This window comes from Schistocerca cancellata, chromosome 4 (genome assembly GCF_023864275.1).
Source record: "Schistocerca cancellata isolate TAMUIC-IGC-003103 chromosome 4, iqSchCanc2.1, whole genome shotgun sequence".
Classification (NCBI taxonomy): Eukaryota; Metazoa; Arthropoda; class Insecta; order Orthoptera; family Acrididae; genus Schistocerca; species Schistocerca cancellata.
Genome location: NC_064629.1, coordinates 305,905,754 through 305,977,842, shown reverse-complemented (window position 1 = coordinate 305,977,842; position 72,089 = coordinate 305,905,754). Strand labels below are relative to the sequence as shown.

Genomic DNA, 72,089 nt, shown 5'->3' with positions numbered 1-72,089 from the left:
GTACACAGTTATCAGGTTGATGATGTATGTTGAGTCTTTGCAGAATGACCCTGAGCTAAGATCCAAAGACTGAATCCAAGCGACGTCGCCATGGCTACTGAAGATGCCTTGGCAGTGGGCGAAGTCAGCATCGACCAATTGCGGTTATGTCAGATGCAGCAATGTTACCAACTGGTTACCACATTGGGCGAACACCACAATAATAATGACGCAGCAAAAAGGCAGAACTACTGCAGCATCAGTAGGCCGGTTAATTCGCATCGAAGCCATGGGCTTTTTATTGCCTATATGGCTGAAAGCAGTGTTTCAGCAGAACAATTATGCCTCGAGCCAGTATAATCACTCGTCATTTTAGTCAAAGGTATCGCAGTCTGGCAACCACTATCTACGTGGAGAGCTCCACGCTAGTCATTATCCTGACAACAGCCACTATCTCAGTTCAACCCTGCCACTGTAAAGGTCATCCAACCTGGACATCTACAAAGTGTTCTCTAAATGTTCGTGAGACAGACTCACGCCACTTGCTTTCAGGTCATTGAGTGCGAACACAGTAACCTTGTATTAGATGCGGGGCTGAAAAATCTCATTGGTTCTTTAAAACTTTATTGTGAATCCAGGTAAATCAATAGCTGGACATGAAAACTTAAACTGATAACAGATTTATTAACCCAGTGGTGTGCACGCCTGGAATCTCCATGTCAGTACACACAGCTAGTCTCACAGACTCTCGCAGTTTCCATCGCGTTTAATTTGCATTGTTATATGCATTGTGGAGAGAAATGTTAGTAAATTAAATAATGTGATTACCAGTCATTTTAGTATATACATTTTTAAAACATGTTATTTTTGGTCAAAAGCGGTTACACAAAATGGAAGTACATAAAAATGAGTTGCTGTCAAAATAATACACATATTCAGTGGTACACAGTAACAGAATGTTCAAGGTAAATGTGTTTCTTGCAGTTTTTATAAACATAGCTGATTTTTCTGTTTTTGCTGTTGTAGTCACCATCCTCATGAGCTCACAGTTGATTCCACTTCAGACCTTTTCACACCACAAAGCTCTCCAGTTCTCTCAGTGACCTTTTTTGGCAAAGTTTTTGATACTACGCCTCGCTGAAGATGGTCTTGCAGAAGCACAAAAGAAAGCTGCCTCAATAATTCTCTTCTTCTCAGTTGTTCTTTCTTATTCGTGTTGCAAATAATAGAGGAATTTCATTATCTCCTCTCCTGCCGTGTAATATTATGCTATGTTACAATACTTACAAGATACTAAAATAAGCTAAGAAGCAAGAAAACATCCGTTATAGCGCTAAACAAATACAGTACTGCACACATGTGCACACAGCGGACGTAACTATAAACTGACACCAATGCAAGTGCCTGGTGCTTGATACCCTCGAACTGTTTGTTGTAAGCTAACGGGAAGTACTACTGTTAAAATACGAGGTACACCATACCAAATGACTCCTATTATGGTCACTTAAAGGTACTGATAAGATAGTTTCTTGGAAGCAACTGTCATAACTTGTACTAATTGTGAAAATATTCTCTGTGGTCTCACAGACCACCTGCATGGACTTATAGATTAAGAGATGAATTGAAAATCTGATATCTGTTAACATCTACAACAGTAAATCGCAAGCTGCAAAAAGTTTCTTCAGCTTCCCCTGATCTATGATTAATGTATTTTTAAATATTGGTTGGTTCGAGGCACTTTACTTTCAGGTCACTTAGGTGAGATAATCTGACAATCCTGTAGCAAATCTGAGGTTCAGAAACCTCCTCAATTCCTTAAAGTTTCATATTCAATTCATAAAAATTAATAACACAATATAAAGAACAATTTTGAACATGGCTGACGTCCAGCAACCGTATTTAAGTTTCAATGAAGGATGAAAACTGCTAATCTGTTGCGCAGATATTTGTAGTGTCTGTTCTTTCGGACATGTCCAAAACGACAGACACCAGATATACAATGGTACCCAAAAATAAAGAAACAAAGCGCTGTTTCCCCGTACTGTGTCTAATTCACGATAGAATCATACAAAGTACCAACAGAAGTCCGTACGATCGTGTTCTGCACGGAAGATGGCATTCCAGTCAACAGACAGACACGCCAACGATGGCGTGAGGTCACCTATCGAACAGGATAGCATTTACCTGGTAGTTCCGCATCCACAATCGGTGGGCACACAGTCACAGACGACACAGTATGGAACAGAGAAAGCGCCTACCAGACTCTCTGTGGTCAGGGTCATAGGAAGAATGGATGGAGGATAGTTAAAAACTGATGTTGCCCAATGGCTTAATGTGAACCGTTCTGTTGTTTCTCAGATGTGGCGACAGTTTATAGAGACCAAAACTGTATCTCGAAGACCAGGGCAGGGCAGACCGCGTGATATCAGGAAAGAGAGGACCCTTATTTGGATATAAAGGGACGACGATACCGCCTCTGTACTGCACAGCAACTGACATCTGACCTTGCGGCATCCACTGAACGTGTTGTATCGAGGTGAACGGTGTAGAGAAGGCTTCGGCAGAGTGACCTGTACTGTCGGAGACCTGCTGTATGGGTACCTCTGAGCGTCTTCACAGATGGGGATGTCTAGAGGACAGTCAACGTGCCAGCTGGAAGGTCGAACTGTGGGCCAACATTCTTTTCACAGATGAGTCCCGATTTGGCCTGTGGAATGATTCTCGACGGATTCCCATCGGACCTGGAGCACGATTTCGGGACCCAAACATTGTGGGAAGGGACCGATATCGAGGAGGATCCCTAGTGGTGTTGGCAGGGATTATGCTGACCACTCGCAAACTTCTTCATGAAATTGTATTGGTGAGCTGACAAGGTTTAACTACTGTCAGGTATCGAGACAAGATCTTGGGATTCATGTTAGGTTGTTGCGAAGTGCTGCGAGCCCAGACTTTGTACTGATGGACGATAATGCTCGACCTCACAGAGCACGCGTGGTTGATGTTTTCTTGGAAACGGAAGATACTGCACGCATGGCGTGGCGTGACCTGCTCGCTCTCTCGATTTGAATTACATAGAGCACTAGGGAGACGTGGTGCATCACGTCATCGTCCACCAACCACTCTCAAAGACTTGCGACCAGCTCTGCGGAAAGAACAAGTGTTATTGCCTCAACATGAGATTTATGAGATCATTCACATCATGCCCCGTCGTTTTCAGGCCTGTATCGATGCCAGAGGTGGCCACATCCCATACTGTGCACATTAATCGGTTGTCGTAATCTGTGTGAAAATCCGTTGAGTTAGAATAAACGAAGAACTTGTTGCCTACCCTTATGCATGTTGCAGTTGTTTACATTCTGTATTCTTTACACTGTTTCTACTTTACTGTCATCTCTTTTTCCTGTTTTACGGCAAACTAATCGAAACCTTGCAAAATTTCCGTTTGTTGCTTCAATTTTGGACACCAGTGTACAATTAAGGCGAGGACGACCAGTTGATCACTTTAGTGCGAATGCCCACCACGCTTAAATTCTTACGGGAATCGGCGAAATACCACGAGTAATGAGAATAATGGGCAAAGGGCACTACATTAGTAGTGTGTGGGTAAGTTGAGACTTTGGGTCTGAGACGTGCTATGGTAGACCGTACAATTACGATGACCACTCTGTGTGGATGGCGGAGTGGTCAGTGCATCTGCCTAGTAAGCAAGAGAACAGCCTTCAAATTCCAGTCCGGCACAGATTCTCGACTTTCTCCATTGATTTAAATCAATGCCCATTGCCAGCTATTGTTGTTAATTCATTTGTGTCTTGGTTGCACAAATTTTATTCATTCACCTGGTCTAGATACCGGCTAGGATATCTTCGTCACAATAATTTGTTGTTACCTATAAAAATTTTAATCAACGTAGGAGATTAACAAACATTTCAAAATCCGTAAGATGCACAAGACGTGAAAAAAACAGAGTAAGTATTACTTACATAAGTTCACATAGCGTGGACAAATAATAAAACCAAATGTGTTGAAGTTCTCAAGTCAAATATGTAAAAGCTATCTTGTAAAATCAACATTAAAACCGCAAGCATACCAAGCCGCTAGGGCCGACATCAGACTGAAAGTTTTTTCAACTGATTACACCACTACATGGAAACAGCCAATGCGCGACATCTATAGGCCGCGAACGAAGTAGAGAGACACAAATTAAGAAAATAGCTGTATTAAGAATGAAAATAGTTATTACAAGAGACGTATAAAAGCAGGTAATAAGCAGAATATACAGGAAAAGCTGCGAAATCCGCCAGCTGTGATAACTGTGCTCTTAATTTACTGTAGGTAAACAGTAACTCATGGTATTTCCCTTGCACTTCCCTAAAAGCGTCACTTTCCTGTGTTTCTTTATACGATCCTGAAAAACATCTTCCGACATTCTAATTTCATTCCTGATTTCCTAGATATCTACTGTTGATTTCAGTATCTCTGATGGCTTGTAAGTAAGACATCTGATTATCTAGAGAACAACACACCTGATTCCAATGGTTGAAGACAGCTAAGCGTCCTGCCCCACTCCCGATGAAGAATGGCCAACACAAGACTATTCCCAACATCCAGGATGTCCACACAAAGTCGCCACCTGATGAATCAAACCGTCCATCACCCCCTCCCTCCTTCTGAAACGAGTAACTAAAGACAACTATAAACAAGAAACAAACCGAGCGAGGTGGCGCAGTGGTTAGCACACTGGACTCGCGTTCGGGAGGACGACGATTCAAACTCAGTTCCAGATATCCTGATTAACATTTTCCGTGATTTCCCTAAATCGCTTCAGGCAAATGCTGGGACGGTTCCATTAAAAGGGCATGGCCGACTTCCTTTCTCATTCTTCCCTAACCGGATGGGACTGATGACCTCGCTGTTTCGTCCGCTCCCCCGAATCAACCAAACAAGAAACAACAACAATAAAAACTTAACAATAACACTACATTAATGAAACAAAAGTACAGGTGGCAATGAGATAAAAACACTAAATTGACCTGAACACAACTCAGTGCAAAACATACCCATAACACAAAGATAAAGATATGTCATATGTTTTTGGCTCTGCATCCGCTAGATGGTCCTTCTTTCTGCATACTGCACCTCTGCGTACCAGGTCGGCCGCAGCTAGTTGTGGTACCGCATCCATCATAGTTTCTTCCGACTGACGTGCAAGATAGACATTTCGGTAGGAAACTGTACCCTTTACGTTAACTGGTGAGACCATCTCCACGACCTGATACGGTTAGTATATTTGGCCAAGAACTTTTTCGTCCTTCCCTTCATTGTACAGGGATTAGTTACCAATACTCACTGCCCTATACGATACTGTGGTTGTCTGCCCATTCGCCTATTCGACTGTTCCTGGCGTTCCAGAGCATTATGTGTTCGCCTTATGTACGTTTCTCCATACCTCCCATACTCTTCTCGCAAACTTCTTCACTGATTCGCAATTTGGTCCTGACTTAGGACTTACAGCGTCAAAGGGAGACTGCGTCATTGTTTCGTACACTACCTCAGTTCTTGACATGCTTGTTCCTGTGGGAACCTTTGAGTTGTTCATACAACCCAGATATGGAAGAAAGATATTCCAGTCATCATATCTGGCATTCACGTAAGGGCATGGCATTTTCGAAATGCACTCTGTCCTACCCTTGATTTGACAGTTGGATGGGCTCGTTCATAACTTCTAAATATGAAATACATGCCACAGCTGTTTCCTAAGTTCCGAAACAAAGTTCGTAGTCTGATATGTGACTAAGATATCAGGTACTCCAAACTTCAATATCCAACTGTTAACTAATGCCAAGGCCACAATGCTGGGCTGTTCATCTGGAATTGCTATCATTATTAGAAACCGTGAGAAATGGTCGATGATAGCAAGTACATACGTATTTCCTGCAGATGTCCTGTTACATGGTCCACAAATTTCGAGCCCAAGTATTCGAAGTAGCTTTGACGCCTCTGGTAACTTCTGCACAGCGATATTCTGACACAAGAATCCGTTTTCTGCACACATGGTACACAGTCTCTGGCATACTGCTCCACATCGTGCTTCCCACTCCTCCATCAAAATCGTTCCACAAAATGATTATCTTTTGCTCATACGCCTCCATTAATTGATAAGACATGGTCATGAACCTATTGTTGGATGGGCTCGTTCATAACTTCTAAATATGAAATACATGCCACAGCTGTTTCCTCAGTTCCGAAGCGAAGTTCGTAGTCTGATCTGTGACTAAGATATCAGGCACTCCAAACTTCAATATCCAACTGTTAACTAATGCCAAGGCCACAGTGCTGGGCTGTTCGTCTGGAATTGCTATCATTACTAGAAACCGTGAGAAATGGTCGATGATAGCAAGTACATGCGTATTCCCTGCAGATGTCCTGTTACATGGTCCATAAATTTCGAGCTCAAGTATTTGAAGTAGCTTTGACGCCTCTGGTAACCTCTGCCAGAACCATGACAGGTGATCCACATTTAGTGATTCTGAACAAAGAATTCTCATGTATGAGAAAGCGCAGCTGTGACTCAAAAGCCTGACAGTCTTTATTCTCTGCCTGTACTCACTGTCATGCCAACACACTCTTGTGTACTCAACATGGCTACTCTGCGACTTAGTGTGTCCGCATTTGTGTGTTTTCTACCTGGCTTATAGACAATCTCATAATAAGACTCACTAAACTAGAGAGCCCTACTTCTTAGACGACTAGATGGGTCTTTTAGACCAAGCAACTATTTAGTGATGCATGATCAGTCACAACTTTAAATATTTTATCATACAAGTAACACCAGAAATATGTAATATCATGTATGACCACTAGGCAACGGCCTTTCCGCATTGGCTACACCGGTTCCTGTGAGATCACTAAAGTTAAGCGCTGTCGGGCGTGGTCGGCACTTGGATGGGTGACCATCCAGGCCGCCATGCGCTGTTGCCATTTTTCGGGGTGCACTCAGCCTCGTGATGCCAATTGAGGAGCTACTCGACCGAATAGTAGCGGCTTCGGTCAAGAATACCATCATGACGACTGGGAGAGCAGTGTGCTGACCCCACGCCCCTCCTATCTGCATCCTCCACTGAGGATGACACGGCGGTCGGATGGTCCCGATGGGCCACTTGTGACCTGTAGACGGAGTGGTTTTTTTTTATGTATGACCACCCTTTCCATTGTTCAGTAGTTGTGTTCTGCCTTACTTAACAGCCTCAAAGCATTGGCTACAGGATGCTATTTTCCATCAACTTCGGCCGACTGCCTTGTTAGAAGTGTCACAAAACAGGATGATCTATTTCTCAAAATCCTGAAAAACCAATATGGGATCCAAAATCAATGCCTCCTTCAATTTCTCGAATGCTAGTTGGCACCCATGTGTCCATTGATACTTTACCCTCTTTTTGTTAATCTGTTCAAAGGTTTTGCTATTTTTGCGAGATTGTTTACCAATTTACTGTAGTAGTTGCGCAAGCCAACGAACGACTGTATCTGTTTTGTTGTCCATAGTGCTGGAAAATTGTGAATTCCTTCTGTAAAATGAGGATGGGCCTGCACACCACTCTCACTAAGTACGTGTCCCAGATAGTTAGCTCGAGTTGAGTAAAATGGCAGTTGTGCATGCTCAGCGTCAGACGTGCTTACCGTAATCTACTAAAAACGTCATCAAATTGTCTCACATGTTCTGGGACATCCTTCGCTGAAAAGTAGCAGGTGCATTTTTTAACTGGATGGTATCTACTTATACTGATAATCTCCCCACAGTGACTTTGGGCTATCCTCAAGCACTACTTCTAACTAATGATAAATTGATTGTAGTAAAGTAACGACACTGACCCAAATTATCCCAGGTTTCCATAATATTATGGACTGGATAAGCATCTGCAATTATCTGTGCATCCAGAAACCTATAATCACTGAAAAAACTACATTTTTTTTTATTCTGTCCAGTGATTTCTTAGGGGCGCTTACGATATTCGCGTTCCAGGGACTATCACTAGGTTCTATGAACCCCATCTCGTAGTTGCTGTTCAATGAACTCCTCTATTAATGACTATTTATGTCTCGCTATGTGATGCACTTTCCTATAAACAGGTGTACTAATCTCCTGTTGGTATACGGTACTGATTTACCGGAGCTGCTGGAAACCCCTCATCTGTACGAAACAAGTCGCTAAATTCCAACAAAATTTTTTTCCACAACTGTACGTTCACTGCTCTTCAAATGACCCAGCTGGTTGCGTAAGGCTGCCGTGTCAACAGTTTTCTTATGGCTTCTATCCAGTATCGATCTATCGTAGTCTTCTTCTTCTGATACTTCTAGAGTGGCTGTAACTATACCTTTTGATAGACTAACTTCACTTCTGCCAATGTTATAGATGCTAACTGGAACCTTATATTCCCCATTAACATTACTCGCACGGGCTATGCTTTTGCACAAAACAAAATGTGAACCATTCAACTTTTCATTTTTTGTGAGTGGCTCAGCCATGTACAGAATCCAGCAAGACAAGTCGGTATGCACTGAAACATACACTACCTTTCCCATACCTGCCGGCATTTTATTCTACTCATCAATATTTCGAACTCTTCTGCAGTTCAAATGCCATCACCTTCATGACAGAGCGCTATGTAACATGGCTTAGTATGCAACTTTGTCACCCAAGTGAAACAAATTTTCCCTGAACTCATCTGTGCATTGCCAAAGACCAATCCTTGCACGATGTTCGTCGAGAAAATGTAGTCCGAGAATCACTGAATATCCTGCATCCACATTTGCAAAAACTTCCATATCGTCCGTAAATTTAGTTTCCCCAGTGGTAAACTTAAGTACCGTTCTACCCAACGACTCAGTACTACTGTCACCAACACCGCGTAACTTAACATCGTGGCGGCCCCAGTCTCCTGCTGCTCACCAGGTGCAGACCGCGTCTACAAGAAACCTCTATTCCACACCACTCACTAAGCCCACTAAGCAGCACTCCATCTGTGATCTAACTTGTGCAATGTTACGATCTATCGAAACTGCTGTTCAAAGGTCGAAGCATTCCTGTTTGAGTTTAGCGGCTGCTTGTCCCGACGTCACTTCCTGTTCTTCCTCTTCCGACAGTAAGACGCTCGGTGGCCCATTTCATCACAAGAGTAACACCCTGGTTGCTTACACTGTTCCTGCATGTGGGCCTCACATCAATACCTATAGCATTTGACCTCAAAAGCGAATACACAGCGATCTAACCGTTGCTTTATGGCGAAATCTATTTTCTGCAACTGCGCAACCATTCTAAGAGTTGAAACTTCCTGGCAGATTAAAACTGTGTGCCGGACCGAGACTCGAACTCGGGTCCCGAGTTCGAGTCTCGGTCCGGCACACAGTTTTAATCTTCCAGGAAGTTTCATATCAGCGCACACTCCGCTTTAGAGTGAAAATTTTATTCTAAGAGCTGCTGTTAAATCCCTCGGATTCTCAATGCGAAATGTTTGTGACATTCTCCCACTCAAGAAAACGTCTGTCGCCCTGTTTCTTGCGTCCTGCAATAACACCAATGTCAATACCTATGTCTCTACCCAGAATTCTAGGTAGACGCTTAAGTTTGGGCATTGACTTTGCGAATCCTGTATGGAAATACTTCCATTGGCTCATTACGCTTCGGAGTTCAAGTACTGAGCTCCCCGTGAAAACTCATATGCTATTTGGATTTTGGTAACGCTGGCATAGTCCAGAGACCAACTACTGAAACGACTGTGCTTTACTGAGAGTGCCGGCCGGACTGGCCGTGCGGTTCTAGGCGCTACAGTCTGGAGCCGAGCGACCGCTACGGCCGCAGGTTCGAATCCTGCCTCGGGCATTGATGTGTGTGATGTCCTTAGGTTAGTTAGGTTTAATTGGTTCTAAGTTCTAGGCGACTGATGACCTCAGAAGTTAAGTAGCATAGTGCTCAGAGCCATTTGAACCATGTTTACTGAGAGTCTTGTGATATATGGCATATGTCTTGGCTTTCCCTGTTAAACGCAAGTTAGCCACACGAAGGGTTACTTCTTTTGACTAACTGCTCATTGGAGCAATAGTTGTAACATAGTGAATGAAAACCGACACATCTTCCATTGTTTTACCTGAAAGGGAATTAATAAGTGCAGTTACTGCTCGATCAAAAGAAGAAGAAGCTACCTCCAACACTGTCTTATTTTCCCCAGGCTCAAGCTGTTACTGAACCTGACAGGTTTTCAAAACATCAAATCTACGAAGGCTACCACATCCTCCTGCTTCTGATGAAAATTTTGCTCTGTTAATAGCATTATTAGGGTAAAGCGGGTTCTGGGACAATTTGTTAGCGCCAGTTACATACATTAAGGGGCAATCATACATTCAGGGGCAAGTGTACATTTAGGGGCAAACATTGTTACACTAATTGATTAATGAGTCCCTGGGGGTTGATTTATGACCACCTGGGGATAATCCATCCTTCTGACAAACCCCCAACACTTCGCCCTCACCCTCCTCCTCTCCTACCTTTCTGGCAATTCCCCAACCCTCCTACCTCCCCTGAGAGTACCAGCACACTTTTAACATCAATTTAATTGACTAATTAATTAAATTTTTCTCTGTAACTGTGAACAAGCATAACGTTCGAATTTGGGGATCGCAGAATCCACACAGTGTCAGGGAAAAGGTACAAGATAGCCTGAAAGTGTACGTGGCAAGGTAATTGGACCATTCTTCTTTGCTGAATCAACTGCCACAGGAAAGACGTACCTAGACATGCTGGAGATCTTTGTCTTTCCCCAGGTTGAAAACTTGCAACCAAATCTTTGGTTGCAGCAAGATGGTGCTCCACCTCACTGGTCGCTGGATGCTTGGAAGGATCTAAATGCAACATTTCCAGGACGCTGGATTGGACGAGGTGCACCCGTGAATTGGCATCCACGTTCTACTGCGATCACACCATTGGATTTGTTTCTATGGAGCTATGTCAAGGACAGAGTATTCGCCACATCAGTGCGGACATTCAGGACCTCCATACTCGGACTGTGGAATTCATTGACACCATTCTTTCAGACATGTTGCAGTGGAATAGGATGGAAATTGAAAACAGACTCAACAATTTTCGTGTCGCTGCAGGGGCTCATGAGAAAGTGTTTTATTCGTTATTGTATTTTTTTTTTCAAAACTTATCTTCACATATGACCTATTTTCATGAAAAAATAAAGTTATTTCATTTAGTTTTGTATATGGAACAAATTTTGTAAGTAGGCTGTTTATGTTTTCTTTATGTAAGTAGGCTGTTTAGGTTCTTATATTGGTAACGCCGCCGCCACGGTGCGCTCTCTGTATGAAAATCACTGGCTGTGCTGTGTGCAGTCTGTGGCTAGTTTGCATTGTTGTCTGCCATTGTGGTGTTTGGCAGCGGCAGCTGGATGTGAACAGCGCGTAGCGTTGCGCAGTTGGAGGTGAGCCGCCAGCAGTGGTGGATGTGGGGAGAGAGATGGCGGAGTTTTGAAATTTGTTATACTGGATATTATGAACAGCTATATATATTATGACTATTAAGGTAAATACATTGTTTGTTCTCTATTAAAATCTTTCATTTGCTAACTATCCCTATCAGTAGTTAGTGACTTCCGTAGTTTGAATCTTTTATTTAGCTGGCAGTAGTGGCGCTCGCTGTATTGCAGTAGTTCGAGTAACGAAGATTTTTGGTGAGGTAAGTGATTTGTGAAAGGTACAGGTTAATGTTAGTCAGGGCCATTCCTTTGTAGGGATTTCTGAAAGTCAGATTGCGTTGCGCTAAAATAAAAATATTGTGTGTCAGTTTAAGCACAGTCTTGTATAATTGTTCAAAGGGGATGTTTCATATGTCGACCCTTAGCCGAGGATACCTCACTGGAATCTTCTGGTATTTTCTTCTAGTTTGTGTAATTAGTTTAGATTTTGTTTATTGCTAGTGCGTAATTGTAGAGAGAATCTCCTTTGTAGTTGCAGCCTTTCATTGTTGTACAGTAAAACAGTTGTGGCATGCATGTAGATTTGCACCAAGTATTTAGCAGCTGCGCTTGCAATTAACTAGATATTATTTTCAGTGCTATGTTAATGTGTTCCCCTATTTTGGCTCTTCAAATTGTGTTTTTCTGTGTTGTCTTGTGAAATATTGTGACAATAATGGCGTGTGAAAAACGTAATACTAGGCTCCAAAGTAAACTGAGAAATGACAGTGAAGACGAAAGCAGTGTGTTAGCGCCACCATGTAATGAATTAACTAATGTTCAACATAGTAATTTGGTAATTGTGCATAGGGAAATGGAGCGGGCGGCGAATAATGGTGTAGACAGTGAAACAGGTAGTGAACAGGGAAGCATTATCGATCGATCGGTCGGCAACAGCTCGCCTCAGGAATCCGAAATGACAGAGCACAATATTGCAAATACTGTAGACTTAGGTTTTGGGTCCTCACCGTTTTCTCAAATAACTCAAGACACATTTTCTGCTTGTCAAAATGTGAATGTTGCCGGTGCAACCGCACTGCCGAAAAGCGTAGAGGAACAGATTCCAGACACTAATGCATTGTTATTACAGCTAATGCAACAAATGGAACAAAATCAGAGACAAACACAGCAAAAGCTTCAAAAGTTAGACACAGTGGAGCAAAATCTTCAAAAGTTAGACACCATGCTTGAACAAACACGTGAAGATTTAACTACTGAGTTACATAACATCGAATCGAAATGTCAAAAAGTGTGTAATGACGTAAAAACACGAATTTGTGAGCATTTCCAACCTATTTTTTCGCGTCATGAAAATGCATTACAGAATCACGAAGCAGCCATAAAAGAACTGCAGACTATTGTTCATGAAAATCATGAGACCTTGCAAGCTAAAATGGACTCAGTTGCATCTACCGATTCGGTTACGCAACTTGCAAAAACTCAGGAAAACTTAAAGGACACAGTAGAAAGACACATGGAGGAAATTAGTTCATTATCAGAGAAAGTAGTTGAACTTTCGGATCAGCTAAATAATTTATCTACGAAAGTAGATGATAATCTGAATGACACAAAACCAGTACGCTTTAATGACACAGAAGAGTGCGAACAAATTAGGAAACTGAATCAAAATCTGAATCAAATTAATACGCAACACCAAAGAGAAATCCGCGAAGTACAAGATCAGCTGACACAGGTAATACAAGAATTACGTATTTCAGAGAACACTCGCTCTCCAATACGGGAAGAGAGGCATAGAAATACGGAACAGCCACAAAATAATAACACAGGGCACTTCGGAAATTATGAAAGAAATTGGCAAGGTGCACCGAATTTTGAAATGGAACCGCCGAAACGACGTAACAATGACCGATATGCGACTCGCCGACATGATGATTTTGACTATAAACTGTTCATTACTACACGTAAATTCAAAACATTTAAGAATTCTGGCAACGACATTCATCCACAAGCATGGCTCCATCAATTCTCTCATTGTTTTCCTCCCAACTGGTCATTGGAGCACAGGTTAGAATTTATGTATGGCTACTTGGAGAATGAACCAGCTGTAAGAATGCGATCGGTCATTCACGATTGTCACAGTGAAGGAGAATTTTATCATGCCTTCCTCTCAGCGTATTGGTCTCAAGCTACACAAGACCGAGTAAAACATAGCATCATAATGATGAAACGTTTCGAACAATCTGAATTTTCCAGTCTTATGAAATATTTTGAAGACATGTTGCATAAGAATCAGTATCTTTCAAACCCATACAGCCCCTCAGAACTCATCCGCATTTGCTTAATCAAACTGCCTGAACATTTACGACATATTATTTTAGCAGGACGTTGCAAAGACGACATTGAAGCTTTTCAGGGACTCCTACAAGAATTAGAAATTGACACTGACAATCGCGGAACGCGAAAACAGGAACACAACAATTACAGGTCACATCCGTCGCAATTCCGCGATGAAAGAAATAATAACTGGACACGACGAGGCTATTCTCACAACACAAATCGTGACCAAAACAGACACCACCCATATGACAACCACTGGCAGAGTAATAGTTACAGAGAAAGTTCGCATTTCCGTAGTAATGAATATGACAGAGACAATCAGAGACACAGACAATATGGGAAGCAAAATAATTATTATCATGGGAGACAGAATAACTTCAGACGCAACGGTCCACCATACAGTGATAATTCAGGGAGAAATTCTCCACCACTTAACCGACAAGAAAGGAAGTACAGGAACTACCGACATGACGACAGACGATATAATCATAACGACAGACCTGAATTTCATCAGAACTGGCGGGATTCAAACAGAGCAGGGCACTCTCGACAACGTGAATTTGTGGAAGTTAGGTCTCCTAATCCCAATAACGACGCGCGACAACAAAGAGATAGCAGACAATGACTCACACCGCAGGCAGCCACTTGCGCCGGCTGGCTCAGAGAAAAATAATATAGACGCTAACTTTGAGAAAAATTCCAGTATTCTTTACCGACGTATACCACATGATAATTGCGTTAAAGTTGACACTCTGCGTACTAGGAAGAGTAAAGGTTTACACCACATTTCACATGTAAAACCGTTTATTGAGAGATAAACTGTTTTTTAATTTAGTCTTTGCTATAAAATTTTTCACTTCACGTTACTAGTACTCTTTGTCACACTTACAAACTGTTAACATGCAACTATGTTTTAAAGCTAACTAACTATCCAGTCAAGAACCAAGAGAACTTACACTCCTGGAAATTGAAATAAGAACACCGTGAATTCATTGTCCCAGGAAGGGGAAACTTTATTGACACATTCCTGGGGTCAGATACATCACATGATCACACTGACAGAACCACAGGCACATAGACACAGGCAACAGAGCATGCACAATGTCGGCACTAGTACAGCGTATATCCACCTTTCGCAGCAATGCAGGCTGCTATTCTCCCATGGAGACGATCGTAGAGATGCTGGATGTAGTCCTGTGGAACGGCTTGCCATGCCATTTCCACCTGGCGCCTCAGTTGGACCAGCGTTCGTGCTGGACGTGCAGACCGCGTGAGACGACGCTTCATCCAGTCCCAAACATGCTCAATGGGGGACAGATCCGGAGATCTTGCTGGCCAGGGTAGTTGACTTACACCTTCTAGAGCACGTTGGGTGGCACGGGATACATGCGGACGTGCATTGTCCTGTTGGAACAGCAAGTTCCCTTGCCGGTCTAGGAATGGTAGAACGATGGGTTCGATGACGGTTTGGATGTACCGTGCACTATTCAGTGTCCCCTCGACGATCACCAGTGGTGTACGGCCAGTGTAGGAGATCGCTCCCCACACCATGATGCCGGGTGTTGGCCCTGTGTGCCTCGGTCGTATGCAGTCCTGATTGTGGCGCTCACCTGCACGGCGCCAAACACGCATACGACCATCATTGGCACCAAGGCAAAAGCGACTCTCATCGCTGTAGACGACACGTCTCCATTCGTCCCTCCATTCACGCCTGTCGCGACACCACTGGAGGCGGGCTGCACGATGTTGGGGCGTGAGTGGAAGACGGCCTAACGGTGTGCGGGACCGTAGCCCAGCTTCATGGAGACGGTTGCGAATGGTCCTCGCCGATACCCCAGGAGCAACAGTGTCCCTAATTTGCTGGGAAGTGGCGGTGCGGTCCCCTACGGCACTGCGTAGGATCCTACGGTCTTGGCGTGCATCCGTGCGTCGCTGCGGTCCGGTCCCAGGTCGACGGGCACGTGCACCTTCCGCCGACCACTGGCGACAACATCGATGTACTGTGGAGACCTCACGCCCCACGTGTTGAGCAATTCGGCGGTACGTCCACCGGCCTCCTGCATGCCCACTATACGCCCTCGCTCAAAGTCCGTCAACTGCACATACGGTTCACGTCCATGCTGTCGCGGCATGCTACCAGTGTTAAAGACTGCGATGGAGCTCCGTATGCCACGGCAAACAGGCTGACACTGACGGCGGCGGTGCACAAATGCTGCGCAGCTAGCGCCATTCGACGGCCAACACCGCGGTTCCTGGTGTGTCCGCTGTGCCGTGCGTGTGATCATTGCTTGTACAGCCCTCTCGCAGTGTCCAGAGCAAGTATGGTGGGTCTGACACACCGGTGTCTATGTGTTCTTTTTTCCATTTCCAGGAGTGTATTTAAACAGAAATTACGAATGCATTGTTATTGTGAACAGACGACACAGTGTTACTGTGTGGGTGCATTCTTGCTTGTTAGTTGCACGATTGCGTAAATTAGTAGTAACTTTTGTGCTATAGCTACAAAGAGACAGCCTTTTCTGTAGGACAACAATACGTTACACCACAGTACTTTCCTCATCACGGCAATAAGCGTAATAACTAAGATATCTATACGCAAAGCATTTCACTTTTGATTATCATGAGGTAAGTACATTGGCTTCTGCACAACTTAGCTTTCGGAGGAAAATAACTACGACACTACCACAGAGATTATCTTACAACAAGACGCACATTTAGCGCTGCAGGACACGTATTTGAGTGATTAATTTTGTACTTAAATCATTTATTTTTAAAGATATTTGAAGTACAATGATACAAAGGTTTTCCGTAATACATTTCATTCCATTCTTGTAATCTGTAACACCTGAGGGTATAATTACATTAATCCTCAGGGGGGTACACGCTTACTTTGTGTACCATGTGCTTGGCAAGCACAAGGAGCCCTAGCTAATATGATATTTGCTTATACAACGTTACACATCGGTACCATATTCCTCTAAAACAGAATTACACAGCTATCTGATCATTTAACTGAGAGATAAACATTTTTTTTACTACATCAGTGACACATGTTTACGCAATTACACAGTTGGGTAACTTCACACTTATGAAATTATATTCTGTCTGTACTTTGTGAACTGTTCATATTTTTTTGGAACCATTGTGATACTATGAGAGCTTTGAATGATGTATTTGGTAAGGGAGCATGATTTTAAAGTATGTTGGAGGTAGAAGACACTATTGAAATGAGCAGAGAATTTTCTTTAGGTTTTGAAATTATTGCAGAAAGCTACGACGTTTTTGATATTTGACTGAGGTGTTATGATGTTATTATTACGATGACTATGTGTATTATGCTGTTGCGGTATGTTTATGATCAATAAGCTGATGCTATATGAGGAATCTGATTATGCTATGTATTTATTATGATGAAATATTGAAGTTTCGTCGCAAGATTGACGTGTCGACGAATATATATATGTGTAATAAGGTAAGGAGTAATGAATAGTGGTTAGGGACTCTGACTTGTGAAAAAGGATGTTGGAAACCAAGAATCGTACTTTAAGAGTTATGAAATGTGTGTAAATGCGTGAATGTATCACAACGCCGGCGAAAATTCTTTGGACACTGTTATATTCATAAGATTTTGTTTCTACACATTAGCAACGCAAATTCTCGACCCGTGAAATTTTGTATATGAGACTGTCACTGTAGCGGAAACTGCTGTCGTAAATATTTCAGTAAGAAAGGTAAGTGACCTTGACATAATGCGTTTTGGGCGCCCAGCTGAGAGGTAGTCGTCTGACAAAAGAAAGCCATTAGGTGGAGAAAAAAGGGAGGCCATTATCCTCGCTACTGACATTCCTTTGTAGAAAGCACCGCAAATACGACACACTCATTACTTGGAAAGATACTTACATCTGCACACCTGATTATGACAAGCGTCTTTCTCGAGAATTGAGAGAATTTTTACTGCCTTATGAAATGCCATATGGCTAATGAATGATGTTTCATGCTGTCCTTTGTACATATTTGCTCATTTTCTTTAATATCTAGTTACTAGCTGCACTGCAGCATTGGTTAAAATAGAATTTTATAGATGTACTAATATAAATATTTTCTGTCTACAGATCCAGTAAATACTAATTTTGTAATACATTTCCCAAAAAATGGGGGAGCACAAAGACATTTCCCTTCACAGGAACTGCATAAATAATTTTCTTTTCGACTACTTGGTAATTTTTTTGGTAGAGTAAGTTTTTGTGATGCATCACTCTAGTGTTAAGATGTGACATAGGTATTAAACATGGCCATTTTTACTGTAATATTTTTTATGCTTGAGCTATGTCATGTTTAGGTATAATTTGCTGCTGCCACTGTTTGACAGGCATAGTGATACTGAATTTGACTTTGTATTACGCTGTTAAGCCAGTTTTACTCCGCATTTATTTTTCTTATTTGCTGCACACTGGCTCATATTAGTTGTAATGTTGCATTTTCTCTGTTAATTTAGATTTACTGCTGCTGCCAATTTGCATTTTTTTGTCATTGCTGTTAGCATTAATTGTTTTGTGCTGCTGCATTGCCTCGTCCCTTAGATTATTATCTGAGCTCAGTAGATTTAAGTTAGCTTAAGAGGGGGTAGACTATAAGAGAATGAGTTGCGATTAATTGGAAGAAATGCATTGAGAAGTTATACAAAAAAAGTACAGAAAGCAGGTATAGGTAGGATTTTCTTGGAAATAAATAATGAGGTAAGAAATATGTGAACATATAAATACAGAAAGCATGCTTGGATAGGATTTTTTGGTGGAAACAAATGTTGAAATAAGACGAAAAATCTATGGAATGAAGTTTTGGGTTGGACTGCAGTATCAAATATTACACTGAAAACAAACCCTGTCCTTTCCTTTTGTGTTAGCCCACTATGTGTTTGTGTACCCTTGTGTATTTGTTTTCTTCCTGTCTCTGTGTAGTTTCGTAGAATTTTTTCTTCTTTTAATATTAAGCTACATTCACTATGATGGGGAATACTGTTCTCCTCAAATATAATTGGCATTAATAATATGTTATTTACCTTGTAAATATGCTTAGACATTATTTATTCTGTTTTGTTTTAATGCTCATGTGTGAAGTTGATGTTTCAATACTTATTCTGATCTTTTATGTATGTGCTTATGTCATAATTCCTGTAACACTGATGTATATGTTATTTCTATTCTTTTGTAAAGCTTGTACTACAAATGTTATCTGTATTGTTATGTTCTTTAATGATGTATTTTGTACCTTTGTAATTGTATTCTTATGTTATAAAATTGTAATTGACACCAGTTCATCAAATTATTAACTTGTAAGTTACATTTCACTGCACACGTTTCTGTTGGTCATAGTATATGGACAATATGTGAGAAGCAGAGACTGTTAGTGTTTGCACGTGTGTTGATAATTCAGCAAGGGACTGGATAACAGCATTGCTGGTTCTAAGGACAATTCCAAAAACTTTGTGAGTGCACAAGTGGTGATTATGGACTTGCTATATTAACTGCAGGACTCTTCAATGGTGATTGTGCACCTGCACAGTCACAACAGATGGCTGCTGGCCATCTCTACAAGGACTACAGTAGGTCTGCATCTCTGATGACCCACCAATACCACAATCTCTACCAGGACTACAGTGGGCCTGTCCACAATTTCTACAAGGACTGCAGTGGGTCTGCACCTCTGGTGGCCCACCAATACCATACTCTCTACCAGGACTACAGTGGGTCTACTTTGTGATGACCTACCTACCAATATTCTTCAAAACTTCGACTGACTCTGCTGTGGGTTTGCTCTGTTGTGGCCCATTACCTGTCTGCATGTCAAGAGTCAGCACTGTCTTTCCATTGGAAGGACAACACTACTTCTTCAAGACTGCACGGAAATCCACTACTTCTTTGTGCATTGTCTTTTACTGCTCAGACTTTGAAAAAAAAAAACACTGAAATTTTACTGTGATGAACAATCTGGACTGTCTTTATGGACTGTGAGAAAATTTTAGCTTTTGACCAACATTGTATAAATAAGTGTGTGCATTTGATATCTTTGTTATTGTAATTATGAAAAATGTTATCAAATCATTATTGGCCACTGCCCAAAACAATTTATAAAATTTTTTGTGGGGAGCATGGGGCTATGTAAGTAGGCTGTTTATGTTTTCTTTATGTAAGTAGGCTGTTTAGGTTCTTATATTGGTAACGCCGCCGCCACGGTGCACTCTCTGTATGAAAATCACTGGCTGCGCTGTGTGAAGTCTGTGGCTAGTTTGCATTGTTGTCTTCCATTGTAGTGTTTGGCAGCGGCAGCTGGATGTGAACAGCGTGTAGCGTTGCGCAGTTGGAGGTGAGCCGCCAGCAGTGGTGGATGTGGGGAGAGAGATGGCGGAGTTTTGAAATTTGTTATATTGGATATTATGAACTGCTATATATATTATGTCTATTAAGGTAAATACATTGTTTGTTCTCTGTTAAAATCTTTCATTTGCTAACTATCCCTATCAGTAGTTAGTGACTTCCGTAGTTTGAATCTTTTATTTAGCTGGCAGTAGTGGCGCTCGCTGTATTGCAGTAGTTCGAGTAACGAAGATTTTTGGTGAGGTAAGTGATTTGTGAAAGGTACAGGTTAATGTTAGTCAGGGCCATTCCTTTGTAGGGATTTCTGAAAGTCAGATTGCGTTGCGCTAAAACAAAAATATTGTGTGTCAGTTTAAGCACAGTCATGTATAAATGTTCAAAGGGGATGTTTCAATTTAAAATGGGGAATTTCGGTGTAGACACCCTGTATAATCCCTAAGTTGGTTCCTTCAGCTACACGAGGATGAAGAATGAGTAGGAGCAGGAAGAGAAGGAGGAGTAAAAACAATGAATACCACTCCCACCTTTCCACTGCAAGAGAGATTCCACTGGACTGCACTGAGAAGCAATAAACACTGCACACTTAAACCATGTACCATTCCATAGTAGTAGTTGTCAGGATTATATGTCTGAGATCACTCAAACCCAATCATTGTGCCAAGTCTGTAGCCGGACTCAGCGCAAAGGAGAGAACCACCCAGTCATAGAGGATGTCCATAATGACTGGAGTGGTAAGAATTCAGATGTCCAGCGCCAACACTTGTCAGTGATCTGTACTGAATCTTGTCAAATATACAGGTAAACATCGGACAATACTCGTAACACACGACTGCAAAGGCTGTCCAACACATACTGAATATTAGTTCATTATTCACCTGCCCAGAGGTACAGTGATGTCAGCTGGATCCCTGTTCCCTGCCAGACTGGCTTGTGAGGCTCGCACCTTAAGCTAGAAAAGACCATTCCTTCCAGCTACCAGTTACCTCTACCATGCACCCAGACTCAAGGCAGAGCTGCCCTAGGAAACCAGCTTAATATTTATTAGTGTAATTATACACTCCTGGAAATTGAAATAAGAACACCGTGAATTCATTGTCCCAGGAAGAGGAAACTTTATTGACACATTCCTGGGGTCTGATACATCACATGATCACACTGACAGAACCACAGGCACATAGACACAGGCAACAGAGCATGCACAATGTCGGCACTAGTACAGTGTATATCCACCTTTCGCAGCAATGCAGGCTGCTATTCTCCCATGGAGACGATCGTAGAGATGCTGGATGTAGTCCTGTGGAACGGCTTGCCATGCCATTTCCACCTGGCGCCTCAGTTGGACCAGTGTTCGTGCTGGACGTGCAGACCGCATGAGACGACGCTTCATCCAGTCCCAAACATGCTCAATGGGGGACAGATCCGGAGATCTTGCTGGCCAGGGTAGTTGACTTACACCTTCTAGAGCACGTTGGGTGGCACGGGATACATGCGGACGTGCATTGTCCTGTTGGAACAGCAAGTTCCCTTGCCGGTCTAGGAATGGTAGAACGATGGGTTCGATGACGGTTTGGATGTACCGTGCACTATTCAATGTCCCCTCGACGATCACCAGTGGTGTACGGCCAGTGTAGGAGATCGCTCCCCACACCATGATGCCGGGTGTTGGCCCTGTGTGCCTCGGTCGTATGCAGTCCTGATTGTGGCGCTCACCTGCACGGCGCCAAACAAGCATACGACCATCATTGGCACCAAGGCAGAAGCGACTCTCATCACTGAAGACGACACGTCTCCATTCGTCCCTCCATTCACGCCTGTCGCGACACCACTGGAGGCGGGCTGCACGATGTTGGGGCGTGAGCGGAGACTGCCTAACGGTGTGCGGGACCGTAGCCCAGCTTCATGGAGACGGTTGCGAATGGTCCTCGCCGATACCCCAGGAGCAACAGTGTCCCTAATTTGCTGGGAAGTAGCGGTGCGGTCCCCTACGGCACTGCGTAGTATCCTACGGTCTTGGCGTGCATCCGTGCGTCGCTGCGGTCCGGTCCCAGGTCGACGGGCATGTGCACCTTCCGCCGACCACTGGCGACAACATCGATGTACTGATAGTGACCATAGGCTGGTAAGAGCGGAAATAAAAATAAATACTCAACAAAAAGGAAGATCGCTAATATCACAGAAAAAAGAAATTATAGGTATGGATAAATTGAACGAAGGGAAAAAGGATTTTCAGTATGTCCTTCGAGTGAGATTAGAAGAGTCAACAGAAGAAAACCTAGCTGAAACGATAATGGAAACTGCAAAACAAATAGGTGGACTGACAATAATTACTAAACAACCAGGAAAGTTAAGGCGGGAAACCAAAGCTTTACTGGTAAAAAGACGAGAAATGAAAATTAAAACTTCTTGTGACAAGGTAGAATATTCAAAACAAAACTGTGTAAGTGTATAAGGAAGAATATGAAAGCTGACATACAAAAATACAATGAAAACACCATAAAATTAGCGTTAGAGAATAAAAGGAGCTGCACAAACAAAATCTTGTGATTGGTAAAAACGAAATCATAGCAATTGACATTGATAATGGGCGCATAACAGAAAAGGAAGAAATTCTAAAGCATGTAAAGAATTTCTATAGTAAATTATAGGAAATAACACATGAACCACTAGGAAAACCTTACGCAGATGATGATGAAGTCCCCAAAATCCTCACCGAAGAAATACGAAAAGCTATAAACGAGACGCAGAATGGCAAAGCAGGGGGTCATGATGGTCTGACAATTGACATACTGAAGCTTACAGGGGAGGAAACCGAAAAACATCTGGTTAAAGTCCTTACTTCGTGTATACAGAATGGCAGCATCCCAACCTGCTGGAACAAAGCAAACATAATCTTACTACATAAGAAGGGAAGTATTCATGATCTGAGGAACTTCCGCCCCATTACCTTACTTTCTGTTATATATAAAGTGTTCACTAAAGTCCTGATAAGTCTCATTAAAATGGTATTGGAGACTGCACAGCCCACAGAACAGTGGTTTCATTACAATTAACCATATAAACACACTGCGTGGGGTAATCAGTCGAGCCAATGAGAATGAAATGCCACTATACATAGCCTTCACTGACTTCGAAAAAGCCTGTGATCCTGTCAGCCACATTGCAGTCATACAAGCACTGGCCGAGCAAGGAGTGGAAACAAAATATATAAACATATTATGCAACATTTATGACACGTCTGTAGCATCTATCAACATAGGAAAAAAACAAATGCGAATTTCCCATTGGAAAAGGAGTACAGCAGGGCGATCCTATATCCCCGAAGGATCAGGAACAATTTGCTTTTCTTCATTTTTAACTTTTGTTTCGTCTGTGTTTACTTCTTTTACAACAGCTGCAGTGCCAGAAATATCATCCGTACCACGTGAACTCGAAGTCGAACCAGCAACATTTTTTACGATAAAGTTATCTACTCTTCGAAGTGTTTTTAGAACATTGGCTTCTCGTTCTCGCCGTTCCTTCGATCATTTCAGAAATTCCGCCCTATTTAATTTTGTACGTTTTATGTTTTCGCTGCTATTCATGTTAAGTCACTTACAAAATTGTCAACCAACAGTCAAAACCAAAGAAAAAAATTTGTAAAAGGAAAGAAAGGAAGACTATATCCAGTTCCAATCGTACTACATCACACATGAGCACAGAGCTTTTTACTTTAAACAAGGCACACGAACGCAAAGATTTTTCCTTTAAACACGGAGCGGTGAACTGACCAACTCGGATTACTCGACATATCTGCGCTCTTACAATGCAGAATAATTTAATTTCATTGTCACCTGTTTCTCTGTTGGCAGTGAACAGCAGAAGCACACATGCCAGCTGGAATTCGTCTCATAAAGGAAGCAGGACAGTCCCTTTTTTGGCTTCTGTTTCCCGCGTCGCCGAAATTTTAGCTGGGACGCAAATATGTTCTGAATATTCTTGACACTGTCTTTGTAATTTAAAAAGCAAATAATTTTTCCAATTTCTTGTTGTGAAGTGTGCTGGATCGACTCTTATCCCACTTGTTCTTATAACGTTTTAGCGGTTTCTGTGGGCAGAGAAGACAGACTACAAAGTTTAAGTAGGCTTGTTGGCAGTTGTGAAGTGTTGTCATTTGTGTGAACACTGCTGTTATGTCTACACGCAAATGCCCCTTTTGTTCCAACATAAAACAAAAATAACCTTTCCTCGAAGAAAAAAAGCTTAGTTAAGAAGTTTAAGTTAAGAAGTTTAATATAAAATTTGCAATAGCACCTACTATTCGATTGCACAGAGTGGGAACTTTGATATCGTGCAGGCTGCAGCACAATAAATGAGACAAACGAAAGTTGGTTTCTTCTTCTTTTTTCACAAAAAAGTACCTATCTAAATAAATAAATAAACTTTTTAAACTGTTGTGAAGTGTTTTTCACCTATTGTTAGATATTCTGCTTATGTTCTTTTCGTATAAACATGTGTTTAAAAATGTAAAACATTCCCAGTATCAACATGTTTTGTTAAATGGGTGTCATTAAATCAAAGCTCAGATACTGAAGACCACAGAGCTTTCACATTAATCACAGTAATGGAGTGTTGACTTGACACTTCCCCAAAATGTCTGCAAGAAATTTAAGTAAATTCAGATTTTAAATACTGAGGCCCACATATGTAGTAGTGTTTAAGAAACTGCTCATTAGTTTGCTACAGCTTTTCGGGGGTCTCGGTATTTTCACTGGGAAAATATGGTAGGGTTAAGTAGAAGCTGACACCATTCGCGGAATAATAATGTTTCAAACAGTGTATTGTAGGTTGCCATACTAACAGCTTACTTCAAAATATTTTGAACAGTCATGAAGATGATACCAGACAGAAATCCAACGTTAAATTTCCATTCAGTCACCAAGTAAACTATGTATATTACCAAGCTTGTATTGTCGAATTTCGTTTTTAAGGCTTATTTAAACTAGCAAGTTGTTTAACAATATTAAAAATTTTTGTCGTTTGTAAGCGCAGTTATTTTAAAACGTAAAAGTTTAAAATGAGTACAGAGCAAAAAATGCCACCCCCCCTTAAGATGCCTCCCATAGGCCCATGCCTGTTGGGCCTGTATGTAAATCTGTCACTGCTCCTGGGTTCCACTGTGCACTACCGGTTATGAGTTTTGGCATGGTGATTGAACAGAAAGTCTAGCCCTAAGATTTCACAGTACCCTTCACCCACATTATGTACAACTTCCACACATTCATTAAACTGCTCCGCTCCAACCTGAAAACTCAATACTGCTGAGCCTAGTGATCTCACATCACTATCCCCTACTCCTCGAAACGTCTAGCTTAGTGGGTTTAATTGTTTCCTACCTATGAGCTCCAGATTTGCCACCATCACATGTTCCCAATGAATAACAAAAATTCTGTTTCTTACCCCTTACAACTTCCTACCACATCACACTCCATATGTCTTTGTAGCACTGAAATTTACTCAGAACACCACCTGCTGGATTTGAAGTTCACATTTGCGTTTAACGTCCGAGTATTTTGCGTTGTCCATTCTGTCACTTGCTTCTACAATCAGTCTGCCAGTGCCCAACCACAACATTCTTCTCACATTGTAGTTGGTGACACTGCCCCTGTAAGTGACCCAAACATCCACACCAATGTCCTGTATATTCAATGAATATTTTTCTCCAGTAGGGGAAGCTATCAATGACAAACATGATAACCTGCAGTATAATTTCAAAGGCAATCCATCTGAGCATAGCATGTATCTAGCCCTCACAAATTGCAAAGGAATAATTAACATCATTAACTCTCTCAAATCTTCCAGTTCTGCAGGGCATGATGGCCTCAGTATTAATGTATTAAAAGTGTGCAGACAAAATTGTACCTCTGTCTGTAGCAGTAAAAAATATAATAGAATCAGGCACCTTTCCAGATAAACTAAAAATAGCGCAGGTAAGCCCAACCTTTAAAAAAGGAGACAAACTCAAAACTCAAAACTACAGACCAGTCTGAGTATTTCCTGTCTTTCCCAAAATAGTTGAAAAATTCATATACAACAGAATAATAAACATTCTCCAGATGCACAACCTAAAGTTTGAAAATCAAAATAGATTCTTAAAATGTAAATCAACTACTACAGCAGCTGTTCAGTTAATTGAAGACATAATAAGTGGCATTGAGAACAAGCAACATGTTGCAGATATATATCTAAACCTTGAGAAAGCTTTTGACTGTGTGAACGCCATAATCCTATTAGAAAAGCTATGGAACATTAGTATCAGAGCCGGCCACTGTAGCCAAGCAGTTCTAGGCGATTCAGTCTGGAACCACGCTACTGCTATGGTCGCAGGTTCGAATCCTGCCTCGGGCATGGATGTGTGTGATGTCCTTAGGTTTGTTAGGTTTAAGTAGTTCTTAGCTGTAATGGACTGATGACCTCAGATGTTAAGTCCCATAGTGCTCAGAGCCATTAGCATCAGAGGCACTGCTCATTACCTAATAAAATCTTGCATGAGTAACCAAAAACAGTTTGTACTGCTTACAACTGAAAGTGGTATTCATAAAGCCAAAATCAGTAACATAAAATATGGAGTGCTGGAGGTCTCAGTACTGGATCATCTTCTGTTTTTTATTTATGTAAATGGCATGATATATTCCACTCAAGAGTTTCAAAATAATTATGTCTGAAGATGATACATTCATTGTCTGCAAAAAGGGATCATTTAACGAACTAGAGACCCACTGTAAAAATGTGAAAAATGAAATTGTCCAGTACTTTAATGAAAGCCACTTAAATGTAAGCAGTAGTAAACATGCCTCATGGACTTTAAAAACAGTAGTTTTAATGATGAAATTAAACTTACTTAGGTAATGAATAGGTAAAAAAAGAGTTTATTCTAAAATTCCTCGGTTTAACAATTCAAAGCAATCTAAAATGGGACACACATGTTAACACTCTAGGAAGTAAGTGGTCTAAGAATATATTTGCATTTAATATGATTAGCAAGTTCTGCAAAGACATTGTTGTCCTAAAGACTGCATACCATGCTCTATTTTCCTCTCACCTGAATTATGCAATAGAAATTTGGGTAGCAACAACCAAAGCAAATCTAAATAAGCTATTGCTACTTCAAAAAAGTGCTATAAAAATCATCTGTGGAGCAAAATATAAGGAATCATGCTGTGGCTTGTTTCCAAAAACTAGTGTATTAACTATAGTAAACATGTACATTCTAAATGCCACATTACTTGTTAAAAGACTGCAGCCCAACATTTGCTGCAATTTTTGTCAGCACAATACCAGAAATAAACAAAAATTTTACATCAGCAACCACAGAACACTACTCTATGAAAAGGGTCCACAATATGCAGTTTTAAATTTAACCAATGCACTGCCCAGTAAAGTTATGACCCTACCCACAATGAAGCTTCAATTTCATCTAAAGAAATTCCTGTTACAAAATACATTTTACACATTAGAAGAATATCATACTTACATGCAGAACAGGAAGTGCTTCGAAAAACCATGTAAATAGTGCTAAGCAAACCATTTATTTTATGGTACTCGTGTAAACCTGTTGAATTTTCACTCACTCCTTCCCCAATGTTCGCAATTTCACTCTCAAAAGCTATCAGTTGATTTTGTGCGTAAGTTGGGCCAATATCCCTTTTTTGTTGCTGGTTATACAAAATATCCACATGGATCATGATTTTATGAGAAAATGAAAGCCAAAAAATAAACCTTTCATCCTTCAAAATTGTTACAAAGCCACAGGCTTGCAGGAACGTGCTCTCATTACACAGTTTTTCCCCCTGGCTCATATTATTCATGCACGTGATAATATCTTCCCTATATTCGAAAACGGTATTCACGCTCCTTGACTAAAAATTCCAATGAGTCGGCACTGAACGTGGCAGTCGTTTTCGTACTATTTCGCCGAGAACTGCTGTTCTTTGAGGAGATGCTGAAAAGAAGCTGCAACGTCCCTGAAGTTTAGTACAGAATATTCACACATTTTTATTAATAGAAGCAGCTTTAAGGATAATGAGATTCAACTGGTGGGCATAACAATGAACGTATGAAGCATTGGGAAACTTTTCCTTAACAAGAGCCAACACCCCACGTGACGAACCACTCGTGACTGCTGCACCATCATATGTTTGTGCTATTAGCTTATGTGGACAATTCCCCAAATGATTATTTATCTGTTTGATGATGGACATTGCCAAAAACTGGGCATCGTGCTCTTCTGGTGCTGTGAAGTGCCAAAACCTTTCAACTGGTATTCCATTAATGATGTTCCTATATACTATAACCATCTGGAAACCACAGGCTACATCACAGCTTTCGTCAGCTATTATGGCCAAAAACTCAGCACCCTTAATTTCCTTTCTAATTTCCTCTTGGCAGACTTGAAGCATGCACTGGAGGAGTTCATTCTGGATGGCTTTTGAGGTTCCTTTGGAAACTGTCGCTTTCTCTAAATGCGATTTTAATACAGAGTCTAATTCTGCACTAAATCTAATCAAGGAACAAAGAACATCACGATTGGAAGGTGATTGCGTCTCATCATGTCCTGTAAGGGCAAGTTCCAACGCGCCACAGAAATGAATACAGTTAATAATTAGATTCAATATGTACCTATTATCGGTAACTTTTTGGTTGTGTAATGCCACAGACCTTCTGTACGCAATGTCTAATTGGGTAGCTATATATACATTGCCTAGACTTGCCATATTCAAAACGTTATTTACATGGACTGAAGAAAGTTCATGTTTTCTAATTTTGTTACGGAGGTGTTGAATGTCACAGACTCCATGTTTAGACTATGTAAGATCTCTGCCAAATAATAAACAAGGAAAACAACATAAGGCATTTTTCATGTCACAACCACACAGCTATTCATGCTTCTTGAACAATACAGAGTTAAATTTCCTATTGAATTGGCGAGTTTTCGTTTTAACGGTCTGCGAAATTGTTAAAGCAGGAGTCGTCCTACCTAGCCTCTTGATTTCTAATTTTTCTTCAAACTTCTGTGAACTGAAGGGTTCAGAGAGCAATCAAATTACTTGATTCATTATTTTACGTATTCCCTTGTCACTTGAGCCTCAAAATATACTGTAGCAAACGCTAAAATAACTAACACAACGCACGGTAAATGTTCTCTCGCAGCTACACCTGAACTGGCAAGGTGGCGCGAGAATCCCGCTTTGTTGGAGGATCCGATAGTTCCGTTCTTCTTCCAAAGAGTTCAGGCCCTCTTCCTGCGGCTGTCAGGGTACCCCAGGCGAAGTGTTTATACACACAAGGCCCACATGCGAGTACAATGTTGCCAAGCGTTGCCCCTGCACCCCGCACACCCCCTTAGACACCAAGGTCCGCGTTTGCAGCCGCAGTGCAACCCGCTGCCGCTGTCAGCACATTCCATCCAACTCCGCTGCGTTCGGCATTTGGAGCCTGGGCATTTCAAAAGAGATAAACGGCGCGCTATTTCTCTACTAGTATAGAACGCTCAGAAGGCAAACACAGTTGCACAAAATTATTCCTTGGGGGTGGCGCAAACCTGCAAACCTATAGAGGAGCTGCCCCTGATTTTTAGACATCTGTATTGCCTTTCACCTGTTTAATTTGCTGCATTTTCATATTTTGTCTTTTCATTAGTTAAATTCAGCATCTCCTAAGTTAACCAAGAATCTCCAGTAGGTCTTGTTTTTTTTGTTATGTGACCTGCTGCCTTCCCTATTTCATCTCTCAAAGCCTCCTATTCTTCTTTTACTGTATTCCTTTCCTGTGTCTCAGTCCAACACTGTTTAATACTCCCTCTGAAATTCTCAACAACCTCTGGTTGCTTCAGTTTATCCAGGTCTCATTTCCTTTATTTACTACCTTTTTTTACAAATTTCTTCGGTTTTAATCTGCAGTTCATAACCAATAAATTATTGTCAGAGTCCAGACCTGCCACTGGAAATGTCTGACAGATGAAAATCTGTTGCGAAATCTCTGACTTACCGTTATATACTCAATATGAAATCTTTCAGTGTCCCCAAGTCGCTTCCACATATACAATCGTCTTTCATAATACTTAAACCAAGTGTTAGTGAGGATTAAATTACGCTCTGTACCAAATTCTATCGGCTGCCTTCCTTTCATTTCTTTCCCCCAGCCAGTGTACTCCTTCTTCCATGTTTTTCCTTCCCTTCCTCTTCTTGTTATCGTATTCCAGTCATCCATCACAATTAAATTTTCGTCTGCTTTAACTGTCCAAAAAAATTTCCTTTACCTCGTTACATATTCTTTCAGTCTCTGCATCATCTACAGAACTAGTTGGCATATGAACTTGTGCTACTATGTTGGGTGGGGCTTCATGTCTATCTGGGCTATGATAATGCTTTCACTATACTGTTCACAGTAGAGTCCCCACATTCCTTTTTTCTTATTGATTGCACCTGACATGTTATACCATATTACACTAAATATTATACTTTATATTATACCTTTCCACTATATTTAAACTTTTAATAAGTGTGACAACAAGATGAGTGATTTTCAGACCACAGTGTAGTGATAATGAATCTCTGGAAGAAAAGAAAAGTGTGATTGACTTATTTCACTGTTTTCAAATTATGCAATTAGTAGCAAGGTCATGAATGAGGATGCATTAAAACTTACGTTGTCTGCTACTCAGTGGCAGTTAGTAACACAAAAAATCATCTACTGCTTGTTACACACCCTCAGAACCAAAGTGGATTAGAATTAGCAGCTAACAAGGAAGGAAAACTGTATATGTAAGTCAACAGAAAAACAAAGTATGATCAAAGAACTGAGTGTATAAAAAAATTGAACATTTTTGCAGATGTTGAATAATTATGTTTAAGCAGTAAAAGATACTGGCGCCAAGTATTGCTTTACTTCAGTTATCCAGTCAGTCCTCAGCTTAGATTTTATAAATGAAAGTTTTGATGGTCATTATGTTGTTCTGGGACAAAATAAAACCGAAAATACTAAATTTAAAACATTGATGTGGTTCACCAAAATCTTAGGACATGTTCAAAGTGAATACTACTTATGTTAGAAAATAACTGAAGTATTTCCAATACTCAGAAAACGTAATATTAAAATGTAAAAATCATGAAAACATTGCCAGTGGAATGCGAATGTGTAGGACGTTGCCAAATGCAGACCCAGTACTGCAATATATAGCTGTGTTGTTGTGATCATTACTTATTCATTAGTGTACGGTATATTGGCATATTAGAGCAAATTCTAAAGACATTCTAGTCCAAAATTACTAAAAAACAAACAGACATTACTTTTACTTCTTGAAGCCATGCTGGCAACACGATAATCAACTATCTTCAAGCAGACACTGCCACCTACTGGGAATATGCAGAAACAAAAAGAAGTGATTCACAGAAAGCATATGGCGTTACATGTATGCTATAATCAGGCACAGTGAGCTTAATTTAAGCCTAAGTTCGACAAAAATAAAAGCTGCATATAACATATATGCTACATAAGGCTTAGATATCTTACAAAAGAAGGCACTTAGATTTATGGGAAATAAATGTGCCAGGGAGTTCTGCAGAAATTTGTTTAAAGAATTTAAAATACTAACTGTTCATAACCTGTATGTACTGAAGACAGTCATTATGGCAGTAAACAGTAACAAAACACCTAATAAAGAAATACACGATCACAGCACTAGAGGTAGAGAGAGACCCCACAACATTTCTCATAGAACAACACTTTATGAGAAAAGCCCTCACTATGCAGGCATAAGACTACTGAATTGCTTCCATCCTAATGTCTCCAAATTGCCCATTAAAAAACTAAAAAAGAAATTAAAATTAGGGCTTCTAAACAATCCTGTATATTCAATAGATGAGTTCCTAGAATTAGTACACTCGTATGATGGAAGACCATCTGTCTAAAAATATATGTAATCTTAGATCTTAAACTGTGTCACAGACTGTAGATTCCTTAATCTAAGTATTGCAATAACAAATTGTTCTTATGTATAGTCCATATATGTAACATTGTTCTCTCAACCAAATTTAGGAAAAGTTGTGTAGATAAAAATGCCAGGCAATAGTAGGTAACTCTAGTAAGTAAGGCTCTGACTTATCCAGAACAATGGAACAAAAAAAACTTTTTTGTAATCAGTTGATTTTGGATCAAAATAAATAAATAAATAAATTCACCCGAAAACTTATCCATATTTGTAATTCATTTATACAAGTAAACAAATTCGTTTGTCTGTTCCCAAGTGGTTCATTTTTATTGTTACATCTGTCACGTAATCGGTAAATTATGTATCGATACCGATTGTGGAACGTAGAACCACAACTGTCTAAGCAAATTGTATTTGTCTTTAAGCTGGTCCGAAATTTGTTTATTAAAGTCTTTGAATCTTCTGTCACTGACAGAGATCGATCGATATGTGTGTATATCGACATCTATTGAATCGTCAACACATTATGAGAGGAACGCCCAGTCCAGTCGTAACTGTGAAGAAAGTTGTGAATCTGAGGTGGAGCTTAGTTGCGCTTGCGCAGTGGTTGCAGTGTGTTGAGTGCCAAGTGAGGGAAACAGGCTCCTAGAAATCTAAAAATGTTTAGTTGGTTGAGCAGAGATGAAAACAAGAAGGGACCAGAACTGTTTGAAAGTGTTGTGGAAGGTCTTAAAAAAATATACAAAACAAAGTTATTGCCACTAGAAGAATTCTACGATTTTCATGAGTTCCATTCGCCGAAATTAGAAGATCCAGATTTTGATGCGAAGCCCATGATTTTATTGGTGGGCCAGTATTCTACCGGTAAGACAACATTTATTCGATATTTATTGGAACAGGATTTTCCAGGTATTCGGATAGGCCCTGAACCAACAACTGACAGGTTTATAGCTGTCATGTATGGTGATAATGACGGAGTCATACCTGGAAACGCATTAGTTGTCGACCCGAAGAAACAGTTTAAACCTCTAACAAAATTTGGAAATATGTTCCTAAACCGGTTCCAGTGTTCACTGGTAAATACGCCTGTGCTTAAAGGAATATCCATTGTTGACACGCCAGGAATATTATCCGGTGAGAAACAACGTGTGGATAGGGGCTACGATTTTACTGGCGTGTTAGAATGGTTTGCAGAAAGAGTTGACAGAATCATATTGTTGTTTGATGCCCATAAGCTTGATATATCTGATGAATTCAGAAGATCGATTGAAGCCCTTAGAGGACATGACGATAAAATTCGTATCGTTCTTAATAAGGCAGACATGATAGATCATCAACAGCTTATGAGAGTTTATGGAGCGTTAATGTGGTCTTTAGGTAAAGTACTCCAAACACCGGAAGTAGCAAGAGTCTATATCGGATCTTTCTGGGATCAGCCATTGCGGTACGACGTAAATAGAAGGTAAGTTAGTTATGTTGTGCTTTTGTTTTGCTATTGATAAGATGCTTTCACAATCGTATTTGTGTGGGCTCTGGAGCCACGCCCCCCCCCCCCGCCCCCTCATAGCTCTACAATGACCACAGTTTATTTGCGTGAATATTTCATATTGTATATTGCCTTTCACTCTTCTCCCTACCCCCTCCAGACAGATTAACGGAAGTATTTGATACCATTTTACCAGCACCCAAACAAAATTGCACATGTTAACGTTACCTAGGTGTCATGCTGTACTGAAGATTAGTGCCTCATGAGAGATAATATTTCTTATTCACATTAGTTGGCTTCACCAACTCACAACCAAATTGTCAACTTCCAACTTAATCTCCACATCAGGCTGTGCTACATATCAGTCTGTCAGCATATCCTACATTCCAAAAAGTAAAACGGGTGTGAATTAAATATTGTAAGTGTTTTGTTTTATTACTATGTGCCCGCACCACTTCATCATTGTTAGCGTACGAAACTGACATAAGGTATCGGATTCGGTTGACCTCTCCAAACTAAAGTCTTCAAAAAAGACTTCCCTACCCCTACATCTAGTGGAATCATAGACGTTTACTACATAACTCTTACGGAATAACGCAGAATCTTCAGTGGTTGACATGTCTTACTTGTAATAGCAACAAAATATCATATTTGTTGTGGTGAAATCAGCTGATAGTAGTTTTCATCAGTAGGCTATGTGTGCAAGTAAGAACTTGAGAACTACTTACTGTATTTATTATTTCTTGTTCATATACTGTTATAGGAGGTGAGATATTTATGACTGTACAAAATTAGATGAACTGGGTTGCTTTGGATTTGAAAGCTAGCCCCGAACAGTCAGTAATTTTCATGAAAAGCACTGTTAACTGTTTTCTCTGTAGATGTTTTTTTCTCAGCTTCACTGCAATGCTTATTGAAAAGCTACCACCAAAGTATCTTATCTCTGGATGTCACAGCTAAAGATACTTTCATACATTTACTATCTTCTTCCACTATCTTGCAATGTGACAACTGCTGGTACATATGAGTGTCATGCAGCTAGATGCTGAGACTTAGTTCCGTTTTGTAAGAAAGGAGGTGAAGGTGGAATGATTATATGGTCCTCATAAGTAAACATGGGCGTACCCAGCAAGCGGGGGGGGGGGGGGGGTGTGTGTCAGCTGCCACCCCCCCCCCCCCCCCCAAGAAGATATTCGCAGTTTGACACTAGTTTACTGTTTTATTTAATAAGAAATGCTGCATGTTTTCTCGGATTGTACAAGTGCATTCTTCTATTTAAAATGTTTATTAAAAGCAGTTTTTCACTGGTTTACTGTTTTATTCAATAAGAAGTGCTGTATGTTGTCTCGAGTCCTTGTTTCCTGAGACTAGTATGACCTCCCCCCCCGCCCCAGTTCAGATCCTGGGTACACCCTTGTAAGTAAAGGAAAGGAAGGTGATTTAAAACAATCAGCAGTGGTATAGACTGAAAAGTGGTACAAGAACAAACCAAAAGCTAGAAGGAAAAACAGTAGTGAAAAGGCCAGAGGAAAATATTTACAATTTGAGTTTCATTTTTACTTCCTCATTTCCATTTCCATTTAGGCTTCTTGCGGTGGCATCCTTGTGTAAAATCCTCTCTGCGTACATACTGTCAGTCTAAGATCTTTATTTAAATGAGTGCAGTTTCCCCATCCAGCTTCAAAGTGTTTTGTCATTAGCATTTTGTTATACAAAGCACAGACAATTTCAGGCTATGGTCATCTGGTATCTGAATTAGAACACCTTAAGAACGTTTTCAAAGAAACCAGATTATAACTTCTTTCAGTGCTAAACTTGGGCACAAACCCACCCAGACAATAGAAGAATGTAAATCTACAGCACATTTTCGATTTGTTTAGTGACCTGTAGCAATAGCTTATATTAGGTCAATATGGATTAGACTAGTATTCCAACCTCCACAGAAATTGAGAGCTTGCTGTAGCCAGTAAAAACAGCCTTGATCTGAGAGTACCTTATGTTTACAATATGCCATGTGAATGTGGCAAAAATTAATGCATGTAAACAGTCCTTACTGTAACAGTGTGTTGTGCTGAACATAGATGACATCTCTAGTGCAGAAATATTGGAAACTTGGTGACAGCAGAATACAGCCTTACAGAAGTGCAGAAGGCCAGCTTTAAGAATACTAAGACCCCCTCTCACTCATAGGCTTCCTGGCACTCAGTAGTAAAAGCACCAGTAGAACTTCGTATATACACCAACATTTTAACAACCCATGGTTATAATTTTGGTGGTGATTGGAGGTGAGAGCTTAAGTCAGGGCATCTTCAAATAAATAAGACCAAAAATGTAATTTTTAATGGAATAGGTGCCGCTGGAGGGTGGTTTACACTCCCCTTCCACCTCCGAGCCGTGGCGTGGAGGCAACAACTAGGCTTACTACCAAATTGCCGCACCCTGCATTTGATCATTCAAATTCCTCCCTCCAGGTGACTTCACCCTGGCAATACAAATTAGAATACGTAGTGATGTCACCTGACCAGTGACAAGTTTGGAAACTACCATAAAGGGGGCATACTTTGTCCCTGACAGTCATCCCCTGACTAAGAAGATTATGATTATTTTTGAATGCTTTAGTTTTAATCCAGATTTGACTAGGCTGTACGCCAAGAAGATAGTATAAAAACTTTCTCAGTGTTAATTGTATTCCATTTTCAGTACCTAGATTGCAATACATACCTAAAATAGTAAAATCTTTAAAATGAAAATTGAAGTAAGATATTGAATCAAAAAGTGTGTGTCCATTTTCAGCCATGACAGTACATATAAAAAGCAATCAAAATACAGGCAGTATTCACCACCACCATTGCTGGGTTTTTTAGTGTGGTGGTGTATACAGTGGTTTCATATCACCATTGGAAATGATCAGAAACATTTCAGTGGATTAAACTTGGGATAACCACTGAGAGTCATGGCTGAACTACGTGGTGCAGGCTTAATAATTTCATGTGTGTGTGACTGGCAGGTCAACAGTGTTGTGTGCCTGACTGTGTCATGGAGGAGAAATGCAATCTCCTGGGGAATTGTCAGCATTGATAGTGACACTGTGTTATGAAACAAGGCAGGAGTGGTGATTGTTAATCGAAGGTCATAAGAATAAAATTACACGTGTAATGGCATTTGATGGGTTTTCCTTGTGGCGAGTGAATAGAGACTACTGCAGTGAAATCTGGTTGCCATGATGTCATTTCTGGCAACAATACTATACAAGAACATTTTACTCTCCTTGGTGGAAGCAGCAAATGTTGCCTTGATGTCACTATACTTCTGGCTGTATGTGCACGTCATCAAGGTTGAGAATACCGGCTTCATTCATGGAGTTTGAATGAAGCTCACAATGTGCAGTATTGCCCCGAGAACAGATAGTGGTTCTTAGTTGAGTGAAAGGCTTGAACCAGAGACTCCAAAGCTTCTGTAAAAAGCCAGGCTATGACTTCTTAGACTTGTGCCATACGGTTGAGAGTTGTAGAGGCCCTGCAAGTGGGTTAGGTGTGCACCATACATCAGAGGCATCTACTCAGGTAGCTGCTTGTGTGTGGGATCCATACAAGGCTTTTTAGATTAGGGCAGTCTCCATCCAGTCCAGATGACGATGTCTATAGGAGACCCAGAAGTATAAACATAAGACCCAAAGAAATGCTCCCCACTTGTGGAAGTTTTAAAATCATAGATGACTGGAAACCTTTGGTCAAATGAGTCCCAATCTCAGGTAGTAAGAACAGATGGTAAGGTTAGTGTGTCGTGCACACCCCATGAAGCCATGTACCCAAATTGTCAACAAGGCAGTGTGCAAGCTGGTGGTGTCTCCGTAATAGTTATGCTGTGTTTACGTGGAATGGGCTGGGTCCTATGGCCTAACTGAACTGATCATGGACTGGAAATGCTTATGTTCGGTTACTTACAGACCATGTGCAGCCATTATAGACTTCGTGTTCCCAAATGACAAAGGAATTTTTGTGGATGATAGTGCACCAGGCCACAATTGTTCAAAAGTGGTTTGAAGACCAGTGTGGACAATTTGAGCAAATGGTTTGGCCACTCAGATTGCCCGACGTGAATCCCATCAAACATTTATGGGACATAATTGAGATTTCAGTTCATACAAAGTCCTGCACCAGCAACTCTTTTTGCAGTTATGGAGGGCTATAGAGGCAACATGGCTCAGTATTTGTGCAGGGGACTTCTAATAACTTGTTGAGCCTTTGCAACATCGTTGCTACACTACACTGGGCAAAAAGGTGGACCAACCTGTTGTTAGAAGGTATTCCATGACTTTGTCACCTCATTGTAATACTAGACACAGAAAGCTGGCTAAAACCTGAAGTTGACAGTAGTGAGATCTTGGGGAACATTTAAGCATATACCGAAAAGATAAGGAAATGGAGGTAATATATTTGTCACAGCAGACAAAAAAACTGAAATCCACTTAGGTAGATATTGAAGCTGCATGTGAGACTGTTCAAGTAAGACTCAGTATAAAGGGTTGGCATGAAATTATAATATGATTAACCACCAGACTCGCCTCCTGATGTAACAGAAAACTGTAAATGAAACCTGTGGTTGATCATGTATGAATAGAGAAGTATGTAGTAGAAGGGTTCATGATGGGAGAAATCCTTCATGGTATACAGTCACTGTAAAACAAAACTAAGGGCTACAGGTGGAGAGATGCTGAATGAAACATGTTTGGCAATAAAGAGAGCAATAATTGAAGCCTCCAGTGACTACCATGGCAGAATAGTGTTGAAAGATCTTTCACAAAATCCAAAGAAAATTTGGTTGTATGTAAAGTATGTTAGTGTAACCAAAGTTAATGTCCAGTCACTCATGGACAAGACAGGAACTAAAACAGAAAGTAGCAGAGAAAAAGCAGAAATGATTAACTTTGTTTTCAAATGTCCTTTTACAAAGAAAAACGCAGGAATATTGCTCCAGTTTAATCATCATACCACTGGAAAGATGAGTGAAATATATAGGGTGGTCCATTGATAGTGACTGGGCCAAATACCTCGCGAAATAAGCATCAAATGAAAAAACTACAAAGAACAAAACTCGTCTAGCTTGAAGGGGGAAACCAGATGGCGCTATGGTTGGCCCGCTAGATGGCACTGCCACAGGTCAAAAGGATTTCAACTGTTTTTTTAAAATAGGAACCCCCATTTTTTATTACATATTCGTGTAGTACGTAAAGAAATATGAATGTTTTAGTTGGACCACTTTTGGCTTTGTGATAGATGGTGCTGTAATAGTCACAAACGTATAAGTACATGGTATCACGTAACATTCCGCCAGTGCAGACGGTATTTGCTTCGTGATACATTACCCATGTTAAAATGGACCGTTTACCAAGTGTGGAAAAGGTCAATATCGTGTTGATGTATGGCTATTGTGATCAAAATGTCCAAAGGATGTGTGCTATGTATGCTGCTCGGTATCCTGGACGACATCATCCAAGTGTCCGGACTGTTCGCCAGATAGTTACGTTAATTAAGGAAACAGGAAGTGTTCAGCCACATGTGAAACGTCAACCACGACCTGCAACAAATGATGATGCCCAAGTAGGTGTTTTAGCTGCTGTCGCGGCTAATCCGCACATCAGTAGCAGACAAATTGCGCGAGAATCAGGAACCTCAAACGTCGGTGTTGAGAATGCTACATCAACATCAATTGCACCCATATCATATTTCTATACACCAGGAATTGCGTGGTGATGACTTTGAATGTCATGCCCAGTTCTGTTACTGGGCACAAGAGAAATTACTGGATGATGACAGATTTTTTGCACGCGTTCTATTTAGCGACGAAGCATCATTCACCAACGGTAACATAAACCGGCATAATATGCACTATTGGGCAATGGAAAATCCATGATGGCTGCGACAAGTGGAACATCAGCAACCTTGGCGGGTCAATGTATGGTGTGGCATTATGGGAGGATGGATAATTGGCCCCCATTTTATCGATGGCAATCTAAATGGTGCAATGTATGCTGATTTCCTACATAATGTTCTACTGATGTTTCACTGCATGACAGAATGGCGATGTACTTCCAACATGATGGATGTCCAGCACATAGCTCGCGTGCGGTTGAAGCAGTATGGAATAGCATATTTCATGAGAGGTGGATTGGTCGTTGAAGCACCATACCATGGCCTGCACGTTCACTGGATCTGATGTCCCTGGATTTCTTTCTGTGGGGAAAGTTGAAGAATATTTGCTATTGTGATCCACCGACAATGCCTGACAACATGCGTCAGCGCATTGTCAATGCATGTGCAAACATTACGGAAGGCGAACTACTCGCTGTTGTGGTTGACGGACATCATTTTGAGCATTTATTGCATTAATGTGGTATTTACAGGTAATCACGCTGTAGCAGCATGCGTTCTCAGAAATGATAAGTTCACAAAGGTACATGTGTCACATTGGAAGAACCGAAATAAAATGTTCAAACATTCCTACATTATGTATTTTAATTTAAAAAACCTACATGTTACCAACTGTTCGTCTAAAATTGTGAGCCATATGTTTGTGACTGTTACAGCACCATCTATCACAAGGCGAAAAAAGTGGTCCAACTAAAACATTCATATTTCTTTACGTACTACACGAATATGTAATAAAAAATGGGGGTTCCTATTTTTTTAAAAATGCAGTTGATATCCGTTTGACCTATGGCAGCACCATGTAGTGAGCCAACCATAGTGCCATCTGGTTTCCCCTTCAAACTAGACAAGTTTCGTTCTTTGTAGTTTTTTTGTTTGACGCTTATTTCATGAGATATTTGGTCCGGTCACGATCAGTGGACCACCCTGTATACTAGTGTCAGTGGCATGGAGAAACAGCTGAAATACTTAAAATTGGACAAAGCTGCACGGCTGATAGAATCTGTCAGGTTCTATACCCAAGTTGTGACTGAGTTAGTCCCTCTGTTAACTATAATTTATCACAACTATCTCAAGCAAAAAACCATGCCCAGTACCTGTAATAAAGAACAGGTGACACCAGTCTATAAGAAGGATAGCAGAAGTGCTCCACAAAACTATCATCCAACATCCCTTTCTCTTAGAACGTATTCTGAGTTCAAACATCATAAGGTATCTTAAGCAGAATCTCCTCCTTCATGCCAACCATCATGGATTTTGAAAATGTAAAGCATGTGAAATCCAACTCTCATTTTTCTCACGTGATATCCTGAAAGCTCAAGGCAATCAGGTAGAGGCAGTAGTTTTTGATTCCTGGAAAGCATTTGACTCAGTGCCACACCTACGCTTATTATCTCAAGTATGACCGTATGGGGTGTCAGGTGAAATTTGTGACTGGTTTGAGGATTTCTGGTAGGGAGGACACAGCATGTTACCATGGATTGGAGAGTCATTGGACGATGTAGAACTAACTACAGGTGTACCCCAGGAAAGTGCATTTGGTCCCTTGCTGTTCATGCTGTATATTAATGACCTCGTGAACAATATTAATAGTAACCTCTGATTTTTCACAGATGATGCAGTTATCTTCAGTGAAGTACACACTAAACGAAGCTGCACAAATATTCAGTCAGACCTTTATAATATTTAAAAATGGTGCAAAAATTGGCAACTTGCTTTAAATATTCAAAAATGTCAAATTATGCACTACAAAAAACATAATATCTTATTAATATAATACCAGTGAGTCACAGCTGGAACTGAAAAACTCAAATACCTGAGTGTAACACTTAGTAGGGACATGAATGGAACAATCACATAGGCTCAGTCATGGGTAAAGCATGTAGCAGACTGTAGTTTATTGGCGGAATACTTCGGAAATGCAGTCATTCTACAAAGGAGATAGCTTAAAAGTCACTTGTGCAAATCATCCTAAAATATTCCTCAAGTGTGTGGAATCCGTACCAAATAGAACTAACTAGGGCATATGGAACATACACAGGGAATGGCAGCACGAATGGTCATAGATTTGTTTGATCCACGAGAGAGTGTCGCAGAGGTGTTGAAAGAATTGGACTGGCAGGCTCTTGAAGACAGAAAGAAACTGTCCCAAAAAAGTCTACTGGTAAAGTTTGAAGAACTGGCTTTAAATGAAGAGTCTAGAAATATACAACCATCCCCTACATATTGCTCCCATAGAGATCATGAGAACAAGATTCCAGTAATTACAACACACAAGGAGGCATTTAAACAATCATTCTTCCTGTACTCCATATGTGAATGGAACAGGAAAACGTCTTAATAACTGGTACAGTGGGACACATCCTGTGTTGTGCACATCAGTGGTTCACATTGTGTAGGTGTAGATGAAATAAAAAATCTGACTTGAAACCTCCCTGTACATAAAGGAATTATAAACAATGTCATATGAAATGATCCATCAAATGTATATTCAGACTGCTTTTACCATTATATGCGTCAAAGCATTGTTATTTCATGTCAACAGAGTACACTGTCACCTTAACCTCTTATTGTAATTAATTTTTCCTTAGCATTAGTGAACTCTCAGAACCACCACTGTTCACTTGTAAAAGGTACACTTGTTTGTATGGTGGCTACGTATCCCAAAAGATTTTGTTTGGCTGCTTGAGCAATAGGAAATGAATTAGATTTTGCTGCTCATACAAAGTGTACATATTAAGCGGACAACCACTGACAGTGCTGCCATACAGCAGAATCAGCTAAACTTTACTGCTGGGCTTCCCAGGACTTTTGTTACATTGACAGTAGTACCATGCTACTCAATCATACAAATCATTTTGATGGAAATAAATGTAGGTGCAACTTTATTTCCCTTTGTATAAATTTCTTCGCTGTCTGTCAATATACTGACAATATTTGACTTTGTGATTCATGAAAATTTCAGATTGTTTGAAGATGAAGAACAAGATTTATTCCGGGATTTACAGTCTTTGCCAAGAAATGCTGCACTGAGAAAGCTGAATGATCTCATCAAGAGAGCTCGTTTGGCCAAGGTAGTTCTTCAACTTGTATCATTCTGTTTTTGTACAGTTCTTTGCAGTTTTTGCTGTATTGTCATTTTTTTATTTTTTAGGTACATGCTTATATTATAAGTGCCTTAAAAAGAGAGATGCCAGCTATGTTTGGTAAAGATACAAAGAAGAAGGAACTGATCAAGAATTTGGGCCAGATTTATGATCAGATACAACGTGAACATCAAATTTCACCTGGAGATTTTCCAGATCTGAAGCGTATGCAGGTTTGTAAATAATTGTTTTCTCCCCCATGAACTTGACTGGAAAACCTTTAGAAATTACAAAAGATAGTTTTGTGCCAGAAGTTGCCTTAATAGTGGACAGAAAATTATTCCCTATTGAATCAAAATCAGTTGTCAGAGACAATCATTGTCCGCTCTTACTTGTGTAGAGTTTCTGTCATCTTTTGTTGTCTGTCCATTATATGTTTAGAATTCTCTTAGAACACTATATCTTATTATTTCTGGCTCCCCTGATGCCCATGTCCCCAATGACAATACTCCAAACAAAACTAGTGTTGTGTTGTTTTCAAACTAATATTGTTCAGTTTTAGTTCTTATTATTAAATGCTGCTTTAGCTTGGGTAATTCTATGTTCAATGTCACAGCCAAAATTGTTACCTGCATCCTTGAAGTTGACAATTTGTTTCATATTCTCTTCCTCCAGATTTCTGTTCAGTGCTATTCGCACTTCATTAAACTACAAAATTTTAGTTTTCTTGTGATTTATTCTCATATTACAACATTCTGAAAAGACCTTGTTCATGCCTTCTGTGATTGTTTTGAAGACTGTGTTCAGATTTGGCTGATACTGATTTGTTGTGTGTAATCCTACACATTTTTGTTTTGTTCTTGTGAAATCATTCTGTCAGTATTATTATCTGGGATTTATTTCTACCAATAATAAGTTCTGAAACAGTCTTCCTGTTTGGAACTGTATAGAAAATTGTTTGCAGGTCATAACAAAACGCCTAGTCCTAATACGGAACACAATAGCATCTAGTGACAACTCATGTGGAATGCCTATTATATCTTAAATTACTTTTAAAATAGCTATAACTGAAATTGGGCGATTTCCCTGTTCTTCTTAAAGCCATGTCAGACCTTAACTGTCACAAGTAGTTATTCACAGAGTAGTGCAGTGCATAGAGGACTAAGTTCCTGCTTGCTAAAGGAGATGAATGGAGTCAGTGTTTTGTCATTCATGCAGACAGAACACCTGCAGAAATTACAACATATAGAGAATGGATGAACACTAAGATTTTCATATAATTGCAATAGAAATTGTCTTGTAAATTGATAAATGCACATAATAGTGTATATTGCTGCAATTATTTCCTCAAAACCAGAAAATAGTATATAGAAATTTAGGGATGTTTGACAATGGCTGCTGCTATTAATGTATTGTTCAACTGCTAAGTTAAGCAGTTGCTTAAACTTCCAAGAATTTGGTACTGAGGAGCCTAGAGGCAAAGAAAAAGTGCATAAATAATTGGGCGAATTGTCACTTGATCCAGTTAGAGAAATCCAATCATGTCACTTAGTCACTCCTTGTGCATGTACAGAAGTTCTCCTTTATTGATACTTGATCTTGGTGGAAGCACCTACAAAACAGTATTTCCTGTAAAGACAGCATCTTTTTATATCTCAAAGGCATAGCACACCACTTTACAGCATTTTGCTGCTTCTCGTTTAATCTTCTCACTACTCATTTGCTATATATTACTTTAAGGAAGAAGTGGACAAAGGACACTGATCTTGAATTTTTGAATAATAGTAAAGTTTGTGTGTATTTGAATAAAGGTTTTGTTTCAGTGTTATCAAATTTATTGATATGGGGCTCTGCAGTTACTTTTAAAAATATTTTATGTTCATTGTTTCCAATGGAAAGCCTCCCAGGTGGATCACAACTCTTTAGTGAGCACACACATGGTGAGCGTGGGTCCCCTCTTTTTGACCTGACCTTAAGCAAATGCCTTATGTGACATTGATTTGACCATACCTTGCTCTCCATCTGTACTGCCCCTCCCCAGGGGGCTCAATACTCTTGTGAATAAGTGCTTGGCTACCACGGGGCTCCAACCTTTTCAGCACTACTTCCCTTTCTGTGCTGCATGTCTATTATCGTGCTTTTCTTTTCCCCTCCCATGGGGACCAAGCCGTATGCCTTCTTTGGGAAACCAAAGTTCTTGGTGAAACTGTGTATGGAATCATCCTGCCCACCTATCTTTCTTTCCCTATCCTTCCTTTTCTTACCCTTCCTCTGCTTTGGCGTTTGAGATCTCTCCTTTTCCTTTTCTTCTCCTTCTTCTTCCACCCTGTGAATTCCTGAAGGCTGGCCCACAAATTTCACATGTAAAAGTTGTTGGCAAGTAGGGCTTGTATGTACTCCAGGCCTCTCCCAACCTCCCTCAGAGGCCCCCACCCCCCTCTCTTGCAGGTTGGAGTGCACCGTCAGAGATGCTGGCCATCATAGAAGATTTCTCTGCAATGAGTTTCTCATCTCAGAAATATCAATGGGTTGAGATGAAAGAATCAACACTTCTCCTGACTGCACCTCGATATCTCTTGGTGTCGCACACGGGAGATGGTCACAATTTCACAACAGTTAATCCATTTGTTATTCAGAAGGGTGTAGATGTCATTGCCAGTCCTGTAAAGTCCTGCTCTCAGTTGCATAATGGGACATTGCTTTTGGAGGCTGACAGTGCTTTTGAAGCACAGGAACTGCTTAATGCAACACTTGTCCTGTTAAAGTAGAGGCCCACCGCACTCTGAATTCCTCCCATGGTGTTGTATACACTCGGCTGCTTGATGGCCTGACCAAGGCTGAAATAACAGTGTATCTCTCAGACCAGGGTGTGACTGCAGTTCACTGCATCACGAAAGGGTTGATAAAGAATTAGTGCCAACCCGAACTCCGTTCCTCACATTTGACTGTGTGTACTCCCGTAAAAAATTAAGGCTGTCTGTGGAGCCATTACTGTTGGACCATATACTCCGAATCCCATGCATTGCTTTAAGTGTCAACGCTACAACCACACTTGTGAATTTTGTGAAAATGGAGCCAAATACGTAACTGGCGGCAGGGGAGCTCGTGAGAGTCTGCATCCACCTCCTTCCCTTCACTGTATCAACTGCAAGGGTGATCCTGCTGCTTCCTCCTGTAACTGTTCAATCTACCTCAATGAGAGAGCCATTCAGGAGATACGGGGAAAATGTTTCTACTCACATTGTTCAAAAAAATGTTGGCTAGCTGCAAACCTTGTACACTACCCTCTGGCAATTATACTACAGTTCTCGCTACACCCCAACCTGTGAAGGACATGACTATGCAGATCTAAGACTTACAGTTTAGTGCATGGTTGTGAAAATGTCCATCTCCAGGGTCACAGCCTCATCTTTATCTGCCATGGGTGCGCACCAACAAACCTTTGCCTGTGCCAGTGAAATCGCATGCCTCATAAACAGAAGCATCGAAATCCAAAAAGGAGTACTCCCACGATGACTTTCTCCTCACATCTAGTCAGCCAACGTCTGGGTCTGCACCTGTCAAATGCCAAGGTTCTAGGCATTCAAACAAAGGCAAATGAACTTCCCCTTCTCCACCTCGGCATTCTTCTTAAATAGTGTCACCGCGCGATACCCTCACCCAGCTGACCTCTGTTTCACCGGGACGCACCTCCAATGACCAGTCCGCTGGCCAACCGAAGGCGAATACAAACACCTCTGTCAGACTAATGGACCAGCATCCTTCAGCCTCTGAATGTGGTTATCATGCACGTTCGAATTCTGGCACTTGGCAGCTATCACATTGACTGCGCCCTTATTTGACCCATCTCCTGTCTATCATCAGATATGGTTATTCTCCAACGGAACATTTGCGGCATCAGATCCAATAGGGTTGAATTACAACTCCTCTTGAAATCATATTGACAAGTTGTTTCCTGCCACCAGGAAACAAAATTGCACCCTCACAGTCGCTTTCACCTCCCACACTTCACTTCAGTCCATTTTGACCTTTACCCTGAGGCAGGGACTCTGGCTCATGGGGAAGTCGTATTGCTCATTCGAGATGACATCTGTAATCACTCCATTTCATTTCACATCCAGCTTAAAGCTGTTGCTGTTCATCCCCTAGTGGACTGAGGCCTGCCACGACGCAATCCACATGCGGAGACGAGCTCTCCGCATTTTTAAACGCCATGTCGCGATGACAGACTGTATCCATTATAAACAGCTAAGTGCGCAAGGTCGCCACACTTTTAGGAATAGCAAAGAAGCTGGTTGACTTTTATTTATTTATTTATTTTTCAAAGCTCTTTTAACAGTTTTCCTCTGTCTTCTGTTGTTTGGGGGTAATCTCTGTCGGCTTTCAGGAACTGTTGTTCATTCCCTAGTTCCCAGTCTGACCCTAGTGAACAGTGTCATTGTAGACCCTCTCGATATCTCCAACACCTTGGGCTGATATTTTGCAGACATTTCCCGTTCCACCTACTACCATCCTGCCTTCCTCCCTCTGAAATGGGTGGCAGAGGCAATGCCAATATCTTTCTCCTCCCAGAATCGTGAATGTTACAATACTGCTTTTACTGTGAGGGAGCTTAAACATGCACTCCTTTTGTCCTGGTCATCTGCTCCAGGACTGGATGGCATTCACATTCTGATGTCACAGCACCTATCTCCTGAGGGCCTATGCTTTCTCTTTCATACATACAACCACATTTGGACAGAGGGTACATTTCCCAGTCGCTGGCCTGAAGCAGCTGGTAAGTACAAATATCTTCCTTCCAGCTATTGCCCAATTTCCCTCACCAGTAGTGTGTGCAACGTGATGGAACATATGATTAATGGTTGGCTGGTGTGGTGGCTCAAGTCTCAGAATCTCTTTACTAATGCTCAATGTGAATTCCGTAGGCACCCTCTGCAGCTGATCATCTCATCACCTTGTCAACTCATATTATGAACAATTTTTTGTGCAAGCACCAAACTGTTGCTGTGCTTTTTGATTTGGAGAAGGCGTATGACACCTGCTGGTGGACAGGTATCCTCTGTATTATGTGCAAGTGGGGCTTCCAGGATCACCAGCTTTTTGTTATCTGGGAATATTTAAGAGTGTATTTTTAGGATACGTGTGGAGTCGGCTGTGTTGGGCACTTTTAAGAAAGAGAACGGTGTGCCTCAGGATTCTCTGAGCATCATAGTCTTATTTGCCCTGGCCATTAACCCTGTTATGAATTCTCTCCTAGGTATCTCGAGCTCTCTCTTTGTTGATGACTCTAATATCTATTGCAGCTCTCAGTTGAACCTGTCTACTTGAATGATGTCTTCAGTGAATCTTTACTTGTAGAGCATCAACAATGGCTTCCGCTTTTCTGGTGACAAGACTGTCTGTGTGAACTTCTGGCTGCACCAGGAGTTTCTTCCCCCCCGTCCCTACGTCTCGGCCCATTCCATTTTCCATTCGTTGACACAACAAAATTCTTGGGACTCATGTTTGATAGGAAATTCTGTTGTGTTTTACCTGGCAGCTCATTGTACTCACTCCCTCAGTGTTCTAAATTTCTTATGTGGTATCTCATGGGGAGCGGATCGGACCAATCTCCTCCATTTATACCAGTCCCATGTCCATTTGAAAGTGGGTTATGAGTGTATTGTATATTCATCACTACATCCATCCATCTATCTTGCATCATAACATCATCCACCATTGCGGAATATGTTTAGCCACTGGTGCCTTTTATACTAGTCCCGTTGAGTGTTTATGCTGAAGCTGCTGACTTACTGTTGTTCTACTGGTGGGATGTTCTGCTCGGTCATTATGCAAGTTGTCTGTGTTCTATTCCCAGCCACCCATACTATGCTCCCATTTTTTATGATTCCCTTGACCACCAGTGTGGGTTGCGCCCATCTTTTCTGTTGCCCCCAGAGTTCGCTTTCATTTGCTCTTTGACAGCTTTGATTTACGTTCCCTGTCACTTTCCCCATGGGTGTGAGCTCTTCACCGCCCTGGCTTCGTGCCGAGGTCCATGTTCATTTTGAACTCCTTTCACTTCCGAAGGACACTACTCCTTCCCTGGTGTATTGCAGTGAGTTTCTCTGACTTTGCACACAGATAGGGGTCAGTTTCTTCATCCACACTGACAGTTCCAAGACTAACCATGGTGTTGGGTGTGCCTTTGTACTTGGAAATGATCCTTTCCAATATCGGCTTCTTGACCAGCACTTTTTTACCACGGAGCTTGTACGCCTTTTATCAGGTCATCCAGTACATCTGGCCACGAGGGCTTCCAAATCGCCATCTGTTCAGATTCTCTCTGTGCTCTTCAGCACCTTCTCACGGCTGTACTCAGTCCACCCTTTAGTACAATGGATGCAAGAATGCCCGTACTCGCTTACTGTGGGTTCCAGGGAATGAGGCTGCTGATGCTGCAGCAAAACCTGCAGCTCTCCTCCATCTGCCTGCTTGTCATTCAGTTCCTTCAGATGATCTTCATATCTCTGTCATTTGGCATGTGCTAGCACTTTGGAGTGCGCAGTGGTCTTCTCACCAGGAGAACAAAGTCTGGGTCATTAAACCTCTCCCAGTAGCATAGTCAACTTCCTCTCGGCCCTCACAACATGAGGTGGTCATTTTAGCCCGGTTGCATGCATGACATTTTCATTTTAGTCACCACCATTTATTAAGTGGCGACCCTGCTCCACTCTGTGCCTACTGCTCTCAACCCTTGACGTGCACCACTTTCCGATCCAGTGCCCATTTTTTAACTGTTTAAATTACGTCTATGTTTTCAGACTACTTTTTCAGATGTTTTAGCGGATTACACGCATTCTGTGAATCATGTCCTGCTTTTTATTCACCACAGTGGCATGGTGAAGCAAATTTGATCTCCCCCCACAGGGACCTCCACCATATCAATGATGTTTTGAGAAATTTTCCATAGAAACGTCCTTGTCCTCAGCTGCTCCTCTTTTAAAGTTGCTTGACTGTGTTTTTACCTTTTTTGCCTCATGTTTTTATTTAGTACCTGTTTTTTTTTCTTGTTTTATGGTACAGGTGATTATGACCTTACCAGTTTTGCACCCTATAGCACCTACCAACGAAATCTCGCATCTGTACCAGCCTCATATCTGGTTACTCTTCATATCAAATCTAAATCCCATAAGGAGAAAAGAAGGAAGAAAAGAGGAAACCAGTGGTGAAGGCAGACAGGGCATATCTTACTGCCTTGGTTTCCCCTTTCACTGCTATCGAAATCATGCAACAAGATGACAAGCAACAGGTGGTGCTAACACAAATCAAATTGTGTTTAATGATTCTATCCTTTCCTCACTGCCATTGGACTCATGTGCAAGCATAATCCAATAGAATTTTAATGCCCATTGTCCTCACCTTGCTGAACTGAAATACTTGCCTTCACTGTACTCAGTGGTTCGCATAGCTCTTCAGGAAACCTAATTTCACCCAACGTATTCACCAGTTTTGTGTAGTTATTGAGTCTATTATTACAGTAGCACTTGTGATAACTTCTGTTGACTGAACACCACTAAGGAAACGGTGGGCATACTCTTACGAACAAATACTGAATTTGCCATTTGCAACATTTTCAATACCACAAAAATGTGATTACACTGTTATTGTCAGCCATCTGGTGATGCACTTTGCCTGAGCATTGCATCCACCATTTCCTCATCACCTTACGTGTGTGGATTTTCTATGGCTCCCTCCCAGTCTTCACCCAGAATTTTCTATCTGGGCAATCTGTCAGTCCAAGTCTGTAATTCATACAGGGTAAAGGTATCCCAGAAGGCTGTCATGAATGTGACCCTCTTATTAATAGCAAATTAAGATTCGTGGAAGCAATGGGGTCTAGTCTCACCACTCTTATATACTGAGGACTTCTGCATCTGCTATAGTTCTTCTAACATGAGTCACCAAGTGATAGTGTTATGAGGAAACCAGAATGTTGGGCAGATACACATGCTTCCAATTTACTACTACCAAAGCTTGTATTGTTAATTTTTGCTAACTTAGAACTGTTCATCCACAGTTAACTTTACCTACATAATGATATGTTTAATGTGGTAGAAACATGTATCTTCTTAGAACTCGTATTTTATGACAGATAAACAAGGTTACAGGTTAAGCAGATGTGCCAGTTAAAACTTAATGTCTTCTGCTGCCTCAGTAATACCATCAGGGGTGAGTGTCATCCCACTATTTTCCTGCTTTACAAAGGTCTCATTTTACCATATTTAGATCACAGATGCGTGCTTAATGGATCAACACTGCAGTCAGCACTGAGACTTCTAGATCTGATTCACCATTGTGGGATCAGACTTGCATCTGGTGCCTTCTGAATGAGCCTTGTGGGCAGCCTACTGGTAGATACATGGATTTCCTCTGCATGGGTCAGGTGCCACCAATTACTCCTCAGGTTGCTACACTCATCCATAACCAGCCAGAACATCTGAACTGACACCTTCTGATGCCTGACACAAAGTAAGATGTTGAGAAAAGTGGCCTCAGTAGGGACTCTTGCTATTGAATTGGTTGCAATCAGTTCAGATTTTTGCTTACCCTCACTCAATCCTCTCACTATTTCACATTCACAAACACTCCCATGGTGCATGCCATACCCTTAAATTTGGGATCATTATATGGCCCAAATGACTTGATAGAATGCTTGGTTTTTCACCAGCTGCTGTTCATTGTACTTGCAGAGTACCCCTATTCAAATATCATATATATGGGTAACTCAAGAGTTTGAAGACTGGACAGGCAAGTCCTTCACATGCACCAGGACCAGTAAGCAACACTCCATTCCTAGTGGATGCATTGCTTTTATGACAGTGTTCTTCACTATGGCTGCACCCAATCAAATGACTCTTTCCTCATCTGCAGTGTGTCCATGAATAACCAACAATCTATAGCCCACTGTTATTCCCAGCATCCATTAGTAATGCAGATACAAAATCCCATCTTCTTCCTTTATGATAGTGGAATTTCTTTTGTCCCCCCAGTCACATTAGGATACCAGGCAGTTGACCTGTGGATCAGCTTGCCTAGGATTCACTGGAAATAATGATATTGGGATTCAACATGCGTGAAAAATCACTTCAGACTCTTAGTGGCACGGAACAGTTAACAGACTGTCACGGCAACAATCAATATGTTACTGACTGTAAAGAGAGTATGTGATGGTCTTCTCTTTGGCCATCTCATCAGGAATCCACAGTTGTCTGCTGCCTTTGTATTGGTCACACCAGTCTGACCCATACAGTGTACAACAAACTGCCCCACTTTGTTGTAGCTGTGATGTTCTGTCCTTCACCCATATCCTTACCTTTGAGCAGACAGCATACCTTTACCTGGAACTTTGTGATGTGGTTCTTCTGGTTGCCAGACAGGGGAAGAGGGTCACCTACCACTGATATTTTTAGCCCCAGATTTTCCAGCTGCCCTCACATAGAGGGCTGGTCCAACTCATGACATGACATCCCAACTCAGTTTTGATATTACTTTGAGTCTTAATGTCTTCTTTAAAAAGTTTTAGTACTCTTCATATTAGATAGCCTACCTGTTGACTCAGTAGACATTGTACAATTGGTGGGGCAAGCCTCGTTGGGTTGTGGTGCGCCGTCCTCTGCGCGTGACAAGCCACAGTGTTTGTCGGTTGTCTTTAACAACTCCTCCCCCCCCCCCCCCCCCCTGTGACTCATAATTTATTGTTTTGCAAATTTTCTTCTATCTCCCTTTGATTGTGATTTAAAATTAAATGATTTTCTACCATGTTTCTGACATACCCAGCATAGGTTGAGCAGATTTCGATCTTTGCGCATTTTTTCATTTTGGATGATATTTATAGAGATAGACTGCTCTATGGGTCAACCAAGAAGTGTGCCAAGATAGGCTGCGCAGTTGTGATAAGCACTTTGTCCGGATGGCACAGTGGTTACTGTAACTCCCTAGTAAGCAGGAGATCACAGGTTCGAATCTCATTCCGGCATGCATTTTCACTAGTCGCTGCTGATTTTGCATAAAGTCTTGGTGCAGCTGACTTCAGTAGTTTTGCCCCTTGCCCCTTCCCTTACTCTCCTCTCTACCTTCAATTTACATGACTTCCTACAACTACAATTGAACTGCTTTTCAGCGATAACAACACTAAGTGTGAAGCTTGATCACATAAAGAGCTGAAGAAGTTATCAGAATTCCACTTCTCATGACATTAAAAATTGTGAATTTCTTTCTTTCATGTTAAAAAAAATCACAACATAAACTAAACCTTGTCTACCTTTTTCTTGATCTGCATACTCTTAATAATAATGGAATAGCGATCTATGTTTAAATATATTGTATCCCATGCTGTCTGAACAAAACTTTAAAATACAACAATTTTTTAAAAAAAAAACGGTCATTGTTTTTGAAGTCATTTGTTTAAAACTAAGAAGTAAAATAGGGGAACATTTGATGTGCTTTTGAGTGGCTCAAAATCTGTGCAGCAAATGAGGTACCAATTGAGAATTTTAGAGAGTACTAGAGGTTATTTGTCTGATGGATTATGTAAACTGTACAATCTGCTGTTGTGCGGCATGGAGGAACTGATGACCATTGCAGTTTGCTCCCTTAAAACCCCATAATCCATCCATCCAATGGGAAACTAATTAAGCTGTCACACCAATAGGATATGCAGAGAAATGAACTTGTCACTTAGTGTAAAAGAGCTTGAGTGAACAAATGATGTCTCCTTGGAGCTCTTAAAGTCATCAGATACCATCTTTGTTACTGATGTGCTATGTACGGTTCAAGAAAGCATTGACACTTGCAAATGTTGGAATTTTCACACAATGTGGTCGAAGTACAAACCCCCAGTCCCTACATCTTTGCAGAAGGTTGTGGGCTGGTACTTAGTGCATAAGCAGATCTTTCTGGATTAGCATGTTTAATAATTTGTGTGTTCCTCAGTTATTACCGTATTTCTTTGCTATTGGAATGACTTTCTGAACTATATATCAAAAGACCGTTAGGGATTTTGTCAGAGATTAACCTTGCTGAACTAAATGTGGGAAAATGTCTCATGTCTCTAAAGGACTGTTCTAGATGAAAATTACTACTGAAGAGACCCATATAAGTTGTAGGATGGAAATAGTACACCAGAATACATTTTTAAATGTAGACCATACTACATTTTATTGGAGCAAAGTTATTAAACACTGATCTCGCTGGTGAGTTGAAACAAGGGGTCTGATCAGTTGCACATATGTTTCCCATGAAAGCATCTTCAGAAAATGACCTCCTAATGAAGTCTTATCTGTTTGTGAACCACATGCAGTCCTGTAGATATCTGAGCAAATGTCTTGACAGACATTATTTTACTGTCATCTTTTCCTACCTAAGTGTCCTTCAGGCCACTGGGCAGATGTATCCAACAGAGGATATGCTTTAGGATGTGAGATAAACTTGTTACGCAACAAAGACATGAAGAAATGGGTCTCCGTACCCTCTGTGCCAGAGTCCATCATTTGGAAAAGAGCGCAAAAACCTTAGCCCAATACGAAGGCCCCTTCCATTATATTTCAACACTGAGTGTTGAAGTAGAGTATGAAGGAAAACATGAAGCTAAAAGTGGCAAGCAAATAGTTCCACTTTCTCAGTTCTGTGTGGTGAACTTCAATACAGCCACTGCAGTAGGAAGAAGTATCCTGTGTGCAGTTGGAAGGCACTACTAGTTTTCACTGCTTGTGACACTGCATTTAAATATCACACACTGAAACCTTGTCTACTTTTGACATTAACAAGATAGAATGTTATTTTTTTCAAGCCTTTGCTCACTGCTTTACATAATGACCAGATGTGTTGATACAAAATTAGAAATGTGACTTGTTGTCCATACTTCTCTCTGGATTGGTCGGAGAGAGCAGGGGGTGATTTTAATGTGTTTTAAGAATGGGTAGTTCTTCCAATTTTTCTCTGTAATCTGCTTCAGTTTAGATATTTTAAAAACACTTTTTTGGTCGAAAATGTTTAAGTGTAACAAGAATGTGACATCCCTATAAATTAGACAATGGGTTTTTCATAGCCAAACGAAGAGTGAGATATGGACAAATAGGGTATAAAATTGAACCACATGATGTCTAGTTTTGCAAAAAAGAGTTTGTTGCCTTTAAGGTAATCAGGGCAATTAAGAAACACATAGTGATTTGAGGAAAAATTGAAATATTCTAAAAACAGCCTCTGCTACCTGTGTGTATGAAGTGTGAAAAACTTCATCTCTTCAAGGCCTAGCCATTTCACGTGCGGAAAGTTGTATTGGTGTGATATTTAACTGTCAAAATTGCTTCCTTCAATCCAAGTACTAACTTCAGGACATTTTGAAGAGAGATGATGGCTGGAAAGTGGTTTTGTAAATGTGTCTATGATAAAACCTCAGTATTGTCCCAGTATTGGAAGGTTGTCCAGCAATGTTGAAGGCAGAGGACCAACAATAGCAGAGGTCACCCAGAGTGCTGATTGACCTGAAAAAGTAGTTCAAAATTATTGGCAGACATTGACCTTCCCCTGACTCAGTCTTGCTGTGTTTGCAACCGCCAAATGTTTTCAAATCTTTTGGTATGGTGTGCAGATAACAGCAAGATTTGTAAGCTGCTGGCAGATAACAATATGTCTGTCGATGACAATGGAAAACTGTGTGCAAGATGCTATCAATCAGTGATTGGTCATCGTGTTCCTACTCAAGCGAAGTGCAACAGAATGGAATTGGAACAAATTCTGTCTGCCTTTACTGACTTATAATGTGCAGAAAAGCATCTTCTTATGTTATTCCATGAGTTTACCAAGCTCATGGAGTAATCCAAACAAAGCAATAAGAGATAATTTGTGACTTCCCACAAATTTTTGAAGTATTCAAGCAGCTGCCAAGAAATCTTATGGATGCTGTTGTCATCATCATCATCATGGTCGCAAAAAAGTTGCTGTTGATTAATGTTAAACTTCTGCTTGATATTTGAACACAAATCCTGCAAGTTGCTTCTAATTCTCTCAAGAAGCACACCTATCCAACAAGTACACAGTGTTTTGTGTGAAACCAGCAGAGGCTTGCAGAAGTGGCTGCAAAAGTTTCTAAAGTTTGCACCAGTACAGACAATATTATGCAAAGGGTAGGTTGCTACTCACTATATTGTGGAAATGTTGAGTTGCAGACAGGACTTCCTGTTGCGATCAGTAGTGCGTTTGCCACTTAAGTTATGTTGTGAAGAAAACTTGAAAATAAAAAATAAAAAAATCGAAAAATGGTCAAATGTATCATGAAAGTAACAAATAAAATAGTACAGTAATAAATAAAATAGAAAACATTTGAAGCACCTTTGACTGATGCTTGAAGTAATGTATAGAAAATGAGATGCCGATTGAGAATTTTAAGTTAGTGTTTAACCTATAATCTTAGCATTTTAAAGAGTAGTAGAGGATGTTTGTCTGATGGATTATGTAGTCCATGCAGTCTGCTGTTGTGTGGCTGTGACATATTTCTGTCATCTGTGTCCAAAGATGTAAAAAAGTTCCAACAAGTTTTCAGTCTCAAAAATGTGTAGATAGTGAATCCTTCAAATATCGGGAAAGAGGGGGCACAAGAAATAATGTTTCCTTTAAAAGTGCTGTAGTTGTCACTGTGCTTGCTCCACTCACTTTTCCTGATAGAAAGAAATGTGATTTCGAGCATAATTCAAAGGCACATCAAATGTTTCTCTGATTTGTTTTATTTCATAGTTTTAGACAAATGATTTCACAAAAAGTTTGACTACTTTGTTTCCAAAAAAAATAAATTTAATAACCCTGATAACCACATAGTTAGGAACTCTAATGTAGAGATATTTAGAAGACTGCGGATAACAGCTGTCAGACTGATGAAGTGGTCTTGGACTTCAGGAACACAGTTTCACTCTATTGTTTCATATGGTACACAATTACAGAATCTCTGATTGTGTATGTGGCAGTACCAAGAATTCCTTGTAAAGTAGAACCCAGTATTTCTTTGTTGACAGAAAAGCCATTATCAAAAAAGACAATGAGATGGATTGTACTTTGTATGAAGTGTAAAACCATTTACCCACTTAACAGTGTGTGTAAATTACTGAATGGACAGTATTAGCAGTTTTAAGATCTTTCTCTCTCTCTCTCTCTCTCTCTCACACACACACACACACACACACACACACACACACACACACACAGAGTGAGAGAGAGTTTTGAAACCTATTGTATTAAGATTTAAGATGTGAATTTAGTAGCAGTTATTTTTTAAAGAATGTTTGTCTTCTTTAACAGGAAGCTCTCTCACACCATGATTTCACTAAATTTCATCCATTAAAACCACGTCTCTTAGAAGTGGTTGACAAAATGTTGGCTGAAGACATTGCTAATTTGATGGCAATGATTCCTCATGAAGAAGTTACGCACCCAATTGAGCCACATGTGAAAGGTATTATTTGTCAAACATTATTTTACCTTTTAAAAACTTTTGATTGCTGAAGTGAAATGGGGGGAAAGAAGATTGTGCAAAGCTGAGAATTTTTTGATAAAATTGTACACACTTCAGCATATGTACTTCAGAAGCCTTAAAACTGTTAATGGTATGGAGATTAATATTATTTTCTCATTTAGACTGACTCGGATTGGATTTGAGAGGAAAGAGAGAAGAGTATGTAGGACCTGCCATGGTAATAAAAGCAAAACTGGACTCTTGTTGGAGCCATTGAACAATAAAGGCGTTATGGAATATGTAAAGTTTCAATAGATTAACAGAAGTCTGCATGGATGCCAAAATTGATTGTTCATTTGTCAATAAATCTCTATTTGCAGGAGTGCAAAGTACTGGTATAATGTCAAATGTGTTGGTTGAGAGAAGCTGTGTACCATCCAGATTTGCTATTATAATTTTTTCTTAAGTAGGTCATCTACAGTTGCAAGCATAAAAGTGAATCTCTAAACTACAAGTCTCAAATATTTATAGAAACATCAAAGATTTCAGCTGTGTCGCCACAAGGTAGTAGACAAGCGAAGGCATGCAGTGGGGCAAGTGTTTATTTGTGTGAACAGTGTTAGGAAAAGGATAGATTGCTATTCACCATAAAGATGACATGTTTGGTTTATGATAGTGAAACAATTACTGTTTCCAAAAATGGAAGTATGAATCTGTTTTTAAGCATTCAGAAGCCCTTGAAAAGTGGAAGGTATCACTTTTAAGTGGTCTGCAGTGAAATTTTTTGTAAAAATTGGCAGTGAATATGCTAAATATGAATTCAGACACATGAATCACATAGCAGGTTTTGCCACTTTATCCAATGATTCAACCAGAATGATAGTGGAAAATGCACCATACTGACAATATATATATTGAAAATTCCCTAACCACATTCATATTTATAATCTTTCACATCGCTCTTCACAGAAAGTGTCCCTGTAAACCATAACAGACATTGTCACTATATTCCTTGTTTCCAGGTATCTCAAATGCTGTTTAAAATTATGGTTTCATTTCTTTAAAAACTGTGGTAGCTTCAATATATTAGACAATAAAAAGTATCAGCATAGACCACATAACAATACCTGTGAGTTGAAATTTCACCGTATGACCTCTGTTTCTTAGACAGATGATTCTAACTCAATCAAATTGTGATACTGTATTGTACTCTTTAATACTTACTTTCATATTTCTACATCATTTGTGGTAGCGTTTCAGTGAGGCATGTGAAGCAATAGTGAAGTCTCTTTTTTTCCCTCAAATCTTAATTTAGCAAATGTCCTGAAGTGGTACCTAATGGAGTAGGAGGGATGCAGTGATCTTCTGCACACTGAGATCAGGGGTGACCTCTGTTCCAGTAAATATATTGAAATAGGCAGCACTTCTTCATTAGCAAAGGTAGTGATCACTGTCTAGAAGTATTATTTACTGTTAAGAATACTAATCATAATGCTCTGTAGAAATGGCATTATTGTGATCCATTACAGTGCTCATCTGTTTAGTACCAGATATGGATCTTGGTGATCGACAGGTCCCACTGGGAGGTAGCTCAGTATACTCTTTACAGTCCAGACCTCACAGTCTGATTTTTATTTTCCATGAAGGCAGAAGAACAGCATGTGCTTTGCAAGTCATAACTTGCAGGCCACTGAGAGACTAGTAGAATGATCAGTAATCATGTGATGTGCTCCAGTGTTTAAGATACTTACAGTACAAAGCTATGTATTGTCATGGTGATAGTGTTAATAATGGTGTTTGTAGGATGAAATACTCTTTGTATTCCAGTAACTATTATATTTAACTGTTCTCTCAATAGTAATAATCACAATCAAGAACAATGCTAGCAAATATGTACAAAAAATAATCACACGAATGAAGATTAATAGAGAAACAAAAAAAAACAAAAAACAAAACAAAAACCAATGGACTTTGAATTAGTCTGCAACAGCAGGACCATATGGTGCCTAATAACTGTACTTATTAAAAAGTTGACATGCAATTAAAAAATAAAATGCAGAACAGTATCTTCATTGTTAAATTTTGTTGTGTGGTGGTGCACTAGTCTACATCTGTTGGTAGCTACCCGCTTCCGTAACTTTCATTATATCAGTATGATTACATATGCATTCAGTGGATACTTATTTGTCCCGAACATTTTTAAGATTCCTGTCATTTGTCCATGTTCTTGTTGACATGCATTTTCACCACCATTGTCATGAACAATACCTCATTTATTACTTACAGTGCACAGTTTTGCCCTAGCTAAATTTCTTTTTTTTTTTCCAGTTCAGTTCAGTGCCTCATCATTATTGTTTATACTTACTGTAATAATTATTGGTATTTTAGCATCTTTGAATCAGATGATTTTTATATATGCAATTAAAACACTAGAATGCCTATTTAGAAAAAATTGTGTGCAAAGAATGGATTGCTTGATATTCAAATGAAATCATTAAATATCACTTGTTACACAGGTGGAATATTTGAAGGTGTTGAGGATAAAGTTAGTCCATTTGGATACAAGAAAGGAGAAGGAGTAGATGCAGGCTCAGGAGAACCAGAGTGGATTGTGAATAAGGAGAGAAGCAAGTATGATGAATTGTTCCGAAGTCTGGGACCAGTTGATGGAAAGCTTTCAGGTTCAGGTAAGTAACAAATTTAAAATATTTCAATTGTCAATTCACTAGATTTTTCATCGTATGCTAAGAGATTTCATTGCTGAATTTATTCTTTATGCCCTGTATGTGTTAGTGCGCAGATGATGATTAGTGATAGATGACAGGCGAGAGAAAAGTAAAGACAGACTGGGAGGTATGACATTGGGTAGACTTTTCCAATTATTGCAATTTTGTATCTTAAGTAAAGATGAATAAATTAATTTGGCAAACCAGCCTTGTTTATGCTGAGACAGAATAGCAACTGTGACTTCAATTTACAGAATTCCTGTGGTGTGCTCTTCTCCTTAGGTGGACTTGTTTGTTACAGTGCTTACACTAGAACGTACCTCAACTTAATTCAAAAAAATGTTCCATCACCAGAATAAGAATATTTCTTAGAATGTATCATAAGTTTGTCTGTTAACATTCCATTACTTATGGAGTGTTCCAGCAGTTTCTGCCCCATTTAGTAATTTAACTTATTAATTCAAATTCTCCAGCAGAATCTGTTCTAAGCTTTCATTTCTTTCAACAAAAAGGCTTTTTGCTTACTTTTGTTTCCTTCCAATTTAAAGTCTATGCAAAGTGTGCTTTTTCAAGCAATTTCAGGTAGCCTTCACAGTAAGTGCTTCATCCAGCAGTAATGCAATATGGGACACCCTCTCCGAGGAAATTAATATGCACTATAAAAGATTCATCCATAGAACTTATAAAGCTTCACTTCAAAGCTTATTCTGAAAACATTGTATTCCCTTAGGCACATATTACAGCAGCATTTAAACTTTACTTTGGCAAATACAGATGCGATCTGTTTGTTTGCTCCATAGGAGCAATGGTTACTGAAATGTTCAGCAAACTCCACAGGGGGATACTTAAACCAATGTGTCATACAGCTCAAAAAGAGTAATATTAAAATTTTGAAAACGCAGTGTAGGATATGCTGTATGAAACCCCTAATCATTTCTATATAGTGTTGCATCAGAATTGTGATGCTAAAATTGCAGAAATGTTGGTGATGGAGGCAAATGAGCACCATTTGCAAGTGAAATGGTCCTGACAGTTTAGTCAACATACTCATTACCACATACTTTATTTTGGAAGCAAGCATATATGAAGTACTCCATACCAAATAACAAATGTGAAATCTGTACTTCAGACTCTTTGCTGTACCAAACAGCATATCCCACTCAGGGATGTATGAAGAGTCCAACACAGGTCATTCATGCCAGCAAACTACTGAATGGGACATGGTAGTCTTGCCAGTATTATGTGCTTGGCTATATTAAGTGTCCAGTATAAGACGTGGATTCATTTGTGTGCCCCACATAATAATTTATGCCTTGCAAGTGACTGAATGAAAATAGTTTACAGTGACCAGTCTTTGCCAGTGAAAGAATACCATTGTTAAACAGTCACACGCTCCTGTATGGAGAGCATAGAAATAGGCATCCCCGGCATTGATAAGAAACTGAAAGAATTGGAAGCAGATAAGACACCAGGTCAAGACAGAATCCCAGTTATGTTTTACAGAGCATACTCTTTCGCACAGGCTGCTTACTTACCCCGCATTTATCGCAGATTGCTCGCCCAGTGCAAAGTCCCAAGCAACTGGAAAAAAGCTTAGGCAGTTTCTGTTTATAAGAAGGGTAAAAGAATAGACTCACAAAGTTACAGACCTGTGTCCTTAATATTGGTATGCTGCAGAATTGTTGAACATATTCTAAATTTGAAGATAATAAATTTCTTTGAGATAGAAAAGCTTCTGTCCACAGATTAGCATGGATTTAGAAAGTGTTGCTCATGCAAGACTTTGCATTGTTGTTGCATGATATCATGTGAACTATAGATGAATGGCAACAGGCAGATTCCATATTCCTACAGTTCTGGAAAGCATTTGACTGGAGCCTGTTAATGAAGGTCTGAGCATATGGAATAACTTCCCAGATATGAGAGTGGCTCAAAGCCTTCTTAAGTAATAGAACACACATGAACAGTTATGAGAACACGAGAAGACTGTTTGTCAGAGCAGTCCTATTCTTAATGAGAGTGTGCCTCTGACTATAAAGAGAGATTGTAGGTCTTTTGATAGTGTCCTTATTTCACATCCAGGAAGAACAAGGGCATGCTTGGAGTCTGAAAACTGGTGAGACACTGCAAAATAGAACCTTTTTTGTTGTTTCAACTAAGTCTCGGCAGACTACAGGTCTCCTGGAAAAGAGTACTGCAAACCACTACTAATTAAACAAGGATTTGGTAATGAGCAAAAATTGAGTGCACATCCCTATATAACTCCAGGAAATTCAGGGGCAAGAAGAATAGCACACTCGTGGAACATCATACAAAGCGTAATTGGGGACTTTGTGAAAACAGTGGCTTTCATTCAGTCATTTAGCACTCCAGCAGTGAATGAAAACATTAGGGTGTTACCTATTGTGAATACCATGTATTACTATAATTGTCAAAACACTAAAACTGCATGAAAGGCAAAGAAAGATGCAGTAAATGAGTATTAGCTACTTAAGAGGTGAGACACAATGTACCTCCCCACATGCAGTTCGCCTAAATTGTGTTGGTGACCACTTGGTGTAGTATTAGGAGTGTCTTGTGTTCACCAGTGAAAAAAAAAAAAAAAAAAAAATTAAGGATTGAGAAACAGAAGCTCAGAAAATATCTTACTCAGAATCAAGGAAAGTAGCAACCTCCTCCCAATCCCCCCTTCCGCCTTCCACTGCAGCTCCGTCCCTCATCTTGTATGTGCTAAGTTATTTACTTCAATCATGACGAAAACTGTCATTAAGGTGTGTAGTGTTGTACAAACGTAAGGTGATACTGTCCCCAATATTATTTTTGTGAATGACTTAAACAATAAGAGAGTTAAGACATATGAGCAGTAAATAGTAATGACAATTGAATGTCGAATGATTTCTCACTCGGGCAAGCCAGTCAACCATTGCTGAAGAGAAAAGCAAGGAAACAGCAAAATGATTTATCCAAAGAGAATAGGTATCAAGTAAAATTGGAAGTTGAGATGAGGAATAAGAAAGACAAAGAAAAAATTGAATTATTGTGGGTTCTGACTGTGTCACTTCCCCTAAGCACTGTGTAACCAATAGTTAATAATTAATCCACTTGTTGTTCTACATCTACATGATTACTCTGCAATTCACATTTAAGTGCTTGGCAGAGGGTTCATCGAACCACAATCATACTATCTCTACCATTCCACTCCCAAACAGCGCGCGACAAAAACGAACACCTAAACCTTTCTGTTCGAGCTCTGATTTCTCTTATTTTATTTTGATGATCATTCCTACCTATGTAGGTTGGGCTCAACAAAATATTTTCGCATTCGGAAGAGAAAGTTGGTGACTGAAATTTCGTTAATAGATCTCGCCGCGACGAAAAATGTCTTTGCTTTAATGACTTCCATCCCAACTCGCGTATCGTATCTGCCACACTCTCTCCCCTATTACGTGATAATACAAAACGAGCTGCCCTTTCTTTGCACCCTTTTGATGTCCTCTGTCAATCCCACCTGGTAAGGATCCCACACCGCGCAGCCATATTCTAACAGAGGACGAACGAGTGTAGTGTAAGCTGTTTCTTTAGTGGACTTGTTGCATCTACTAAGTGTCCTGCTGATGAAACGCAACCTTTGGCTCCCCTTCCCCACAATATTATCTATGTGGTCTTTCCAACCGAAGTTGTTCGTAATTTTAACACCCAGGTACTTAGATGAATTGACAGCCTTGAGAATTGTACCATTTATCGAGTAATCGAATTCCAATGGATTTCTTTTCGGACTCATGTGGATCACCTCACATTTTTCGTTATTTAGCGTCAACTGCCACCTGCCACACCATACAGCAATCTTTTGTAAATCGCTTTGCAACTGATACTGGTCTTCGGATGACCTTACTAGACGGTAAATTACAGCATCATCTGTGAACAACCTAAGAGAACTGCTCAGATTGTCACCCAGGTCATTTATATAGATCAGGAACAGCAGAGGTCCCAGGATGCTTCCCTGGGGGACACCTGATATCACTTCAATTTTGCTCGATGATTTGCCATCTATTACTATGAACTGCGACCTTCCTGACAGGAAATCACGAATCCAGTCGCACAACTGAGACGATACTCCATAGGCCCGCAGCTTGATAAGAAGTCGCTTGTAAGGAACAGTGTTAAAAGCTTTCCGGAAATCTAGAAATACGGAATCGACTTGCGACCCCTGTCGGTAGCGGCCATTACTTCGTGCGAATAAAGAGCTAACTGAATTTCACAAGAACAACGTTTTCTGAAACCATGCTGATTACGTATCAATAGATCGTTCCCTTCGAGGTGATTCATAATGTTTGAATACAATATATGCTCCAAAACCGTACTGCAAACCGACGTCAATGATATAGGTCTGTAGTTCGATTGATTACTCCTACTGACCTTCTTAAACACTGGTGAGACCTGCGCAATTTTCCAATCTGTAGGTGCAGATCTATCGGTGAGCGAACGGTTGTATATGATTGCTAAGTAGGGAGCTATTGTATCAGCGTAATCTGAAAGGAACCTAATTGGTATACAATCTGGACCTGAAGACTTGCTCGTATCAAGCGATTTGAGTTGCTTCGCAACCCCTAAGGTATCTACTTCTAAGAAACTCATGCTAGCAGCTGTTCGTGTTTCAAATTCAGGAATATTCCATTCATCATCCCTGGTGAAGGAATTTTGGAAAACTGCGTTCAATAACTCCACTTTAGCTGCACAGTCGTCGGTAACAGTACCATCGGCACTTCGCAGTGAAGGTATTGACTGCGTCTTGCCGCTTGTGTACTTTACATACGACCAGAATTTCTTCGGATTTTCTACCAAATTTTGAGACAATGTTTCGTTGTGGAACCTATTAAAGGCATCTCGCATTGAAGTCCGTGCCAAATTTCACGCGTCTGTAAATTTTAGCCAATCTTCAGGATTTCACATTCTTCTGAACTTCGCATGCTTTTTCTGTAGCCTCTGCAACAGCATTCGGACCTGTTTTGTGTACCATGGGGGATCAGTTCCATCTCTTACCAATTTATGAGGTATGAATCTCTCAATCGCTGTTGCTACTATATCTTTGAATTTGAGCCACATATCGTCTACATTTGCATAGTCGGTTTGGAAGGAATGGAGATTGTCTCTTAGTAAGGCTTCTAGTGACAATTTATCCACTATTTTAAATAAAATTATTTTGCATTTCTGGTGGATTTGGAAGAAACGGTGTTGAGCCTAGCTACAACGACCTTTTGATCACTAATCCCTGTATCAGTCATGATGCTCTCTATTAGCTCTGGATTGTTTGTGGCTAAGAGGTCAAGTGTGTTTTCGCAACCATTTACAATTCGCGTGGGTTCGTGGACTAACTGCTCGAAATAATTTTCGGAGAAAGCATTTAGGACAATCTCGGAAGATGTTTGCTGCCTACCACCGGTTTTGAACAAGTATTTTTGCCAACATATCGAGGGAAGGTTGAAGTCCCCACCAACTATAACCGTATGAGTGGGGTATTTATGTGTTACGAGACTCAAATTTTCTCTGAACTGTTCAGCAACTATATCATTGGAGTCTGGGTGTCGGTAGGAGCCAATTATTAACTTAGTTCAGCTGTAGTATAACCTCCACCCATACCAATTCGCACGGAATATCTACTTCAACTTCACTACAAGATAAACCACTACTGACAGACACAAATACTCCACCACGAATTCTGTCTAATCTATCTTTCCTGAACACCGTCTGCGACTTCTTAAAAATTTCGCAGAACTTATTTCAGACTTTAGCCAGCTTTCTGTACCTTGTTATAAAATTGTTGGAGGTTTCCCATAACCGTTTTGGGATGTATTGCCTCTTGGTGTGTGTTTGGGGATCTTAGACCAAAGGTTGTGTAGTGACCCCGAAATGAGTGCCAACAGGCAACACATCACCTGTTACTGCTATAGGTCTACATTTGCACATATTCCTTGTATCTCTCGACTTTATATTCTTAAATGATTTACCTTCTTTTGCCCCAACTTTGTTCTGTTTCTATATGTCTCCGGAGGAAGGAACATAATAAATTCCAGAATTGTAATTTCCTATTTTTTTTAATGTTACTGTCAGCTGTACCTCCACTTCTTCCCACTAGCCTAAGTGTAATTTGGCTTTTCATCCACAGTTTAAACTAATTCAAATCTATTTCTAATTCTGTTAATTTTTTTCACAGTGGCAAAGAAAGCTATGGTTGCATCCAAATTGCCAAATCAGGTATTGGGCAAGATTTGGAAGTTATCAGATATAGACAAGGATGGTTTCCTGGATGCAGATGAATTTGCATTGGCTATGCATCTGATTGATATCAAAGTTGATGGTCATAGTCTACCAACTGAACTTCCTGACCACTTGGTGCCTCCATCAAAACGCAGCTCTTAGCATTATGGACAGAATCAAATTGAAGAAAAATAGTTACTGATTTTAAAGTACTGGTTAAGAGCTGGACAATATATTTATATACAAATCAGATGTTATTATTTTGCGTGTATACTTCATGTATCATGAAACATATGCAAGCCTATAATGCACAAAATTTGTATACTCTTTCGCAAAGAGTTTTGATGTGGATATTTCTGTCAAAAATACACACTGATTCAAAAACTAAAATTTTATAGACAGACAGAAATCAGAATGTGTGTTTATGATGTTTGTATGTATCATTCCATTCCATTTTGTTCCATTCCATTCCACCCAACACCACCACCAAAATAATGTGTGTGTGTGTGTGTGTGTGTGTGTGTGTGTGTGTGTGTGTGTGTGTGTGTGTTTTGGTGATGGGTGGGTCAAGTTTAAATTATGTGCTCATTGTTGTAGTTACCTGTATGCTATAGACATTCAAGCCAAATGCCATGCCACTCGGACCAGATGCTACTGCCCGCATGCAGTTTTAAACAAAATTTCTGAAACATTACAAATTCAGAATAATTTGTTGTAAATACATGGATGCATTCAACATTATGCTCTGTTTGTTAGCTATTAAATCTTTAATGAGTGTAGAATATGATGTATATTTGTTTCATTGAAGCTTTTACTGATGTATTTCAGTAATAAGATTTTGTGATTCCTTTGTTTGTGAGTAAATTCATTGTTATTCCTAGTCAGTTGAATGAAAAACTATATTCCTATCAGTCCTGTGTATTTTAATCTTAAATGGCAGCTGTTTCTGTCAACTCATATTTTTCATAGTCAATATTTCTAAGAAATAGGTTTTTAAATATGAACCAAAAGTGTCAAATTATATGGAATTTAAAAAACCAAATGTGATTACCTCTTCCTTTAATACAAGAGCTTGGAGAAATATCTTAACCCATTTATGCCAGCAAAACTTTTTTTTTTTTTTTTCAAAAAATATTAAATATTTTGCACAAAATGGATGCAAATTAAGTCGTTGTAGATGAGAATTTAATAGAATTATGTATTTATTTTTTACTTCTTTTTAAAAGCAGATTTCCTTGTGAAAGAACAATAGGCACATAGGCATATATTTTATCCGCATTTCTATAAAACAGTTCTTTAATCTTTTGTATGGTTGCTAGTAAAACATGTTACCATGAAGGGCAGCATTAAATTCTTGCGTTTAGTAGAAACTTTTTAATGACAAAGGTGGCATCATCTTTTTTTTGAGGTGATCAAATCTATTGTATCTTAAATCAATATTTTCAAAGCTAAACAGTCTGCTCCATTTCCTGTTGTATTCTCTGGATGAACTGCTTTCCAATAGAGCCATTGCAACCCTGCAATGGAATGACAGCTGCCAGGCATTTTGTATAGCAACATATACAGTGGGTTATCAACGGCATGTACCACTTTTTACCATGAATTGAAATGTGATAAAGGCTTATATTTTCATCACAGTGGTCCATTCCACTCATACATTTATGTACGTGGATTGTATGTAGCTGAGCGATAGACATCTTCTTTTCTTTACTGTAGTATTTTGTGACCATATGCAATGGTTCAACTGGAGACGCATTTGAGACAATGTGTACTATACTGCTGTCATTCCACTGTATCATAATAGATGCCTTCTCTGTCACTTGAGATTGATAGGATCCCCAGAGCTTATTTTTTGTTTCATAAGGGGACACGCTGATGATGTGTTTTTCCTTATAGTTCCTATCACTTGTAACTTGTGGTTCTTTAATTTGTATAGAAGTGGTACAGTTGTGAATTAGTTTTAAAAAACTAAATGGGAAGGGAAGTACCAATCCTTTCACAGACTATTTATGCATACTGCAAAGCAATGGATTGTCATAGGTTGGACAACTTGTATTTATCTAAAATTTTTGTTTTTGATCCTTAATAATCCATAATACATCACTGCTTGAAGCTGCACCTGCTCACAGTTTGTATCTGTAATCTGTATCTAATTGGCTTGCATCATATAAACTGTTTGCACCCATGGTGCCCAAAATATAGCACCATTGCCTCATCAACACTGTGGTTTTCATGGTGAGGAGCAAAATGTTAAAACAGGTCATTTAGAGCTTAGAAAAGAGGGCGAACCTTTGCAAAATTATTATCCAGGTCAAGAGCATCATTATAACAACAGTGGAGGTTGAAAAAGATAAATTCAAATCTGTCTCTAGAAAGTGCACTTGAAACAGCATCATTGCACTAATCTTGTATTTTTTTCCCCACCACAGTCTTCATCTCAGAACTGTAAAATAACCACTTAGAAACAGGATACATATGAAACACTTCATTTTTCAGTTCTAATGTCACAAAGTTTGTTCTTTCTTGCAACATATCTGTTACTTTCTCCATTCTCCACTAGAAGCGGCAGTGCACATTGTCAAAAAAGCATGGAAATGATTCTAAAGGAGATTAATTCTGTTTGGCAAATAATAATTCAGGCAACACAGCAGGCAAAACACTGAGTTTACCACTTTTTCAAACTTATCAGTTTTCATTGCAACTTGTAATTGTTTTACTTTTGTCTAAATTATTGTCTTCATGACTACTACTTGCACTACTGATATTCCTACTTTTATCGTCTCCTTGAAACTGATTTTCCATTATCTGTTCTTCTTCGCTTTCTTCATCTCAATCTGTATCCACCATTATATGAATGCAGCTTTCTAGTAGTTCTACTTCAGCTCGCTACATACTCTATGGTAAGTTGTTGGGTGACATGGTATCTTTTGCCCCAGAATCTTCATCTGACAAGTCAGGGTTTGTTGCATTCACAGGTGGCATAACTATTTCTAAAGTTTTATCATATGTTGTCTCATCCTCCTGCTCAAGAGTACAGATAGTTTCATAAAGTGTTAAACCCCCAAAACATTAATATGAGATTATAGTTTTTTGTATTGCTGAAATAGTGCAGATATGTTTGTGAGAATGACTATTGACATCTAAAAAGGATATAAAAAAATATTTGTTGTATGTAACAAAGCTACTATAAACTGCAAATTTTCTTTTACTTTTAAAACAAAATATGCCTTTGGGAGTTAACATTATTTTACAGCTCATTACTTCAAGATAAACACACAAAAACTTACCTTTCGGTATTTATGGTGATGCAAAAAGCTATTTTGAAAAGATCAGCCAAGATATTGATTATTTGCGTCAACAGTCACTTCCAAGAATGCAAAACACAAGCAGCCTTGATAATGTGTAGCTGTGCTAACCATGTGTGCCAACTGGTTGCAAAAGTAGTACCTACATTAAATAATAAAATTTACAAACATTACCACTGTCCTTATGGGAGGACAGTAGGCAGGTCAGGGTTAAATAATACCCACCTAACCACGTGTGATTTAAATTTTGGGGTGCTGTTGGCAAATGATAGTTTAACTATAGTCCATCATATTATCTTGTCCTTTCTCCTTTAGTGAAATGCTCAGTTATTATTTTGGTGTGCTACAGTTAAATTAACTTGATCCAAGTCTATAATGTAAGGCATTAAAAGTTTTTACGTTGTGATTGTGCCTGTTGCAGATATTGTCAGAATATGAATTGTAACTGAAGTTGATGTGGAGTATAAATTTGAAACCCACACCTCCTCCCTACCTTTATTTCTTTCTCAACATTGTGACTAGCATCAGTCACTCTATCATAACAGTACATTTTCAGTTGATATATGACAAAAATTACACTATAGCAAAAACTTTGTGTCATTCCTCATTGACAGATATTTTTGTATCAAAACAAGTATTAAATGAAATAATATATTTAAATATAAATTTTTGCTGTACAATTTATGAACGGGGTGCTTGTTCACCACTGATTATTTGATATTAACACTCTATCCACCCTGCATACTTATGGCTAATGTGCGACAGTTCTTCAACATGGGAAACTGTATGGTAATGGATTGTTTTAGTAGGTTTCTGGTGAACCACCTTTACAAACAGGTGCAGAGTGGGTAAGAAATAAAAGTAATTTAAGAAACAGACAGAAGTTCAGGTATTCACCCTTAATATTGTTGTGGCTTTTGTGTGGGTATACTGGATTAACAACAGGCATGAGAGTGTGAAATTAATTGATGAGATAAAACAGTTTAGTGTGAACATTACTGTGATAGAAGAAAAACCAAAAGTTAGAAATAAAATAACTTGGGAGGGGAGTGGAGTTGGCTGTTGTTAACCTACCTTTGTGTGTTGTTTAATTGCCTATAAGATGAGGGTTTTTCCCGAAGTTGTCACTAAAAAAAAAAACACAGGGTCAAAGCTTTGGGTGCTGAGGTCACACTTAAATTTAGTTTCATGATTCCGGAAAGGTGGAATGGGGTGCAGTGAAGACAGCATGGCCAAATGTGGGGAGGGTAGTGGCAAATGGGCAGCAAATTTCATTGTGCTACTGACTAGAAGAACTCGTCTTGCTTTTTATGAACATCTACTGTGTTTAAACTGCAGTTTGTCTAAATCAAAAAGTATTTGGACCTGAACTGACTTTGCAAAGGGATAAATACTCACCAATAGTATACATTTTTGTAGGAGACAAATTAATTCTAACGTAAATGTGTTCACACAGATCACCTAAAATGTAGCGTAATAAGTGAAATGAGGTTCAACAACTACTTGACAGTTTTTTGATTTTCAATGTTGGCAACAAATGATGAAGGGCACTTTTAGCCCAAATTGGTCAGATTTTTGCTAATTTATCACCAAGGAACTGGAAGGATAACATTATTGTTATTCAGTTTGCTTAATGCTTTAAGAACAGTAAATTGTATTGGTTTATAGTGGATGTAAATCACATATGTGTTTCCATTGAAAAACTATAGAACTAAAAGTATGCAGTTCACAGTTGGTTCACGTAGGTAATACGAAACTAACTTTAACTTATATGTTACTCAGGATGCAAAGGCCACATACAACTGCCATGCAGGCAGAAAATTTGATGTCACAGAAGCGAGTGTTCGTAGGTAGGTAAAGTGAAGTATAAATTATAGATCACAATTTCTACACACCAAACTTTTACAGGACCAAGTTGGGAAATGTTTCATGAATTGAAATATTAGGTTGTTCAGTATGTGTGAAAGAAACTCAATTAAGGCTTCCCAGTTACTCAAGAAATTATCCGAATGAATCCACTGGAGATAAGGAGTTTTCCAACTACATGTCATGGAATTCAAAGCAACTGAGAGCTGGTGCATGACAACAAAGAGTATGTGGCTTACATTACAACACAGCTATTAGCTTAGCAACTTTCCATAGGTTTTGACAAAAAACTACTTGCATCTCAGCATCATATGATCTAAGAAAACACCATAGGTGTCTATAATAGGTAGTGTTCACTCTTTTAGGTATATTGTAAGATAATTTCTATCAATAAAACAGGTTGTAAATTTGATCAGTCAGAATATGTTTAAAATAAAAATTTCTCAAGGAGCCTCTTGGAAAAAAGGTAGTTGTTTTATTCAGGGACATATGCATTATTTCAATCAGGTTTTAAAGCACAGAAATTAGCAGTGCATTGCATTTAAAATGGAAATTTGTAGAATTTTTGCCTTCTGGTCAAGGGAAAGGTCAGTAAGAATTTTTTTTAAAAAAGTGTGTGTACTGATCTTTTATAGAACATCAGTTAGCCCTCAACATTTATATCACCCATCATAGTCCATGATGAAGTACAGTAATTACATGGAACTGAAGTGAACCAATTTGAGGGGGTAATTTGAATACTACAATCCTCTGATAGGTTTAATATTTATTAGAGAGGCCATGATCCTTTCTGCTTCAACACTTAAATTAACCCACTCAAGTCAGTCATC

General features: G+C 39.8%; 1 protein-coding gene across 1 annotated transcript; it reads left to right on the top strand.

Annotated features, from left to right (window-relative positions):
• Nucleotides 1-32,627: 32,627 nt before the first annotated feature.
• Nucleotides 32,628-69,848, top strand: LOC126183654 (EH domain-containing protein 3-like). The gene is made up of 6 exons (XM_049925799.1): nucleotides 32,628-33,585; nucleotides 42,502-42,610; nucleotides 42,691-42,855; nucleotides 56,954-57,107; nucleotides 59,624-59,794; nucleotides 66,045-69,848. Exons 1-6 carry the CDS (start codon nucleotides 32,783-32,785, stop codon nucleotides 66,248-66,250), a joined length of 1,608 nt encoding a protein of 535 aa, XP_049781756.1. The 5' UTR covers nucleotides 32,628-32,782; the 3' UTR covers nucleotides 66,251-69,848.
• The last annotated feature ends 2,241 nt before the right edge of the window (nucleotides 69,849-72,089 follow it).

Excerpts from the sequence above, each read along its gene's own strand:
- LOC126183654 (XM_049925799.1), top strand. The coding sequence starts at position 32,783 with ATGTTTAGTTGGTTGAGCAGAGATGAAAACAAGAAGGGACCAGAACTG. Across the intron at positions 42,856-56,953 it reads CAGATCTGAAGCGTATGCAG|GAAGCTCTCTCACACCATGA; the intron begins GTTTGTAAATAA and ends CTTCTTTAACAG. Across the intron at positions 57,108-59,623 it reads AATTGAGCCACATGTGAAAG|GTGGAATATTTGAAGGTGTT; the intron begins GTATTATTTGTC and ends CTTGTTACACAG.